Source organism: Crinia signifera, chromosome 3 (assembly GCF_055691185.1).
Source record: "Crinia signifera chromosome 3, ASM5569118v1, whole genome shotgun sequence".
Taxonomy (NCBI): Eukaryota; Metazoa; Chordata; class Amphibia; order Anura; family Myobatrachidae; genus Crinia; species Crinia signifera.
Genome location: NC_139219.1, coordinates 205343174 through 205415262, shown reverse-complemented (window position 1 = coordinate 205415262; position 72089 = coordinate 205343174). Strand labels below are relative to the sequence as shown.

General features: G+C 42.9%; 1 protein-coding gene across 1 annotated transcript; it reads right to left on the bottom strand.

Annotated features, from left to right (window-relative positions):
* Positions 1-15470: 15470 nt before the first annotated feature.
* Positions 15471-65908, bottom strand: LOC146062955 (uncharacterized). Its single transcript, XM_083174965.1, has 24 exons — positions 65903-65908; positions 65415-65492; positions 63573-63677; positions 63422-63475; positions 58440-58493; positions 58299-58352; positions 56529-56582; positions 51921-51974; positions 50619-50672; positions 44896-44949; positions 43736-43789; positions 42793-42837; positions 40923-40976; positions 38423-38476; positions 37111-37164; positions 36251-36322; positions 35599-35634; positions 35350-35394; positions 35011-35043; positions 34777-34923; positions 24564-24740; positions 20654-20744; positions 20197-20274; positions 15471-16034 (listed from the first exon to the last, which is right to left on the bottom strand). Exons 1-24 carry the CDS (start codon positions 65906-65908, stop codon positions 15850-15852), a joined length of 1692 nt encoding a protein of 563 aa, XP_083031091.1. The 3' UTR covers positions 15471-15849.
* Positions 65909-72089: the final 6181 nt, after the last annotated feature.

Here is a 72089-nt window from a genome sequence, read left to right as displayed (position 1 = left end):
AGTAGTGACAAAAAGTAGTCCAAAAAGAGTGCAGGTCCAGATAGCCGGCTTCTCTGTATTGTTGACATCTGAAGAAAACTTTTAATAAACACATCTTGTGGATGATGAATGTCTTTTCTTACTTTGCTGGAGATTATGGACAATCCCTGTAAATCTTGTAATATTTAACAATTGGTTTAGACGCCAGATCACTATTGGGTCATAGAGTTGTGTGTGAATTCCCTAACCCTCAGGGAATTTAGGGATTGGGCTGCCTTTTCTTTAATCATATTTATAATAGCGCGTAGTATAACTTTGGTATAACATATATATGTGTGTGTGTGTGTAAGAAAGCAGCGTATGAATGAATGAGAGTGTCAGCGCATATACTGTGTATATGAATGGTAGCAGCAATGCAATTCTGTGTGAATGGTAGCGGCAGTGCATGTATGTATGTATGTATGAATGAGAGCATCAGTGCATGTATGTATGAATGAGAGCAGTAGTGTATGAAGAATGTATAGGTGTATACGTATTTTTGGCATTTACTATGCCAAAAATACGTATTTTCGTATTCTTAATAATGGGACATTCGTATTTGTATTTACAAATACGAATGAATACACTATCGAAAGAATACGGCAGAAATCACCATTCAAAAGAATGGTGGTTCCTGATTTACTAAGCAGTCGTATTGATAATACGGCCGCTAATTAGTGTAAAACGGGCACGAATATAAGGCAGGAAAATACACTTTATTTTCGTTTCGTATTTGACAGAAGCCTCCACGGATCAGTCAGATCCGTGCAGGCTTCAGTGTAAAAAAAAAATGGAGATATAAATAAATAAAAAAACAGCGTGGGGTCCCCCCCACAGCTGTAACCAGCACCAGGCTAAAAGAGCCAGGGCCGGTAATAAAAAATCAGGAAACCTGACAAATAGGGGTTCCCCGATTTTTTAAAACCAGTCCCAGGCTCCAGGTCTGGGGCTGGTTCCCAAAATATGTGGGACAAAATGAGTAGGGGTCCCCTGTATTTTAAGAACCAGCCCCAGGCCAAAGCAGCCAGCAGGGTAATGTCACAGCCGGGGGACACTTATTAGATAAGGTCCCGCAGCCAAAACATCACCCTACTGACCAGTCAGCCTGGCCAGGGGCCCTGGAGGAGTGGGGACCCCCCAATAAAGGGGTCCCCGCCTCCAGGACTTACCTGACCAGGCTGAAGCCTGGTGCTGTCCACGGTGACCCTGGGGTGATTCTATTGGCCACCAGGCGGCCAATCAGGAGCCGACTTTCTCGGCTCCTGATTGGCCACCTAGCGGCCAATAGAATCATTCAGTGGAGAGGCGTGGAAGATGAAAGATCTCTGTGCCGTCAGTCCGATGCGGGGAACTGCAGGATTCGCCGGCAGGTGGCAGAAGATGCCAGAAGACCAGGACTACGGCGCATCAAGATGACAGATCTTCACAGGAGGACCTGGGTGAGTTGGATTTCCTTCCACAGGTCCCCTATGGATTTCTTTGGACCTGGACCGGACGCCGCCAGACGCCGCCAGGGCTGCCAACAGGGGGGTGCTGTGGGTACAGCTGTCCTGGGCTCCAGCCTCTATAAGGGCCTGGGCAGCTCATTTTGCACACTGCAAAACAACACCCCCCCCCCCTCTGTTACTGCCTCCGCTGTGCTGCCTGCTTCTTCAATGCAGACCGCTGGCTTATGAGTTAATCAGAGCTTGTGTACCGTTAGCCCATCAGACCGTCTGCACACGAGCTCTGATTGTCTCACCAGCCTGTGCTGCATTTTAATTGGCTGCCCGGCGTCCTGCATTGAAGAAGCCTGTGCTTCGGGACCTGCAGCAAGAGTCGGGCAGTAAGTGTGAAAGGATGGGGGGAGGAGATTGGGGGGGGGGTGAGGCCTGGAAATCAGTCCCGGGCCCCAAAATTCCTAGTGGCAGCCCTGGACGCCGCCGACATGGACCTGGACATCGACATGGAGCCAAATGTCGACATGGATCCGGAACAGGACAGGACACCGGACCAAGACCCAGGGACCTACCTACAGGCTCAAGATAGGTAAGTATCAGTATGTATGGGCTTTGGATGTATTAAAGTTTTATTTTTATTGTGTGTCAGTGTGTGTTTATTTGACTATTTTTTTAACTGTAGAACTACAAGTGCCAGCGGGCCCTTTAATGCCCCACAGGCTGGGACTTGTGATTCTCCGAATCCCAGCTTGCGGGGGAGGCTTGCTGGGACTCATAGTTCCACAGTAAAAGACAATAGTTTGTTTTTTTGTTTTTTTGCGAAATGGTTTTTATTGAGTCAGCAATATGAAATACAAAAAGTACCACAAATATTACAATAGTAAAGGCACAGTAAGTACAAGTTAGAATTGGGTACATAAAAATCTAGTCAACGTAAGCGAACACTGTGCTAACAAGGTTTGCGATAGGGAAATACAGATAACTGAGGGGGAAGACATACTGGACAGGCACAAAAGGGATGCAAATGGGAAGGAAAAAGGGGTGGGGCTTTAAGAAAAGGATGATATCATGTATATATCTATTCGTCATCAGGCGGAGCTAACGTCGAGGCAGTGTTAATGGATATGCCCAGGGGGAGATCATTTTTCTCTCTATAAGAAGTCCACTTGTACCATTTGAAATGAATAGAGTTGGCAGAGGAAGAATAATTACAATCGATAGTTTCAAATAAAAGGTGTTTATGAATTTTGTTCACTATATGGTGCAAATCAGGTACCTCTGGTGTTTTCCAAAGCTGGCCTATTGCTGCTTTAGTTGCAATTAATATCTGACCAACAAGATATCTATCTTCTTCCGAGATATGTGGGGAGAGATGAAATAGGGCCAGGACTGGATCCAAAGGAAGGGACGCCCCAACTACCTCAGCTATCAGGGAGAAAACCTCCTCCCACAACGGCCTAAGCTTAGGGCAATCCCAAAAGATGTGTAAAATAGACCACATCTCCTCCAGCAGAGATTAGATATAGTGGGCCAAATTTTGTGCAAACACCGGGGGGTGAAGTATGCCCTGTGACACAGTTTATAAAACATTTCTGAATGACTTAAACACTTGGAGATTTTAAAACATGATACAGCGACAGCATCCCAATCCTCTTTAGCAAGGGCTTTACCCAGGTCTTTCTCCCATCTGGTGTGAGAAGCTAATTTGACTGTCGGGGAGCCTCCAATTAGTTCTCTATACCATCTAGCAATACCACCTTTATGCGATTGATAAAACAACATAGCTTCTATGCGTCTAGGGAGGGTGGAGAGCGCACCCAGTCTACTAGAACAGGTTGTCAGCCAATGACGTAATTTTAAGTATTTATAAAAATCTTGCCGCGGAATCCCAAATTTTCCTGAGATCTCTGTGAAGGGCAAGAGTTGTCCCCAGGGGCAGAGGTCTTTGAGAGAGGACAAACCGCTTGCTACCCAACTGTCTAGTTTTAGGTTGGGGGTAAGGGCTGCTATCGCTTTAATGGATAGATTCGAGCTAAGTTGCATAGTGTCACCCAGTCTGGACACCAACTCGCGCCATATGACCAAGGTGTCTCTAATCGCAGCACCTGGCCCTGTCCAGGTCGGCACCTGACTCAGCGGAAGCCAGAGTAGATCCGCTAAGCGGATCTTGGGTAGAAAAGATTGCTCAATTATTACCCAGGGCTTAAACTGCCCATCAGCTAGCCAGTCTCTAGCCTGATCTAGTAAGCTGGCCGAGAGATAGGTATAAAGTTCTGGGTAGTCTACCCCTCCGAAAGACAATAGTTTTTATTCTATTTTTTGACACTTCAATCAGCCCGGTGACCACCGCACAGGGTCACCAGGTACAGCACCAGCCTTCAGCCTGGTCAGGTAAGTCCTAGAGGGGGGACCCCTTTATTGGGGGGTCCCCACTCCCCCAGGGCCCCTGGCCAGGCTGACTGGTCAGTAGGGTGATGTTTTGGCCGCGGGACCTTATCTAATAAGTGTCCCCCGGCTGTGACATTACCCTGCTGGCTGGTTTGGCCTGGGGCTGGTTCTTAAAATACAGGGGACCCCTACTCATTTTGTCCCCCATATTTTGGGAACCAGCCCCGAACCTGGAGCCTGGGGCTGGTTGTAAAAAATCGGGGAACCCCTATGTGTCGGGTTTCCTGATTTTTTATTACCGGCCCCGGCTCTTTCAGCCTGGTGCTGGTTAGGGCTGTGAGGGATCCCCACGTCGTTTTTTTATTTATTTTTCTATTTTTTTTACACCTTGCAGCCTGCACGGATCTGACTGTTCCGTGCAGACTGCCTGTAGGAATTCGTATTAGCAGTCGTAAATACGGCCGTTAATACGAATTAATATGACATCGGAGGGTTACAAAGCAGTCTTATTTGACTGCTTTGTAAATTCCCCTCCGGAACACGACTTTGCATACGACGTATGCAGTCATATTCATTCGTATCAAGAATACGAATACAATTTGTTGTATTCATATTCTTAGTAAATTTCCCCCATATTCACTGGGCGTCGGGGGGTGGGCATTACAAGGCTTGCTAAACAGCGAACTAATGCTGCTTAGCGAGCCAACCAGAATGACCTCCTTAGGTCCATGAATGCAATTAACAATGCACAATACAATTGCATTTACAAGTCTCATGCAACAACGAGTTAATGTGAATGTACAGTATCATAAAGCTCCTTCAAAATCTGGAATTGTTCAAATGCATCTTATTGTATCTGACAATGTTGTAAACACTAACATTTGGCTACATCAGTGTAGTGTATATTGCTTTCTACCACAACATATATATTATTGTTCTAAATAGCTTGGTAGGCAAATGCCTGACATTTTATTTTTGTCTTGGACAATTTAGCTGTGGTTTGTTTTAAATTCAATCTTATTTACTAGAAACAGCAGTATTGTAAAGACATGTGATAACATTTATTTATACAGGGAAAATGGTTCCAGCTCTTTCCACCAGTCACACTGAGCCCTTCATAAAGCCTCCAGCAGAAAGATTTTCTCTCTTACTGATGTAGTTCATGTCGTCTCTGATGCCCTAATTAATTCTCACTTCATAACTATCCGATGTATAGTATTTGTTGATGCACTTTGGTCACGCAGATGGCAGAGCACATTCAGGGCCAGATGCACTAAGCTTCAAAAGTGATCAAATGGAGAGTTATAAACAGCCAGCCAATCAGCTCCTGCCTGTTATGCTACAGACTGTGTTTGAAAAATGTCAGGCAGGAGCAGATTGGTTGGTTGTTTATCACTCTCCATTTTATCACTTAGTGCATCTGGCCCTCAGTGACTTGCTCATTGTACTAGGGAATATAAACTGACCATTAATCTCACTGTCTTGGACATTCAGTCATACAATAAAGGGTCCTACACACGTTGAGATGTTCTGAGCATTCTGAGTGATGCTAGAATGCTCACAACGCTCAGCAAGATCGCTCAACACACAGCGATGTGTCAGCAGTGTGTGCTGAGCTATGAAATGTTCTAATTCAGTTTTGCAAACAACAGAAAAACACTCAAGGGATACTGCACAGATGTGGGAGAATGTTTTATAGTACATTACTGTTACAGCAAAACTTTTTTTGATCTCAAAGCTAGAAGACATGAACATATCAATGTGCTGATGCCATGTCTATAGTAAGAGAGGGACGGGATTTCTGTGAGGCGCCAGGGAGCAGGAAGGTTTATAAGCATAACAGCAAGCACTCTGCAGGCTAAGCAAAAATAAGAAGAGAGTCGTCTATTCAAATGCCTGTCTAGTCCAGAATCTTTGCAAGACTGACGATTACAGTATACAAACCACAACCAGGGTCTGATTCTAATGTATACACAAAAAGCCTACGTGGGGCCAAGGTTCTACCCTACAACCAAATGCAAATGAAGGTAGCAAGTAGGATATATATAGTTTGTCACTGTCACTAGGGGTGGATGGTGGAAAAGGGGAACATTATAAAATGGATTCCAAACTTGTATATAATGAATTTATAAATTGAATAAAAGCAGGTTAGGGATTGATGTGCTAAATGACAATATGCTTAGAAAAAAAAAGCAGCTTTCTCAATATCATCAAATGGAGTTTTGCAGCACAAAGGATGGTACTGTATAATGGAATCTTTGGTGCTTTCAGCTGGATACTGCATGTTCCTCAGTCCTTGCAACAAGCCAGTGTACTTCAAGTAATTCTCTTCCTTAGGGCAGTGTCTTGCCTGATTCTCAGTTGCATACGGGAATGAATGCCAGCATTTCTAGCCCTCACCCACTCCTCCCCTATTTACATCTCTGACCTTATATCCCTTTACACTCCCACTCTGCTAACACCTGTCGGCTCTCCTGCCGATTTATTACCTCCTCCCATTCCTACCTCCAAGATTTTCATGTGCTGCTCCCTTACTCTGGAATTCTCTACCTCTCCCCCTCAGACTCTCCACTTCTCTACAGAACCTAAACGGGCTCTTAAGGCCCACTTCTTCACCAAACCCAGCAAACTGTCCTTCTAACCTTCTGTTCCTCATCCTGTCTACCTCTCCTGTGTCACCCCTGTCTGTCTGCCCCTCCTCTTTAGAATGTAAGCTCTCACGAGCGGGGACCTCCTACCTCATTGCTTATCCTTTCTTACTTCAGTAGTCTTCGACTGCACCAAAGCATGCTGTGTGCTGCCACCTGGATATTTATGTTGCAGTAATCATTTGTTGTTTCTATAATCATTTACCCTTTATTTGTCCTGTATTATCCTCAACTTTAAGCCACTGTTTTCCTATTTTGATTATGTACTCTATAATTGGGCACTTCTAGCAAATCTTCACAAACTGACCATGTGCTTACGCGAAAATACACAATTTACTGTAGCATTTCTGAGTTGGACAGATCTTACCATGCATCTGGCATTTAGACCCGTGTTAAATGGATGTGGCATGACTTGTTGGCAGTCATCAGATCTACATGAGAATGTTGACATGGTTGAACTGTCGAAGTGCAGCATGTCAGCATGCTCAGCATATCAATGATGACCCTCATGTCAACAAAAAACCATTGGTGGTCTAGTGGTCTCTTTCCTTCTCCTGGCAGAGGCAGCAGCTCCAGCATCTTTTCCAGGTCCTGTGTACCAGATACTGCATATGACTCAGGCCTACTGTGTACAATTTTGCAATATATTATTAATCTTCAGTAACTTTTAAATGTCTGATGCGTTCTGCATATGAACCAAGCCTATAATGCAATAGATTCTGGGGCTTTGATATGTTGGGCTGGCAACACAATTTTCAGATCTGTCTATGGGCTTCTATAATATATCCGTGCTATGAACGATCCAACCAGATCCCTCTTAGCTCCCACGCAGCACGCGAGGCACTCGGCCCATGCACTGATAGAACTCCTGGTCCTAAACCCAGAAGGTTAATCATTGCAAAGGACAACTGTTACAATAAGACCTTGAAGCTTCATGCATACTGCATTAGTAAACACCAATGTGAATGCATAAAGTGGCGGGATGCATTAAATGGAATCCACTGCTGGAATGTATTACATACCAAAGCTTTGTGCGTATACTGTAAGAAATGCGACCAAACCTCTTAAAACTGCATTGTCTGAAGTTTTGCTGCATTTTTTACCTTTTATGCATCAAAACCATGGCGCAGTAAATTATTATTTGCATTATTCTCTATTTGACTTTGCAGGATGCAGAATGTAGAAACATACAACATAATGGATATCTACATATACAGACAACTTATGTCTCTAATCAGTGGTTTAACTACAATGGATGAAGGAGGGGCCATTACTATGTGACTTGAACCTACATTGCCCCCCCCCCCCCCCAACCCCCCTCTACTGCACCTAACTCATGCACTGGCTAAACAATGCTGGGAGAGACTGGATTAAAGGGGTCATCTGCTGTGGGCCCCCCTGTTTCATAGGATCCCTGGACCCAGTGGTGGGTCACAGCTGCAATCCTCCACCCCTGCCACACATAAAGGTGTTCAAGTGCTCTGTGGACTCATTTCTACACATGCAAGTGGGCATGCTTTCTCTTCTGTATGCAGGGTCTGGCTCGCAGGTCAAATTGATGCTTAAAGCCACACAAAAGCTGGAGAGCCATAAGTTTATTTTATTTGCTTCCATGCTGATTTTACCTTTCCAATGTGGTTCAGAGAGAAGATACATTTACGTTTTTAGAATGATGTGCTGGTATTCACCCTGCTAAATGATTTTTCATGGACCTGAAGTCAGATTCCATAGTAACCCACTCTGCGCAGGCTACTGGATACAGAGCATTTGGTGCAGTGCTAGTCATAACGAATCAAGCACGGAGGTGAGTAATAATGACCCCTTGCGTCACTATATCTACTTTACATAGAGTTATATTAGTAACCAGAGGATGCAAAGTATTACCTATGATGCCAAGAAGCCCTACACCAGCCCTGCACAAACATACACACTTCACACACGTAATGACCCATGCCCGCACAGACGTAGTACACCACACTTACACACAAACCTCTTTCATTTAAAAAAAAGAAATACAGGCAAATAAATACAGCCCCCACACACCCTCTCCTCTCCCCGCTAGCACCCCTCCACACACGAGTGTCCAGACAAACAAAACGTCAGTACTAGAGTACCCTGTGGCAGCTGTCATTCAATGCCGCTTGGTTGCACAGTGTTATTGTTGTGCTCCTCTTTGTCTCCCCCTAGCATTCACATATGGGCACAGAACCATCTGTGCTCCCCCCCCCCTCACATACAGCACCCAGGGCATGCAAACCACTAGACCCCCCCTTCCCCCCAGTCGTTGTCCCCTTAGTTGTGGCCCTGCATATTATGCATGGGAAATGGTTGTGTACAGAAACACCAAACTGCTCACTTTACAGATAGATGGATAATCTGCATGTAGGATGGAGCTAGTGCAAGTTTCAATGGTGCAAACAAAGGTTGCATCTAAAAACTGAAGTGGGCATCTTCGTCATTGCATATTTGGAATCACAGATGTACACCAGGAAAGGGCTTTATAGCAACATTTCAAATGTCATAAACCCCACTGCAACAAATGAAACCACATTATGCCAGCGATTCTGACTGATCTCCCAATGGTTGCTAGGTAGCCGGGACTCAGTGCAGCTATTACTAAGCAGTCGGGATGCCTTTTGTGTATACGTACTGGTTACAGTAAACTATAGGGTCTGTGCTCTAGTTTCTAGTGCCTCATTTTTAAGTGGAACCTTCTCACACGGTCCCTGTTCCCTACACAGTTCCTTTATTTCTAGCTGTGTCCCCGCTGTTAATTCTCTCAAGCTAAATTCCTGAATTACTGATTGGATAATTGTTTATCACTCTCCACTAACTTTTTGAAGCTTAGTTACATCTGCCCCCCTGCAGTGCACATGGTTTTGTCCATCTAAGAAGGATTTTGTCAGAAAGAGTGAACTAGAATAAGGCCCCAGGTTCGTTGTGCTAAGTCATTGTTCTGATTTGTAAGCACTGGTGCAAATCTGTGTCTTCAGTCCTCAGTTACATTTCCACCAGTGCTTTGGGACTGTTCTGTACTCCTGGATTAACATTACTCTTGTGATTAAAGTTCATATCTATAGTCTAAATTTGACTATGCTCACAAATTGTTGCTCCATAATCCTGAACACAATTAGTATCATACAGTTACTCCTGTTAACCAGTGTCATGCCATTCCTGTTTCAGCCTTTAGTTACTAATCCATCTAATAATCAAGAGGTCTGCAGCCAATTGTATAAGTTCCTACTGCTTGAGGTCTAAGACCTGGTGGCATCCTAAGTACTGATGTGCATGGTGTACATCAGTGTTGTCAAACTCATGGCCCTCAAGCTGTTGTGTGCCATGCCACAGTTTTAGCAATTCATTATATAAAATCTGTGGCAGGGCATGCTGGGATGTGTAGTTCCACAACAGTTGGAGGGCCATGAGTTTGACACCACTGGTGGTCATAATACACTAAGGGCACAAAGGGTGGCTGTTGTATGCAGAAGATCCTCACAGCTGCTATGGGGACTCATGCAATAGTACTAGTGTTCCCTAACAATGACATGTATATTATATTTGAATAACTATTTAAAATAGTGGATCTCTAAAATGGCTAGATATATAAGGAATTTAAAGAAGTTAGAATTAATTTGGGCTCTTTAATAAGCGAAGAAGACAAGAACAAGCACAAATATAAAGTTTAAGTAATTATGTGTTATGAACTGATTACAAACTATCAAAGAATGTTTCCATTTCCATTTGGTGTTTCCAGGATTTAGCAGACGTTCTGTCTGAACAGTATGCCTTACTCATCACTTTATTGTTTGATAGTATATTGATAGTGCAAATATCTTCAGTACTTATTATAAGATGAGTTAAATTTGAATAAAGATATGAAGTAATGAGGACAATAGCCATGCTCCTGTATTTGTGTGAAGCTGCAAAAAAACATATTTACAGCCTTTAGCCAAAGCGAGATTTGGTACAGCTACTGTATGTCAAAAATGGCTCCAAGTGCTTCCCACTAATTTTACTTCAGCTACTGCAAACATTAGAAGTAACGCCATGCTATGTGCAAGAGATCAGTTAAAAACATGTTTCCTATCACTGGGCATGCCACTCAGAAGAGCAAGGTGCTTTAGCTACAGAACATTCTCTTGACAGTTTCTATGGTAAGCGGGGCTTTAATTAGTGAACAGAGGGGCATACTGTGTCAGAAACCTGGCTGCTAATTGAAAAGTTCCTCCTAAAGTTTTAGAGAGTAAGGGTACAAATTTCTTAAGGTTATAGCAGCCCCTGGTCCTCCTTGTTATGCAAAAGCTCATTCCTATTCTCTCTCCTTTGAGAGAGAGATGATTGTTATCATAGGTGACCATACTATATTTTACAGCTATAGACCAACCATTCTCTCAGATGTAGTCTTTAACATTTTTACCAAGATACTGGCCACCAGATTGGTCTTAGTTGCTTCCACCCTGGGTCATCCGGAACAGGTAGGTTTAATTTCATCCATGTTGCTGTTAACAACTGCAAAAACATCAACTCTGACAAACAAGAGAACTTTCTCTGCTGTCGTGATTTTGCCTCTTAACATTCCAGTATCCACAAAGCACGTGGATATCCATTCCTTCCTTGTTTGCTCTTTGTATGGGACTTCTAGCCTCCAGACTATGTTGTAATAACCCCCAACATTTCTGAGGGACACAGAGACCACAAGCTAACTCTGTGCAATTTCTGATTTATCTTACTATTACAAAGCCACTCTTGTCCTTCTTAGATAGCAGGGGCACCGATAGCTGTGCCAGGCCCCAGTAAAATGAGGGGCGTGGCCAATGGGAGTGGTGTGGCCAATGGGAGGGGCATGAACATGTCCCTCTAAAAACAAACTTAGCAGAAGCTAATGGAAGGCTGGGTGCTGATGAGATTGCACAAGGAGAGAAAGGACAGGCTGCTGCAGCTGCCTCTCTTCGCAGCTCAGCACACAGCACTGAGCAGCATTGTCTCTCCCACTGCCTGGCTCTCTGCAGGGGTTAGCCCTCCCATCAAACCTGGGCCCGGGGCAAAAAATACCCGCCCCTCTTGTTGCCATTTATCGCTAGGGGGGAAATGTTGCACCAGATTTAAGTGGGCATGAAGACACTGGGACAGATTCAAAAGCATTTTTTTTCCCTTGTGAGTGCAGTGCTCCAGTTTCAGGGCAGGATGTACTATGGGAAAAATGCGGTAAAACCTCTGTTTTCTGGGGTTTTAACCACATTTCAAATGTACTAAGACCCGGCCGCCGAATTTTCACCGCCCAGAGTATCTCCACTTTTGGATGGTGATACCCTACAGAAGCCTATGGGTTTCTTAATGCCGGCAACCCACTGCAGACGCCGACCCAATTCCCCGACATACCTTTGTCAAACTCCTCACACGATATTTGCTTCCCAGCCAGGGAGAGCCCAGGGATGCGACGGAGACCCCTGCACACCACATCACAGGTATCGCGGGGGCCTTCATCAAAGCATTGCGATGTAATCGCATATGTTAGTACATATGTGATAAACATCGGTGTGAGGGGCGGCAATATATTGTAATACATTCTGCCCTCAGCATCAGATGGTAACATCTGAATTTTGACAGATTTACAGTGAGATGATATAACAAAAAATCCTGACAGTTGTAGCCATTCGGCAACAATATTGATAAATGGTTAATGTGTATTATGGTACACTAGTTGCATACATCATATATAATAATTAAGATAAAATGATGGCTGTAGTACTTGATTGTGCAGGTGTTTATGTGATATTGTACTTGATATTAAACAATGCATCGTAATAGTTAATAAATGTTATGTCAACTGTTTTTTCTTTATCTCAATGTTTAACACTAGTTTCCATAATAATCCAAGTGATGACAATATTAACAATTTGTCCATTTCTGCCACCCAGTGGACACATTATTTTATTTTATTTTACAGTAACACAAAATAGTGTTTTATAGTTGCTGAATTTTCTTGATCTGATTCTGCCATCAAGTGGAGCTTTGGGGGAAACTTGTCTACAGTAGGAATTTTCACAAGCACTGTGTTTGTATAGTTGTTCAGAAACTATCTAGGACTGCACAATGCTGTGTAATACATTTCAATTGCTCAATATCAGGTTATCATACTGTTTTTTCCTTTATTTTAGAAAATAATTAGGGCCCTTATTCTGAATCGGACGGTACGGCCCGCGTGCGGCCGTACCGCCGATGTTTTTAGTCTGCACATGCGCAGAGGTCAATCTGCGCATGTGCAGCCCCATTCGCCGCAGACGTATTTTGTCCGCCGCAAAGGGGGCGTATAGGGGCGTGAGGGGCTTCATACCCTCATTTCCCTATGTATACGCCCCGCGTTTCATGGGCGTTCCCATGCAAACGCGGGGCGTATGCATGCTAATCAGGGTATGACGCCACTGATGGGGGCGGAAAGCTGACGTCGCCGGATGTCAGCTCTCAGCCCCCATACAAGCTATCACACGGACGATTGTCCGTGTGGTCTCAGCTTGCGGGAGCTGCTGTGGCGTGCGGCCCTGCCTTCGATGGTCGACGACCATCGAATGCAGGGGGCAGCTCCCACCATGGTGGAGGCGTACGCCCCACCATTTTTATGCGGATCGCCAGCCGTCCGTGTACGGACGGCCGTGGCGATCCGTCTCGTGGGCGGGGATTGGTTTGTGCGGCCGGAGCACCGTGGCCCTTATTCTGGTTGGTGCGGCCGGAGCCGCACACGGTGCTCCGGCCGCACAAACCAATCCCCGCCCACGAGACGGATCGCCACGGCCGTCCGTACACGGACGGCTGGCGATCCGCATAAAAATGGTGGGGCGTACGCCTCCACCATGGTGGGAGCTGCCCCCTGCATTCGATGGTCGTCGACCATCGAAGGCAGGGCCGCACGCCACAGCAGCTCCCGCAAGCTGAGACCACACGGACAATCGTCCGTGTGATAGCTTGTATGGGGGCTGAGAGCTGACATCCGGCGACGTCAGCTTTCCGCCCCCATCAGTGGCGTCATACCCTGATTAGCATGCATACGCCCCGCGTTTGCATGGGAACGCCCATGAAACGCGGGGCGTATACATAGGGAAATGAGGGTATGAAGCCCCTCACGCCCCTATACGCCCCCTTTGCGGCGGACGAAATACGTCTGCGGCGAATGGGGCTGCACATGCGCAGATTGACCTCTGCGCATGTGCAGACTAAAAACATCGGCGGTACGGCCGCACGCGGGCCGTACCGTCCGATTCAGAATAAGGGCCCGTGTGCGGCTCCGGCCGCACCAACCAGAATAAGGGCCTAAGTGTCTGCTGTTCGCATCAGTTACCATAGGTAAAATCATTGTGACTGCTTAGTACCAGATGTTGGTTCTTTCCACACAATAACAATAATAAGGTTCTAATCAATAAAATGTGGCACACCTGTATGAATGTAACAATATAAATATGTATTCATGGGGATACATGTACTGTGCAGGGCTTTTCAAAGCTAGTTGCTTTAATTGAGCAATTAATTATATTTAATTAAAACATGCCTGGTTGGAATGCATTGAATATAATTGCCTCCTTACAGCCAGTGTCCGTAATTACCAAAGACATGGCGGCTATGAAAACCACTGCATAGTAAATTAAGCCCATGTCATTGATACATTTTACATAAAATTCAAAATCTCCTGCTTTATAGTCTTCTTCAATACAGTAGCAGGATTTTTAATTCTGTCTTATGCAGATAGGGCCTCATTCAGTGGTGCATTCCGTTGCATTCACAGCTGTGATTTTCTTTACTGTGGAATTGTAAAAATAAGCTAATGGCTCAACCAGTGTCTTCGACACAAAGATGTTTACTGCCTGCCTCACATCTGTCACTTGCATACATCAGGTACATTGGGTTCCAATGGTTGAACCTTCTGACAGCCATATGCTGTCTGAGACAGAAAGGCTCTCCTAATGTGCTGGGCCTCTCCAGCTGCCTAGTCAGAATGGCTGACTAGGAAACGCACAGAAAACAGTCCCAACAATGCCTCCACATTTCTAGCCACACCTATTTCCTTTCCCCAAATGCTGAGTACCTGCATGTCAGTATGTGAAAAGATCCTCTTTGCATCTGCAATTCACTGTATGCAGTGCAGCTTTGGTGCATGCAAAGTAGCAAAAACATTTCCACTGTATACGACAAAAACATTACATGCACATCTCACTCAGGCCCATAGAAACAGCTTCTTTTACATTATTAAGGTTTGATTTTTATTTTTTTGCTATGAAATACAGTAATTGCAGTAAATTATCATTAAGGGGGATATTCAATCTCCCGCCGCCATTCCCGACAGGGGAAATGGCGGTGGGGCCCTATTCAATGCGGTCTTCCCTGACAGCATTGACAGCATTGAACAGCGGATCTCAGCAGAAGGAGCCCGACTTCACAAGCAGTCGGGCTCATTCTGCCAAGAATTGCCAGGAATTGACAAGCTCCCGGCCGCAGCTCGCCGATTCCCAGCTGCTTCTCGTGGCCACACCCCCTTCTCGAAATGAGTGTCGAGCGGGCCGAGAACAGGACAGGGTCACAGCTGTCGGGGCAGCCCAACAGTCGTGACCCGACATTGAATATCCCCCTAAGCATTAAGAGACTAAAGAAAAAAACACACAGAATTCAAGCAGTCGGGCTCGTTCTGACCAGAACGGCCGGGAATTGACGAGCTCCCGGCCGCAGCTCACCGATTCCCGGCCACTTCTCGCGGCCATGCCCCCTTCTCGGCACTTGGCAGGCGGGACATTGAATCCTGCCTACTAAATGAGTGTCGAGCGGGCCGAGAACAGGACAGGGTCACAGCTGTTGGGGCAGCCCGACAGTCGTGACGCGACATTTGATATCCCCCTAAGCATTAAGAGACTAAAGAAAAAAAAACACAGAATTGTAAATGACCATGATTTATTACATAGTTACTAAGTAGTACATTTCAGTGATTTTCCTCCTATCTTCACATCCAGCAGTTACAAAAACAGAGTGGATATATTAGCAGTACTATTTCTACAGATGGTCTTTTAGTTGCTTATGTTCTATTTGTCATACTGTAGTTCCTTATGGTTATATATGGCACTCATTTCCATAGAGAAAATAACACATATTTAGTTCATTTTTTAAAATAAATAACTACAAGTGATTTTTTTTTGCATTAAATGATAATTAGTTCATTTTTAAATGAAAAATGTCTTTATTTACAAAATTAGCATGTGAAATAAAGTTCTAACCTCCAGCCTTCCACACAACGTGAACAGAAATAAATCCTGAAGTATTTGTGCAGCCACCTCCTACAAGTAAACAATAAAGGTCCATTCTGCGCCCACTCAGCTCATTTATGTGTCAGACTCTTCTGAAGTCTCTCCTGTAGACTGACTTGTTTCACAAACATTAGATATACATGGTCCTGGTGGTCCTCTTTCTCCTGTATACCCTATCTGCCCAGGTTGTCCTCTGTACCCGCGAGGACCCATTAGACCAGGTTCTCCATCAAATCCTAGTCCTGGTTTTCCTCTGTCCCCTGAAATACAGTTGTGGAAAATAAGAACATCTGAATAATGCTGATCAACATATTTTTCAGATAAACATCTATTAAACATATATATATATATATAATTATATATATATATATATATATATATATATATATATATATATATATATATAAGCGTTAGAGATAGGCCTGGCACTCCTCCAGCAAGGTACAGGACCCAGGTGCCCTCTGGATCGGTAGTATAGAGGTGTTGATAGGAGAAAACAAACGCGGCACTCTGGGAATTTTAAGAATAAACGTGTATTGTAGCAAAAATAGCTTCCAACGTTTCGGGGTCTGTATCACCCCTTTGTCAAGGAATAATTGTGCACAATTATTCCTTGACAAAGGGGTGATACAGACCCCGAAACGTTGGAAGCTATTTTTGCTACAATACACGTTTATTCTTAAAATTCCCAGAGTGCCGCGTTTGTTTTCTCCTATCAACACCTCTATATATATATATATATATATAACTAGATACAGGGGTCCCCTCTCTGCGCTCAGATTTTAAGGAAGTAGCATCTCTGAAGGATCCTCTGTTAGATAGGATCCAGGAAATAGAAATGAGAGAAAAAAGGGGGTTTCAGAGGGCGCTAGAGTAACACAACAATTGTAGTAAAAAATTGTATTTAATACAACACGTTCAACGAATAAATTTCGCATAAAAACCCTATCCGGGTATACAGTAACAAATATACAAATAATTGTACAGATACACAGTTTGAGGTGGATAATTGTAAAATTCAAATATAAATCTCAAAAATGCACAACTCTGATGGGTTGATATATATATATATATATATATATATATATATATATATATATATAGTAACTTTGTTCACAGACAGCGACACTCAATAGGATTTTTCAAACCGTTGTGTATTTAGCAAACCATACCAACGTTTCAGGGACTCCCCACTTTGTCAAGGTGCAGGTGATTTTCACCTCCACCTTGACAATGGGGCGAGTCCCCAAAACGTTGGTATGGTTTGCTAAATACACCCGTTTGAAAAATCCCATTGAGTGCCGCTGTTTGTGTAAAAAGTTACTACTTATTGGATTCAGAAGGCACCGAGGAATCTGCGCATATTGGTGGAGTGCCGAGTCTCTCTCTCTCTTTCTATATATATGTATATATATATATATATATATATATATATATATATATAATAAAAGACCACATTGTATGGGGTCATGACCTGGAGTAGAGGGTAGTAATTGATAGTAGCATAAACAAAAACCATGGCCTATCTGGCAGTAACACATTTTACACTCTGTAGGTGACATAAAATTGGAGATTTTTTTGCAAAAAACGGCTGTTTTCACACTTTTTCCGAAATCGCATAGTTAATGAGATGTGAAATGCGGCAAAAACTGCGCATTTTGCCATGAATTCGCACATTCTGAAGTGTCGATATTTAGTAACTCCGGTACTCGCATCCAGATGTTTTCCCATTATAAAGTATACAAATCGCATATTTATTGAGATGCGAATTCGGGAAAACTTTACTAATAGTAGAAAATAGTACTTATGTAATATCTGGGCTCCCGTTTTTCTTATGAGACCGCGTCCCCTCGCGGGGCTCGCTGCGCTCGCCACGCTTCGGGCACGGTGGCTCGCTGCGCTCGCCACACTATATAAAATCAACTCCATGCGTAGTTGGATAGTGGGGGTATGAAAAAATGGGGTGCATTTAACATAGGAGCCCAGATAATACATAAGTACCTAGAAAATAAAATAGACCAGGTTCTGATAGGCAAATTTGACATTGAAATCTGTGCATGGTTCTATGTTAAAATATGTGTAAAAGTTACATTTAAAAAAAACTGGTGTAAGGTCCCCCCTCCTGAGCATAAACAGCCCTGGGCTCATTGAGCCGGACCTGGTTCCAAAAATACAGGGGACAAAAAGTGTAGGGGTCCCCCGTATTTCTGAAACCAGCCCCGGACTCTTGGACTGGTCCTGGTTCCAAAAATACAGGAGACAAAAAAACTGAGGGTCCCCTATGTTTTTGGAACCAGCACCGGGCTCCAACAGCCCACTGTGTCATGCCACAGCCAGGGGACACTCACCCAGTCAGCCCTGGACTGGGTACCTGAGGAAATGGGGACCCAATAAAGGGGTTCTTCCACAGGCTTCACCAGTCCAGGGCTGAAGCCCGGGGCTGTCACGGGCATCCGTGGGCCATGGAGTCCCAGCATGCGGGGCATTAATGGGCCCCCTTGGACTTGTAATCCACCAATAAAAAAGAATGTTAAAAAAACACACACAGAGGGAAAAGTTAAAGTTTATTAAACACACCTTACAAGGCTGCAGCGCTCACTCTCTCCTCTCACCTGCAGCAGTTCACCCAGCACTGACTGCAGGTTGAGTCAGCTGCCTCCGATGTACTGACAGTGGAGGATCAAGCTGTCAGAGTGCTAAAGACCCACTCAGCCCTGATTGGCTGTAGGCATCTCCATGGAGACGCCTACAGCCAATCAGGGCTGAGTGCATCTAAAGAAGGGACAGCGCGACTCTCTGCTGTCAGTACATCGGAGGCAGCCAGCCCACCCCGCAGTCAGTGCGGGGTGAGCTGCTGCAGGTGGGAGGAGAGAGTCAGCGCTGGAGCCTGGTGTTGTAAGTATAGGTGTAAAATTAAGGTGTGTTTAATAAACTTTTACTTTTCTGTGTGTGTGTGTGTGTGTGTGTGGTTTTTTTAACATTCTTTTTACAGGTGGACTACAAGTTAATGACCCACATGCTGGGACTTGTGGTTCACCAAGTCCCAGCATACGGGGGAGGCCTGGTGGGACTTTTAGTTCACTTGTAAAAAGCAATGTTTTTTTTTTCAATTCAATACTCTTTATTTAATTTTCCATATAAAACATATAACATACATAAGCACATATACAATACATTACAAATATACAACACAGATACAGTGTACAACCTTATTTACGTTAGTCGTTCTCTCCTTATATATATACCATTTTTTATGAGCTTTGTCATCTTTAACTCATATTCTTTTTCTCTGTTTTTTTCTCTTTCCTTTCCTTCTCCTCCCCTTCCCCTCCTTTTCCCTTCACTTCCTCTCTCCAGCATCATCAAGTTATTTTGTTATATTTTGCGTGCTCGCAGACACAGAGCAAATCCATTCTAATATTCTAATATCACCTTATAGTAGCAGATAGTTTTAAAGAGTGTATTTTGGACGCTATGGAGTAGCCCTTTTTCTCTAGCAATGTTTTTTTTTTTTTGTGCTATAACCGTATCAGGCCGGTGTCACAGCCCACGGACGCCTGTCACAGCCCCGGGCTGACCAGCCACGGTGAGCATGATACGGCCGGGGACCTTATGTAAAAAGTGTCCTCTGGCTGTGGCATGACACCGCAGGCTGTTGTAGCCCAGTGCTGGTTCCAAAATATAGGGGACCCCCAGTTTTTTTGTCCCCCGTATTTTTGGAACCAGGACCGGTCCAAGAGTCTGGGGCTGGTTTCAGAAATATGAGGGACATCTATGCTTTTTGTTCCCCGTATTTTTGGAACCAGGTCCAGCTTAATGAGCTTGGGGCTGGTTATGCTCAGGAGGGGGACCTCACACTTTTTTTTTAACACAAATTCGCACATTTTCATGACTAAAAATCGCACTTTATCGCAGTTTCATGCCCCCAATTTGCATCTCATTAAATATGTGAATTCGCAGCAAAAAATGTGATTTTAAAAAGTGCAATAATGTGCGATTTCGGAAAATGCGATAAAATCACATCCTATTAAATGTCACCCTCTAAATCAGGATGAATACTTGTCCAATCATTGGTAGATCAGACTCCTGACTGACCAGTTTGTCTGATATAAAACACGTGTGGACCTTTTACCACCTGACTCATTCACACAGTCCTGATTGCCTGTCCAGTCACCTGGTTTTTACACATGCTTAAAAACCAACAGTTGTGGACATGCTAACAACGTAACCACTCCCCACCCCACCCCACATACATACACACACACACACACACACACACACAAACATACACACCACCAATTGCAGGTGCAGTGTAATAAATGATAACAACATCTGGTGTATTATCTGTAATATTTTCTCTACAGACACCTGCAGCCACCAGTGGTGGTGGCATATTCTTTACTATGTCTGTTTATTAGTTACCTCTTGGTCCTGGGTCTCCTCCAAATCCAACAAGTCCATATCCCTTTAGACCCTTGTCACCTTTATCACCCGGTTCACCTGCACAATATAAGAGATTTTATTTAATTTGTTCTTCATATGTACAAAAAGTATGACAAAAACTGTCAAAAAGTATAACATTTGAAACCATATTTCACAATTATTTTTTCTACCTAAAGTGCTAAATGTGACTGAGTCTATCAGCAGTGTGCCAAGTGAGATACTATATGTACCGGAGAAATGCCTTGCATTGCAGGTAATGCTTTCCTCCCAGCATGAATATACACACTGTACAATAGAGCTGGATGATCTAATGCAATCCTCTTGTGTGATATACAGTCATACAGATACTAAAATCTGTTTTATGTAGACTATACAATATACAATCCGTTTACTCCATTAATAAATATAAACATGTTGTTTTCTATCAAAATTATACCTTGTTGTCCTTGTTTTCCTGGATCTCCAGCTTCACCATAAAAGCCCTCTGGACCATCTTCTCCATCAAGTCCATTAATTCCAGGTTTACCCTATAAATGCATCAAACAATCATAAACAACTCCTCTGTGCTTATTCAGGATCACAAACTGTAAGTAAATATGGTCAATGGTAAGGCACAGTAAACAAGGGTATATGCCAGTATTACATTGCATATAGAAAAAGGGGTATACATTCATTCACAATACCTACAATAGCTTTACCTTGAGGGAAAACAACTACCAAGGTAGTGATAGGGTGCTACCAGGGGGTGAGATGCCAAAGCAGCCCCTAAAAATGGGATAGTTGGTCCCACAAACAAGAAAAATAAAACAATGTACAAGTATCGCTGGAAATAATTTAAATACTGTATTAATAGCAAAAACAATAGTACATATAACTTATTAAAAACCAAAGAAAAGTGGACTAGAGACCATTGATATATGGTATGAGAGTCACTAGCAAAGTCCCTTTACTATGTTGCCGCGATATAGAATGAAATTATAGGGTAACAGGTGTATGCAATTGGATCCAAATCCCAATCCCAGGTCCGACCTAGCATTTGTGATGTGAAAGGGGTATTAAGATGCCCCTGGCTGTGGTCTGAAAATGTGTGGCATTTTCTGTCCATTCTTCAAACAACACTCCAAACTGCCTCAATAGTTGCAAGCCTCAGTCTCCGTTCTTCAGCATCAGTATCATTATGTACATACACTATATGGACAGAAGTATTTGGCCACACCTGTTAATCATTAAACTCTGGTGTTTCTATGTGACCCATTGCCACAGGTGTACAAATGCAGTCTCCAGTTGCAACCATTTGTGATACATAATGGTTCATTCTGAAGAGCTCAGTGACTTCAATTGTGGCACTGCGATAGGATGTCACCATTGCAATAAGACGCTTCATGAAATTTCATCCCTGCTAGATGATCCCCGGTCAACTGTAGATGATATTATTAGAAAGAAGAAGCGTTTAGGAACAACAGCAACTCCGGCACAAAGCAGAAGACCACATATCGTAGAGTGCATGGTAAGTAAAAGTCACCAACGTTCCGCCGATTCCATAGCTGAAGAGTTTCGAAATTCCACTGGCGGTAATGTAAGCACAAAACTGTGTAGCAGGTTTGTAATGGAATGAGTTTACATATCCGAGCAGCTGCATGCAAGCCTCACATCACCAGGTCCAATGCCAAGCATTGGATGGAGTGGGTTAAAGCACACCAACACTGGACTATGGGCCTTATTCTAGTTCACTCTTAGAGGCAAATTCCTTCTCAGATGGACAAAACCATGTGCACTGCAGGTGGGGCTGATGTAACATGTGTAGAGAGAGTTAGATTTGGGTGGGGTTTTTCTTCAAAGTGAGGTCTATATTGCAGTGTAAAAATAAAGCAGTCAGTATTTTCCCTGCACAGAATCAAAATAACTCACCCAAATCTAATTTTATCTGCACATGTTATATCTGCCCCACCTGCAGTGCACATGGTTTTGTCCATCTGAGAAGGAATTTGCCTCTAAGAGTGAACTAGAATAAGGCCCTTTATGCAGTGGAAATGTGTTCTGTGGAGTGACGGATCAGGCTTCTCTGTTTGGCAATCAGATGGGTGAGCCTAAGTTTGGAAGATGTTACCTGCAAAACTGCATTATGCCAACTGTGACATTTTGTATTTATTGCATTGAAGGATACTACTGTACTGTATATCTCTCAATGTAGAGGATATACTTAATGTAATGAATAATATGTGTTTTTATTATTATTGAATGTCATTATTGTTAACCAAACCGCAATAACTATATTTTCCTTTGACAATTTAAAAGTTTATTCCCTAGCACTGTTCACTTGTATCCCAAGGGCAAACTTATTTCTTCAGCATACCAAGACATTTAGAACAATGCTATACTTCAAATTTTGTTGCAGCAGTTTGGGGAAGGCCCTTTTCTATCCCAATACAACTGCTCACGTGCACAAATAAAGGACTATAAAGACATCGTTTGATGACTTTAATGTGAAAGAACTTGACTGGCCCATACAGAGTCCTGACCTAAACTCTATTGAGCACCTTTGGGATGAACGGGAACAAAATTTGCGAGCCAGACCTTCTAGTTCAGCATCAGTGCTTTACCTCATAAATGTTCTACAGAATTAGTAAGCACAAATTCCCACAGAAATACTAATTCCAAAGTCTTGTGGAAAGCCCTCCTCAAAAAGTGGATGCTGTTATAGCTGCAAAAAAGGGCACCAACCCCATATTAAATTAAATTTTATATATATATATATATATATATATATATATATATATATATATTATAGATAGGTAGATATATATAGATATATATATATATATATATATAGATCTATATATATATAGATCTATATATATATAGATCTATATATATATAGATCTATATATATAGATATATATAGATATATATTTGAATACAATGTAATTACAGTCCCTGTTGGTTTAATGGTCAGGTATCTGAACATTTTTGTCCATATAGTGTATATGTGTGCTTCCAGATGTGTTTTGTCTAAAGATGCTCCATTCTCCAGAAATCTGAATCAACCTTAATTTGGTGGATCCGAGCAGAACAAAAATCTGGTTTCTGTGTGGATCTTCCCACGGTTTGAAATTCAAATTTTATATCCAAATTAGGGTTGTGGATTGCAAAAAAATTATATAATGGTAGTGGCTTTTATACATGTTTTTATCAATGATTAATTTGATTAGATTTTGTATTGGTTTTTAACTGAGCCAAAAAGATTGAGGTTGGCTTTGTCAAAGCCAAAACACAATGATGAATTAGATACAAATTTAATACACAGGGATACATGAAGTGTTAGAGCTCAAGGTCTGGTTTCGTCACCCGTGTCTTACTGTTTCATTACAATAATGTTCACTGTGGATTACCTGACCCATTCACCATCGATTGGATTTTGGAAAATATTGAGCATGCGTTAAGGCAGAGATTCCCAAGCTTAGTCCTTAAGGCACCTAAGTGGTCCAGGTTTTAAATATATCTATAGCTTAGCACAGACAGTTAAATCAAATTTCATGAGGTACTTATGAAGTCACCTGTGACCAAGCCTGAGTATACCTAAAATCTGCAGGTACAAAGTTGTTTGCTCCTTCAGTAGAATACATTCACTAAAATTTTTCCAATATTTAGCCCATTTGTTGATTTTAGGAGACAATTGCACTTTACTGTATCTATTTTAAGAATACTGGATAATTGTTACAGTGATTAGGTGGTTATTTGAATGCCTTCAGAGAGTGTCACACTCACAGAGGCGTTCTTACTGAGCAGGGAGGCCAGCGTTTCCTGGGCATGCCCACAAAAATGGTAAGTGCGCCCAGAAAAACGCTGGGTGTCCCCATCAGAACACAAGCATGTCGAAGTCTGCACATGGCGGGCACCTTATGACACATGATGACAGCGCAATAATATTTGATGGTCGCCCATACGCCCGCATGTGATTGGATATTTAAACATGCACTTACACTCGCATGCCGGCGCTGGCATTCAGTTGGCGGCAGGGGGAAGGCATTCACTCACCCAGTGGGTGGCGTTTACCCGCTTACTAGGCAGCAAAAGAACGCTGCTTAGCGAGTGCGTATCAATCAGGCCCATAGTTTGTCATATTCTGCAGCAGACCGTGTTATGATGTGCTATACTGATTGATTGTTGTTATTATTAGTATTTAAATTAACTAATTTTAGATCGCTGGGAAGTGTTTTTCTTTATTTTATTTTATTTTATTTGAGAGAAATGTTGTAAAAGTGAAAACAAGTTCTGAAAAATAATCTGTGCATTTAATTTAACTTTATTAGAATATCTACATATTCCCTCATTACTAATGTACTCACATCTGGTCCAGGTGATCCCGGCAGTCCTACTGGGCCCGGTGCTCCCATAGGCACGTCACCATACAAGGGGCAAACACTAGCACATTGTCGTCGTACAGACTGCGCATATGCTGACATTTGTTCTATAACAAACTTCTGACAAACTTCTATAACACGGGATGCTGGGAAAGTTGGACCCTATGGCGAAAAAAAAAGAATGTTAAAATGCCTTTGTAGCATATTCACGTAAATAGGTCAATGTGCTAAATCCACAGCTAGAACCGATCTCCATTCTTTTTTTCAGATTGACCTGCTTAACTGTGAGCATAATTTCTGCAAGTATGGTTTGCCTGGTTATACACCACCGATGTAAGTGATACAACATTTGTCAAGCATGATACGGTATTTATTTAGCACCTGCTAGAAGTTACTATATAGTATCTGATTGGTTGCCCATAGCAAGATTCCATGTGAAAAAGAACTACCATCTCATTATTGAGAAAAGGATTACTGTGCAAGCTGACAACAACTGTAAATTATGAGTTTCAAAGTCTCTTGTTGATTTAAGTAGTATGTACTGAGTGTGTTTGCAGTGTGCTCTGATTGAGTTGTACAGTGATGTAGTGTGTGCTCATTGAGTTATACGGTGGTAGAATGTGTATTGATTCACAAATATGGCATACCTCCCAACACTGGCATCAGTGGCAGTGGGACTTTGCACTCGAATTTTGGGGGCATGGCCTCCCATCCAGGGGGACATGGCCTATGATCGCAGTACTCCTGTGTGTCAATGTCCCTTTTTCGATGCTGTGGGGGTCATGGCTAGCGCTCTGTGAGCTGCGGACCATGCCTGAGTCCTTCTGTGTCTCTCAATAGATGCTGTGCCCCACTAGACAGCCATGCATATTTAATCCCACCTATTTTGGTGTTGGATGCACCTACTGTACATATGATTTGGTGTTGCCCACATTAGGGCACTTCTAGAAATTTTTCCAGGATAACTATAAGTTCCTAAACTGCCTCTGCGTTTTATTGTTGGTAATGTCTGGTGGCAGCAATAGTGTGAACACCCTTCTTGTTACCTGGATACATAGGAGCATCTCATCTTTGTGCACCCGGCACATCAAGTGCTTCATGTGACTTTCCTTTGGGTGCATTAAGGCAGTGGCGTAACTATAGCACCGCAGCCCCCGCGGTGGCGGGGGGGGCGCAGAGAAATTGGGGGCGCCGCCGGGGGGGCTGCGGGGCTATAGTTACCCGCGGTCTGCGTCTCGTCCGGCTCTTTGTCAGGACCTTCCTGACGTCACGGTCCCGGCCGGCTCCTGCTGCAATGAAAACTGACAATTAGAAAATGGCTGCCCCCATACTGCAGACAGTTTTATGTCTGCAGTATGGGGGCAGCCATTTTCTAAGAGTCCGTTTTCATTGTAGCAGCAGGAGCCGGCCGGGACCGTGACGTCAGGAAGGTCCCGACAGAGAGCCGAGCGAGACGCAGACCGCGGGTAAGAAGGGGGGCTGGTTAGGTGTGGGGGGGGCGCCGAATAAACATGCGGCGGGGGGGCGCTAAATAGTCAGTTACGCCCCTGCATTAAGGGTTGTGTGATGGTATATTCAGTAACTGATAACATTGAGGTTAGTGCAGAATTTACACAGTAGATTCATCAACTGTTAATGTTACTCCTTTAATAATCACACCAATACACCTTTTTATTGCAAAGATCCGGTCATCCAGTTATATGGCTGAAACTGAATACGTGAAAGCATTCCGGGGTTCAGTTGATGCTTAAACCAAAAATCAGAACAGGGAATAATGTGACTTTGGTGTCAGTGTGACGAAGAGGACAATTGGTAAAATACTAAGAATGTACAGATGTGTCCACATACATGTAGCCTCCATACTCATTAAACAGCCCTTCTATTTATGCCATGGCCATAGCAGAACTTGGTAGCACCAAGTCTTTTTGTGCAACCTTTTCAATTAAAAAATGAAAAATAACAGTAACATAGCATTTCGTATGCAGATATAGCCACAGTTACACACATAATATAGTCATGCTGCATATCATTTTAATCATCAAGGTCACTAATGGGGTTATTCTGATTGATGGTGGCTTCGGCGCCACCCATTTGCAGCGTACGTTCACACGCACTGGCTGTGAATGGATGTTTTACATAAACATCCATTCGCAGCCTGCGGGGTAACACCCACAACATTCGATGGTCGGCGACCATCGAATGATGTGGAACGTGCATGCATATGTAAGGTTGCTCTGAGCAACCGTACATATGCGTGCACGTTCAGGAGGAAGTGTAAGGGCAGCTGACATCCGGTGATGTCGGCTGCCCACCCCCCGCATGTCCATCACAGCTGCATCAGCATGAGACCACCCACCGTTCTCATGGGAACGCCCATGACATGCTGGTCGTTCCCATATGCTAATGGCATCCTGAGATTCTGGGATATGTGTACAGGGAATAGAAATCTGTAACACATATCTAGCATGGGGGCTGGTGCAAGGGCAGATACTAATTATTACAGTTGTATCAGCCAGTGCAAAATCAAAGGTATGCGGATATCTGACAGATAATGTCTAGGTTGACACCATATGGTCGGCATATATAGTCAACATGGTCAAAAGGTCGAAATATGAAAAGGTTGACATTCATTTTTCATGATTTTTCCCTTATAACCGCCGGAGATGGCTAATTAGAATGGTACTTAGCGCTCACCTTCTATATGTAAATATTAACCAGGAAGTGTATATTGCGTGTTATGTCAATTACAGTTATGCAAATGATGTTGAAATAATAAAGCAATGAGCAAATGTGATAAAGAATATGTGTTTTATTATAATAGCTAAACTGAAAAGTCCTGGAGAAAAATCACAGGTAGACCTACACGGTATTACTCTGGTGGACCCTTAAGGGGTATTAGGGTGTCCATACTAATTAGCTAATACTAATTAGTTTGGACTAATACTAATTAGTTATTTCTATAAGACAGAAAGGGTAGGTACCAGGAGTACCAGGTGGGGGTCGACACTTAATACCAGCGCTACTGATAAGACAAATGCACTTCCCTCAGATTAGGGTAACGCTCCTCTTCTCCAACAAGTAAATAGCCTGGGTTTAAATTCAAACGCTTCCCGTTCCTTACTGCATACGTCCAATCCCATACATAGAATCCACTCTCCCTCATGAGAAGAAACAGAAATATATATGGTGCAGCACAGACTAATTTATTGGGACAAAAAAAGTGTACATAAAATATGTAAAAACATCCAGGAGATATAAAAAGGGTGGAATTTACCGCAGGGGGTGGAGAACCTGATCGAACTGGTTCTCAAATGGGCATGGATGCGGCGATCTGAACCCGGGTCGGTCACAGCATACAGTTCCACATGCAGGTAAAAAAGTCCCCTTCTTGAATATCCCCAGGTCCTTATGGCACAGCTACTCCAACGCGTTTCGGACACTACCAGTGTCCTTTTTCAAGGAGTGTAGCTGTGTAAATGAAGACAGTCTTTATAAAGGGTAATCAATTGGTAAAAGCCGTCTGAATCAGCGTGAACTTCCGATTTCGGAAGCTCACTTCCGGCTGGGTGACACGCATGAACACGGCGTGCACTTCCGGTATCGGAGGTTGATTTCCTGCTGGCTGACACGCACGGACATTGCGTGTGTCTCGCTATGATGTCCCTCCAGCGCCGCTTCCGGTTGGCATATGCGGCGCGGTGTGCTGGTGTTTGAAGACCGGCTACTCCCATTTCATTAGGTTTAGATTCCCATCAGCCGGGGGATTTCAGTATTTCACCTCTTCAAAGCCGGGGACAATAATGACAAGTATACAGCCAAATAGGTACTCCGATTAGATGTTTAAAACGGCCGGAAATAGCCTTCACTATAAATATATAAAAATATGTGTAAGACATATTTAAGGTGCAATGGTCATAAAAACACACAAAAACACACAGTAGGCTGATAAAATCCGGAACATGATTAAAAAATGTGAAGGAAAAACATCTTAAAAAAACAGAGTATATGTCTATAAAAAAAGAAATAAATTCATAAAAACCATTTAACCTCAAAATCCGAATTGAGGCCACTGGGTTTAAGAGTATCGAATTTATAAATGCATCTCATTTCCTCCCTTGCTAAACAGGTGCCCAGGTTTTTATTTCTCGGGCCCGTGTGTGCAGTTTTGATACCAAAAAACCTGACAATAGCTGATGCAGATGATTTGTGAACATTTTTGAAATGCTGTGACAGGGAGTGCGACTCCAAGCCCTTCTTAATATTGTTTAAATGCTCACTAAGTCTTACTTTAAAAGGACGTGATGTCCGACCAATATAAAATTTGTGACACGTGCATTCGATCCCATACACTATATTGCTAGTGTTACATGTCATAAAGTCACTGAGTACATGTCTAACACCATTGATGGACAATTCAGAGATTTTACTTGCTCCATTGCTGTTAACTTCCCTACATGCCCTACATAAACCACACCTGTGGAACCCTTTGGTAAGGATCCTTCCAGGGCGTTTCGGTATAGGGAGGGCACTGCTCACTATTTTGGTTTTGATGTTTGGTGCCCGGCGATATATAAAGCTTGGTTGGCTTGGTAGATGTTCGCCCAAAATGGGGTCGCGTTTCAAGATCTTCCAGTTTTTTCTGAAGGAGGATTCTATGCTCTTATATTGGGCATTATAGCCTGTGATAAATGACATCTTAAAATCTTTCTTGGGTTCTACTTCCAGTGTTTTTGTGGCAAGAAGATCATCCCTTTCTACTTCTTCTACTTCATTTACCAAAGAGGCAATTCTATCCGAGTTGTAGCCACTGGAGATGAATTTTTTCGCCATTGCTCCAGCCTGTTCCTTGTATGTATCAATGTTGGTACAGTTGCGTCGTACCCGTTTCAGCTGCCCCCCAGGGATAGCATTCAGCCAATTCTGGTGATGGCAACTTGTGCGGTGGATATACGAATGGGTGTCCGTGGGCTTGGAAAATGTCTTAGTCTCCCACTGGTTCACGCCTTTACTTATGGTGATATCAAGAAAATCTACCGTTGACTGGCTTTTATTAAAAGTTAGCTCGATGTTACAGTCATTGGTGTTTAAAAACATACAAAAGTTATTAAGAGCTTCCTCCTCTCCCCTCCAAAAGAATAAAATATCATCAATGTAACGTACCCACGACACCAGGCTCGCCCCGACATCAGGCCAACATACAACATGGGACTGCTCCCACTTGCCCATGAAGATGTTGGCATAACTCGGGGCGAACCTGGTGCCCATGGCCGTTCCGACTTTCTGAATATAAAATCCCGATTCGAAAGTAAAATAATTGTTAATTAAAATAAACTCCACAGCTTTCAATAAAAATTCCTGAAGATCTAATTCTAAAGTGCTCGTGCTAAGATATTGACGTACTGCCTGGATCCCGATCTGATGATCAATGATCGTATAAAGTGACTTAACATCGGCAGTCACTATCCATATATCATCTTCACAGGGAATATTCTTCAGGACATTTAAGAGGTCTTTTGTGTCCCTGAGATGCGACTTATTCGTGAGGACCAATGGCTGTAGATAAAAGTCAATAAATTCGGATAAGTTCGCTGTGATCGAGTTTGTTCCGGAAACTATAGGTCTACCCGGAGGGTGAGTCATACTTTTGTGAATCTTCGGTAGAAGATATATCACTGGTACCGTAGGTTCATCATTTAGAAGAAATTTGACCTCTGATTCCTTCAAAATTCCTTTTTGTCTGTATTCAACTAGTAGAGTGGTCAGATCCTTAAATATGCGATCGGTGGGGTCTGTGCGGATTTTTTGATAAGTCTCCGTATCACTTATCTGCTTGAGAACCTCGCTTGTATACCATTCTCTATTCATGATTACAATTCCCCCCCCTTTGTCTGCCGGTTTAACGACGATCTCCTTATTTTCACGTAGGGACTTGAGGGCATTCCTCTCATTGAGGGTTAAATTGTAATTCACACCCCGGGGATTAATTTTTTTGATGTCAGTTTGGACCAATTGGGCAAACGTCTCAATGTAATTGCCCTTGATGTGGGTGGGGTAGAACACTGATTTTGGTCGAAATTTATTTGCTTCTAGTTCTTCATTAGAAACCTCTTCAGGTTCTTTTTGGATAAAGAACTTCTTGATGCACAGCTTTCGTATGAATTTGTGAATATCCACGAAAGTGTCAAATTTATTAATATTCGCCGTGGGTGCATACTTAAGTCCCTTGTTAAGGACTGATAATTCAAAGGGATTTAGATTATAGGAACTAAGATTGAATATTTTAGTGAGTCCTATTTCTGGAGTGGTCTTATTAGGTATTTTCTTTCTAGGCCTATGTTTTTTTAGACGTTTTTTGTGGATTTTTTTAATATTGCTCTTTTTACGGTTATGAATCCCTGCCCTTTTCCCCCGCTTGGTAGGTCCAATAAGGATGGCTAGTGATTTACTCTTGTTTGTCCTCTCTCTTCTCCTAAAAAATGAACCCTGTTTAAGTCTCTCCTCAAAGGGAAATATCTATTCTGGGTTGGTATTGGTGACAGTAGTTGGTTTCTTGAGGCTTCCCTCCCTCTGGGGTTTTCTCGATAGCTGGGCCTGGGTGAGTCATAAGGGCGCTTTACTCTGGACCCTTCTCTAGCTGGCCTTTCTGTATGGTTAGGTCTATCAAAATTGGGATTTCTTCGGTCCCTGTCATTACCTCCGGGTCTATTAAACGTCTGATTTCTCCAATTATCATTGGTGGGGCCATTGTATTTGGTCCTATGATTAAATTGGGAGTCCCCATATCTGGAATCTCTCTGTGGACTTTGATGGTATCTATCCCTTACGTCCCTATTAGTTTGTTGGTCTCTGGTGAATGTTCTTTTTCTATTTCTATAGGTCTTTTTAGGGGATACTATGGGGGACGGTGATTCCAGGGGTTCCTCTGTTTCTCTTGACTCTCTAAGATCCCTCAAAAATTTTCTGACTTTTCTATCAATCAAGCTGTGGAGTTTATTTTAATTAACAATTATTTTACTTTCGAATCGGGATTTTATATTCAGAAAGTCGGAACGGCCATGGGCACCAGGTTCGCCCCGAGTTATGCCAACATCTTCATGGGCAAGTGGGAGCAGTCCCATGTTGTATGTTGGCCTGATGTCGGGGCGAGCCTGGTGTCGTGGGTACGTTACATTGATGATATTTTATTCTTTTGGAGGGGAGAGGAGGAAGCTCTTAATAACTTTTGTATGTTTTTAAACACCAATGACTGTAACATCGAGCTAACTTTTAATAAAAGCCAGTCAACGGTAGATTTTCTTGATATCACCATAAGTAAAGGCGTGAACCAGTGGGAGACTAAGACATTTTCCAAGCCCACGGACACCCATTCGTATATCCACCGCACAAGTTGCCATCACCAGAATTGGCTGAATGCTATCCCTGGGGGGCAGCTGAAACGGGTACGACGCAACTGTACCAACATTGATACATACAAGGAACAGGCTGGAGCAATGGCGAAAAAATTCATCTCCAGTGGCTACAACTCGGATAGAATTGCCTCTTTGGTAAATGAAGTAGAAGAAGTAGAAAGGGATGATCTTCTTGCCACAAAAACACTGGAAGTAGAACCCAAGAAAGATTTTAAGATGTCATTTATCACAGGCTATAATGCCCAATATAAGAGCATAGAATCCTCCTTCAGAAAAAACTGGAAGATCTTGAAACGCGACCCCATTTTGGGCGAACATCTACCAAGCCAACCAAGCTTTATATATCGCCGGGCACCAAACATCAAAACCAAAATAGTGAGCAGTGCCCTCCCTATACCGAAACGCCCTGGAAGGATCCTTACCAAAGGGTTCCACAGGTGTGGTTTATGTAGGGCATGTAGGGAAGTTAACAGCAATGGAGCAAGTAAAATCTCTGAATTGTCCATCAATGGTGTTAGACATGTACTCAGTGACTTTATGACATGTAACACTAGCAATATAGTGTATGGGATCGAATGCACGTGTCACAAATTTTATATTGGTCGGACATCACGTCCTTTTAAAGTAAGACTTAGTGAGCATTTAAACAATATTAAGAAGGGCTTGGAGTCGCACTCCCTGTCACAGCATTTCAAAAATGTTCACAAATCATCTGCATCAGCTATTGTCAGGTTTTTTGGTATCAAAACTGCACACACGGGCCCGAGAAATAAAAACCTGGGCACCTGTTTAGCAAGGGAGGAAATGAGATGCATTTATAAATTCGATACTCTTAAACCCAGTGGCCTCAATTCGGATTTTGAGGTTAAATGGTTTTTATGAATTTATTTCTTTTTTTATAGACATATACTCTGTTTTTTTAAGATGTTTTTCCTTCACATTTTTTAATCATGTTCCGGATTTTATCAGCCTACTGTGTGTTTTTGTGTGTTTTTATGACCATTGCACCTTAAATATGTCTTACACATATTTTTATATATTTATAGTGAAGGCTATTTCCGGCCGTTTTAAACATCTAATCGGAGTACCTATTTGGCTGTATACTTGTCATTATTGTCCCCGGCTTTGAAGAGGTGAAATACTGAAATCCCCCGGCTGATGGGAATCTAAACCTAATGAAATGGGAGTAGCCGGTCTTCAAACACCAGCACACCGCGCCGCATATGCCAACCGGAAGCGGCGCTGGAGGGACATCATAGCGAGACACACGCAATGTCCGTGCGTGTCAGCCAGCAGGAAATCAACCTCCGATCCAGGAAGTGCACGCCGTGTTCATGCGTGTCACCCAGCCGGAAGTGAGCTTCCGAAATCGGAAGTTCACGCTGATTCAGACGGCTTTTACCAATTGATTACCCTTTATAAAGACTGTCTTCATTTACACAGCTACACTCCTTGAAAAAGGACACTGGTAGTGTCCGAAACGCGTTGGAGTAGCTGTGCCATAAGGACCTGGGGATATTCAAGAAGGGGACTTTTTTACCTGCATGTGGAACTGTATGCTGTGACCGACCCGGGTTCAGATCGCCGCATCCATGCCCATTTGAGAACCAGTTCGATCAGGTTCTCCACCCCCTGCGGTAAATTCCACCCTTTTTATATCTCCTGGATGTTTTTACATATTTTATGTACACTTTTTTTGTCCCAATAAATTAGTCTGTGCTGCACCATATATATTTCTGTTTCTTCTCATGAGGGAGAGTGGATTCTATGTATGGGATTGGACGTATGCAGTAAGGAACGGGAAGCGTTTGAATTTAAACCCAGGCTATTTACTTGTTGGAGAAGAGGAGCGTTACCCTAATCTGAGGGAAGTGCATTTGTCTTATCAGTAGCGCTGGTATTAAGTGTCGACCCCCACCTGGTACTCCTGGTACCTACCCTTTCTGTCACTATTTGTCGCCACTGGGAAGAGGCGAAAGGGGGTTTGTGTACTTTCCACTAGCAGCTGTCCTATTGAATCTTGATTAAATTGCGCAGGATTTGTGAGTCCGGATTGGGATCAACCTTTGTTCATTTATTTCTATAAGAGCCTAGACCACTCTCAACTCAGCAGCCTCTTTATAACAAAATATATTGAATTTGAGCGCTGATGCCACATTTCGCTAATACCGATTGGAGATATTAAAGTGTGCTGAGCGCAGCAGTAGCAGTGCTAGGCACCTGGCCAAAGCTTGGCGTTATAAGCAAGCCATGCAAGGGGACGCAATACACTAATTGGGGGTCAACACATGCTCAGATGTCGACATGGACACCAAAACAAACGTGAAAAATAATGTCGACCTTTTCACATTTCAACCATTTTTCTGTCAATGTTTGGCTTTTTTCTACCTTTCTTCAGTGTCGACCTTGTACATGTCAATGTTTTGGTGGCCGACCTTTTGACTATCAACCTACACATTGTAAACGGAATATGCGGCGCTATATAAGAAACTGTAAATAAATAAGTTGTAGCAAAACCGAAATCAAATGATGGCTTCACCTGCACTCACACAAACTCCCACATTAGATGAATGGATAATGATAATGATAATCAGCACAACTAGAGCTGAGTGTCTCAGAACCAGTCCCATTATTAATCATATTACATTACTTCTGTAGCCATTTCCTAAGCTTTGGTCCTGTGTAAATGGAACATCCAGAGAGACTGAGCTATTTTGGAATAACCAATGCTCTCTCTATAAGTTTCTGTCACTGTCACCTAAACATTTACAACTCTAGCAAATTCTTACCATGGATCCCATAGGCCCACTTTCTCCGGAGATTCCAGGATCACCCAAAGGGCCTTGCTCTCCTTGTCGACCACGAGCACCAACCTCTCCTGGAGGTCCTCTTCTTCCAGCAAGTCCTTCTGCGCCTACTGGACCAGTTTCACCAACCTACATTATTCCTATATGTTAGTAGAGCAACAAAGAACACACATATATGTACATAAAACGCTACTGTGTTAGGTCACTCATACTTACTTTCCCTTTTGGTCCTTTTACTCCCTTTCCTCCCTTAAAAATAAAGTTTTATTACATTATTGTGGGTGTTCAGGTTGCATGTGCATGTAACAATGGTTATACAACTGGATGGTTCCATCAGTAAGTTACGTTGGCACAGCCATCTGGCAGTCACCTTAAGAACTTTACCCCTTCACAGTACACTCTCCCACCCCCCACCCCCGCCCCGCCCATCTTACACCCTAGTCTGCAGCCTAATCAGCCTATTGGTTAATCACATACTGTCCCCAAAACACACACATCGAAGAAATAATGTTGTTTAGTTATTATAAACACTTTTTTAAATAACTAAAAGCATACCTTTGGTCCTTCTAGACCCTTGACTCCTTGAATTCCAAGATTGCCCTATTCACAAAATAATAATATTTAAGTTCATTGTTTAAGTAGGGTTTTCTTGTCTGTGTACAGAAGTACAAGATTAAAGTTAAATCCTTCTACCAGTAAAATCAAATAACACGGTTTCCAGCAGAACAGGATTGTACACCATAATGTGGTATTTGATACACTGTGCATTATACAAATGCATACAACGGCTAGTAGATGTGGTACCTTTAGTCCAGGTGCACCGGGAAGTCCTACATGACCCTGTGAATAATAAAAATAGTTATTGTACAATCTTGAAAATAATTAGATGTGCTCAGTTTGTATTTGTGATAACATTTGCATGCGTATTTACTTCTTGCCTCCACTTTCCAATCCAACCAGGAGGCTCCCAAAAATCATCTGACCCTCCAAGCCTCTCAAAAGTGTAGGCAAGTGTTCCGATATCCCTGCTCCCCCTGAACCCGGCCACCCACTTTGCAAGAAAAGTGGGCAGACGGGCGGGCGATTAGCAGCATTATACACCATGGATGTGGCTAAGATGATGCGATTCACCAAGAATCCATCATCCAAGCCTCCTAGCCACTCCTCCCTCTGTATAATACCAGTAATGTTGGCATTACATAAAGGGGCATAGTTACAATAACGTATCGGGGCTCTTGAATGAACCCCCGCACCGCCCCATCTAGCTGAGCAGTTTTGTGACCAAATGTTTAGAATGATACAAATATTTTGTTACATGGCTTTGAAAATTTTGCTCATAGCGATAAATAGAAGTTAAGATATGTAATGTAAATAGCTGCTACTTTTATGTAACACTGGGAACACGACACCACAAAAACACATATTACTGTGTGAACTTAAATAAAACCCAACTCACCGCAGCTCCAGGTGGACCAATAAATCCAGGTCTTCCAGGAATTCCAGCTTCTCCTTTTGGACCTGGGAGTCCCTGTTTGAGCAGCAAGGAAACAAAGCACATGACACTTTACAATGGCGTCTCTGAATACTGTAAACTTATCAGCATATGATATAAAGAAAATCTATAGTATATATTAGATAAAAACCTTTCACTTCTGCATACAAAACCTTTTCCATGGCACAACCCATGTATGGACCAGGAACTTTCCCAGTCTCAGCACTTGGAGACTAGCAGGATGCATGCAACTCCTGAGAAATTTTTCCACCTCAGGCTCCATTTTCCAGACTGGGTAAGAGATATACTGCTCCCTCATGCCTCGACATGGATATTGTTTATCTAGGGGGATTGCCATATCCCTTATTTGTTCGATTATCCCTTTTTACATGTCTTATATATTTGTATCTGTTTAATCTTTTGAATACATTTTTCTACTTGTGAAAACGCCTGTGGTTCCTACACCACCATTCTCACAACTTCTTCCCTTTTAGTGGGACACCAAGTAAAGGTACACAGGCTGCACGGAATCAGGAGCACTAGAACTCAATATTGCAAATATATCCTACAGTACTACTGTCGCAAACTTTATGTCCTGCCTACAAACTGGGCTTCAGCTCCTTCCCCCTGACCTCATCCTGCCCAATACTTGATGAAAAGCAGATGTCCTTTAACTGACTAGGTTACCTGCCATTTTGCCTCAATTCCACAGAATACCTTCAGTATTTCGTCTATAATATAGCACAGGCAAATACATAGTTCTATAAAAATAAAATAAATTGCTGCTTTTACACACACAATATACTGTTTGGAATTTTACTCACATATCTTCCTCGTGGACCCTCAGGACCTTGCTGTCCCATATATCCTTTTTCTCCCTTTAGTAAAAAGTTAATAGGGTGTTGTGTCATTTCAAATAATGATAACATTTCTGACAGTACACAGACATTAAACATTAAATTACTGCTACATTTCACTTAAAAATATTGTTTAGCTTAAGAACATTATTTACTATGTTTATCTTGGCTGCTTAAATAACATGTTTTATTTTCTATAGATAGTCCCTGTCTCCCTTATATGGAATGTCGGGGACCAGAGTATTCCGTGTATATCAGATTTTGCTGGATAGTGGGCGGTGTCCATTGCAGTTCATGCTGGGTTTAGTGGGGTTCCAGTGAGGTCAAGTTGGGATTACCGGTGTCTGCAATGGTCCAGCAAGGTCAACAGGGGAGTCTGGTACGGTGCAGCAATTGTTCCCAGTGGGGCAATGGCTACAAAGCCACTCCCTTGCTTGCATCCATTAGCTGCTGACGCTGGTGACATCATGACATTGGGTCACGTCATGATATTTCAGCTTCCCTGAAATATTCTGGTTTTCAGAATATTCTGGTTTTCAGAAGTCCGGATAATGGAGACTCGACTTTGTTTCATTAATGGACCAGTTTTCCACAAAAGCCATGCTTCTTCAATTATTCAAACTACTCCATGGTGATTATATGTCGTTTTGTTCATTCACTTGCAATGTATAATGATTTTTTTTACAGGCACATATATTATACTACATTAAAAAATGTTTAAAGGGACTTTTTTATACCACCCTGGGATTTTGGGGCATATAGATCTTAAAGAGTGAGAGGGTCCAAAACCACTGGCTCTGCTCATTGTTTCTCACACTGGGCCAGATTCTCTAAGTTTCAAAAGTGATAAAATGTAGAGTCATAAACAGCCAGCCAATCAGCTCCTACCTGCCCTGTCACAGACTGTGTTTGAAAAATGTTGACAGAAGCTGATTGGCTGGTGATATATCACTCTCCATTTCATCAGTTTTGAAGCTTAGAGAATCTGTCCCACTGCCTGTTACATCTATTCTACTCTACCTTGCTGGTTCTCCTTACATCTGTCATATGTGAACACATATTGAGCTATGGCTCTTTGTCAGGGCTTTGTGCAGCCACCACAGCTCAATACGCAGATACTGTATATTACAAACAGCATTCTTCAGCTCAAAGAGTAATCTCACATTTTAATGCTACAAATATTTGGAGAATCTGTCATTTTCTTTTTAATTTGCATACTGTGCCATTGGCATGAAAGCAAACAAATACAATTATATATTTCATGAGCAACAAAAATTACCTTCTGCCCCAGAACTCCATGACGTCCTTCTCCACCTTGAATACCTTGAAGAGCCTGTTATAAAGTAAATAAAATGAAGTATGTGTTTAATTGTTTTCTTTTTATGCCATGCTCAATAGTATTCTACTGTTTCCATATTTATAGTTTAATTGGATGGGGTAAAAATCTGTTACAACAATCAAGATGTGTGTTTTTTTAAAGAAATAGTGAGATCATGCAGCGCTGACAGGATGCAGTGGCAGAGAAAGAGCTCTGCTGAAATGATAGTGAGTAGCGGGGTAATGCTTATTACCTGAGTTTTTACCAATAAAGTTTTCGTCCCTAAAAGCACACACTAGTGCGCTGGCCGCATGAAATGCATCGGTCACCCAGGACATTAAAAGAAAACCCCGGCACGCTGCCATACATGCCCGCTCTAGACTCTCTCCGGCGGCTGCCGTCAAACTTCCACCTAATTCTGGTTTCGGAGAAGATGAAGATTTCAGAGCAGCAGCTGTCACAGCAAAGTGGCTAAGCTGGTATCATACCCTCCAACATGGCCCATTCCATTAGGTACAAAATGTGTTTGTAAAATGCTCTGTTCCTGGACTTCCTTACCAGTGGCAGTTGCTGATGTGAGGCTGCAGCACAGTCCAATATTCAAATAGGAGAGCCACACCTAATGCCACTCCAAACATCACTGTCTGGACACATTGGCAGTTGATGTGACCCCCCCTCTTTGAATTGTGGACCGTGCTGGAGTCCAACCTCTGTAACTGCAACTGGAATGGAAGTCCAGGAACAGAGGATTTTGTACCTAATGGAATGGGTCATGTTGGATGGTATGTGGTATCTGCGCTGCTTCAACAACAACTTCACATATTAGTAATATCTGGGCTCCCGTTTTTCTTATGAGACTGTGTCCCCTCGCGGGGCTCACTGCGCTTGCCACACTTCGGGCACAGTGGCTCGCTGCGCTCGCCATACTGTATAAAATCAACTCCATGCGTAGTTGGATAGTAGGGGTATGAAAAAATGGGGTTCATTTAACATGGGAGCCCAGATAATACATAAGTACCCAAAAATCATTTATTCCCCAAAAGGATGTAAATATTTATTTGAACCATTGATATATTTTACAGGTACCACTCAGTACTTATTTCTATATTTATCTAAAAAAGCACATTTTTACATATTCAAAATTCATCTAGCGCTCTTTTTTTGCTACAAAAATTGCTAGCTGCGCTGTCAGCGGTAAGTATGGTGGCTGCAGAGTGGAGAGAGCCGGCACATGGCAGCAGCACTGTGCAGCAGAGAGTAGCGCTGAAAGGTTCCAAGAGCAGAAAAGGCTGTCAGTTGAAGGGTGGGTTTGTGCCTCGTGTACCCGGTGTCAGTGTCGGTGTAAAAGGGGTAGCTGGAAAAAAAAGGTCCCATTTCCCAGCGAATCCTACACAAGTCCTAACCAGGGCGGAATCCCGGTGGGGTGTGGTATAGGGTTCTGACTGTTGGGATCCCGACAATCATTAGCCCGACATCGGGATCCCGACTGGCCCGACTCAGACAGCATGGCGAGCGCAACAAAGCCCCTTGCGGGCACGGTGGCTCACTATGCTCACCACCTATTCTATTCTCCCTCTATGGGGGTCGTGGACCCCCACGAGGGAGAATAGCCGGTGGCCGTCGGGAACCCGTCTGTCTGTGTTTTAAAAGTCGGATCCCTACGTCGGGTAAATGACTGTCAGGATCCCGACTGTCAGGACCCCGTCCGACACCCTCCCGATGGTGGGGCAGTGTAAACGGGTATACTGGGTCATCAGACCCGGCTCCTGTTTACAACAGTGGGGGAGCCCAACCTCCCGACCGCAGCATCCTGCGATCAGTATGGAGGTTGTGCAGAGAGCAGCAGAGCCGGGGAGGTGAATGGATGCTGCTTCCTTTTACCTCACAGACAGCGGCTAGGGGCAGCCCAGCAGCTTACCTTGGTGCTATGCTTGCCCCCAGCATGGCGATCGACTCCCAAAAACAAACATTTGAATTCCCCCCAAAATGTTGACAGGTATGTAATTTACACAATGACATAATGTAGACATTCGCTATACAATATAGGCAGTTTGAAATGTAAACACAGTCAAAATTTCCAGGTTTTACATGGAAAAGTGATACTGACATTTAAATAAATTATAAGATTGACAGCAAATGTTGACAGCATCAAAATGTTGACAGTCAGATTAATATAATACAGCTGCTTCTAGAATACGGCAGTTGTTAAAAGCCAGTCAGCAGCTCAGACACTACTCAAAGCCTACAGCTCAGATGCCTGTGAGAGCTGCCAGGCGTGGAGCAACTAAGTACTGTAGATTCATTTTTAAAAAGAAATGTCTGTACCCTTTCCCTCCCAAATGCATAACCTGCCACAGACTGGGCTGGTATTGAAAATTACTCCTGACTCTGAACTGGCACTAAGTGTCACTTCTTATTTGAATTTATAAAACAGCGTATCAAATTTGTATACATTACTTACTTCAATTCCATCATCACCATCTCGCCCCAACAAGCCAGGGTCACCAATAATTCCCTGGATAACAAACAGAACAAATACAATACATTTACATATTGAATCTAATTTCCACTTTAAGTAATCTATGTACTATATACCCAACTATCCTAATAATAGTACAGCAGAATGATTTTGATTAGCCAGTTGTCAGCAATAACCTTCAGCCCACTTGGGGTCTCTCCATACCAGTAAAGTATTCCCATCTCTGATAGACAGACAGACAGACAGATTCTTAAATCCAGTTGGTTTTCTATCTCATATGACAATCAGAGTTACAGTTATGCCCAAGTACATCGTGGCTGCGTTGCGCATAAAGTGCGCTATGCAAATCGCGCATGGATCGCGCCTGCTCCTTGCGCTATAGTCCCGTTATAGATCGCGTTATAACGTAACGTAATCTTGTAAATGTAACCTGCAGTTACACTCATTGACCACCAGATGTCACTTTTCCCAAACAGTACAGCGCATGCGTAAAAATCTCTTCTACAAAACAGTGGCCGCCACGACTTTTCACTACGGATTTTGTCCTTACTTTATGGACAGAGTGTTTGTATTTATTTGCAGAAGCAGCTACGTACGGTCATTTATGTAATTGGTACAGAAGCCATGCTAACCTTTGCTATTGCTGGATGACTACTTAAAACATTATTTGAGGACCTACAGTATCATACTGTACTTTACACTACGGATTTTGTCCTTACTTTATGGACAGAGTTTTTGTATTTTATTCGCAGCCGCAGTGACGTACTGTATGGTCATGAACTGTATGTGATTGGTGCAGAAGCCATGCTAACCATCTGCTTGTACTATAATCACAGGCAACAGTGGCTTAGCGGGTAGAGGCACAGCTTCACTATGTCAGTATCAGGAGTTCGATCCTCAGTTGGTTACAATATATTTTCATTTTTTAAACGTACTTTTTTTTTTTTAAAACCAATACAGGTACTGTAGTTACAGTATTTGGTGCTTATCAAATTCTTTCGGACTTTTCCACAAACAAAAATTCACAATGGAAGGCCTCCATTTACACGATAGTTAATACCCATACATACTGCGCTACAGAGAACGGTTTTTTTTCGCAAAATAGATTTAGCTTTTCAGGTAAAATTCCTTGCTTTGAGGACCGTGTTTCGGGATTAAATTTGCTAACCTTTGCTAAACAGCCACTTTTCACTACGGATCTTGTCCTTACTTTAAGGACAGAGTGTTTGTATTTATTCGCAGAAGCAGCTACGTACGGTCATTTATGTAATTGATACAGAAGCCATGCTAACCTTTGCTATTGCTGGATGACTACTTAAAACATTATTTGAGGACCTACAGTATCATACTTTACACTACGGATTTTGTCCTTACTTTACGGACAGAGTTTTTGTATTTTAGTACGTCACTGAGGCTGCGAATAAAATACTAAAACTCTGTCCGTAAAGTAAGGACAAAATCCGTAGTGTAAAGTATGATACTGGAGTCCTCAAATAATGTTTTAAGTAGTCATCCAGCAATAGCAAAGGTTAGCATGGCTTCTGTACCAATTACATAAATGACCGTATGTAGCTGCTTCTGCGAATAAATACAAACACTCTGTCCGTAAAGTAAGGACAAGATCCATAGTGAAAAGTGGCTGTTTAGCAAAAATCCGTAGCGTAAAGTCTTAACGTGGAGCATTAGTCACCCAGTGGTTAAACTATGTATTACATGGCGTGGTACATAACGCAGGACATAACGCAATCTGCAACTCGCGAGTCAAAACCCTCAAAAGCGCGTTGTAAACCACGATGTACCTGGCCATAACTGTAATATTGTTAAACAAGTTTTCTTGGATTATATACTGTACCTGTGGACCTTGTGTCCCTCTCGAACCCTTTGGCCCAGTTATGCCCTGTGAATGATAAAATAATTTTATTTTTTAAAGAAATAATTAAATTCCACCTGTGCCACCGTCAGGGATAAGCTAAGAGGAGGGAACAAGGAGAGATGGCACTTCCCATAACCGCTTACCATATATGAGGTTGGAGCACAAAGAGATGGTGATCTGGCAGAGAGGGTAGGTGGGAGATCAGAGGAGCTGAGAAGTGAGTATAAGGGCTGGTGAGGTTCTTATGAAGAAGTGAGTCTTAAGGACTTGTTTGTAGGTGTGAAGCTTGGTGAAAAATATCTGGTAGAGTATTGAGATAAATTCTGTAGTAGAGAGGCAGCCTGGAAGATGAAGGATGTCGAAGCAGTGACTGGAGGTGAGGTGGGAGGCTGTGTGAAATAAAATGATGTTGGAGATATAGAAAGCAGTGGAAAAATTTAGGACTTTCTATTCAGAGTAAGAAGTTTGAAATATAATCTGTAGAGTGGATGGGGAGTTTGTGATACAGTTGGCAGACAGGGGCGGCTGAGGCAGATTGAGGCATCGTCAAAGATAGATTCAAGTAGAGGAAGATGGTTGCAAGTAAGACCACAAAGGAGGGGGTTGTGGTAGTTCAGATATAAAATGATAGGCTCATGGATATACTGCCAATGTATTTGTGCCATATTATCCTTATTGTAATTCCTTTCCTTATTAGTCCTGGGTAAAAAATAAAAAAATAAATCTCCCCTATTACAATGGGGATGTGAAACATGGTCCAGTGGCAAGACAACATTGTCTAAAGTCATGTCAAACAGCAGGAAAAGTTGACTTAAAGCCTGTACTGTAGCATACACTTCTTATAGCAGATCATTTCCCTGAAAAGAATAACTTGTTTGGAGTTAGAGTTTCATAAATATATAAGAGCATGTTTTTCACTTACTGGCTCTCCTTTGTTTCCTACATTTCCAGGTTCACCTGGGTCACCAACAATCCCCTGAAAAATAAGTCATTATATATCGAATAAAAATCGGGTAAAATCAATTTCAATTCATACAATCGTAAGGGCTCATTCAAATCCAAGACACTGGTAGTACCCTATATCATGAGTTCCAATGAGTGCCCACAGTTGGTATGTAGCGGTGATTCTTTGGTTTTGTTTCCTGGTGACATAATCATGTGTGGGCATCCTGATAACTGTGTAGAGATTCTGGTAACCTAATTCTATGTAAAAATGATGTGTGTGGATACTGCTTATATAATCATATGTGGAGAAGCTATTGTAAGGCACTGCTACTTTTAAGTGGAAAGGACACTACAGTGTATAGATTTATGGAGGTTATCAATAAATTCCTACAATACCTAACACTACACTATTTCAGTGAGAGTGAGATTTTCTCTCCATAAAAGAGTGCCACAGCAATATCCGTATGGGGCAATGTTTACAACTGTTGGTTCTTCGCAATGCACGTGCAGTGAAAGATTGGACATGTGCCCCAAAGCTCCCACTGGAAGGGAGACAGGACAGCCTAAGGAGAAGTATGGGAGCTGAGGCAGGATAAAGTGACAGAGGGGGTCAGAATGGAGCCAGAGCAGAGTTGGGGGATCAGCATAGAAGGGACAGGTCCAATCGGGGGGCGAATCCCTTATACTGGTTATTGAATAAAAAATAGTAAATTATGATATTTTTCAGTAGCCATTACAGTTTAATGAGTAAAACAGGATACCTAACCATCTATAAGATCATACCTTCCATGAGTCTTTCTTTCCTGGGGCTCTGATTATAGTGAAACATGAATAAAGAGGATGTAATCTTAGACATACTGTATGTCATGCAATTGTCAGTCCAAGGGACCCTAGCCATCTGAAAGGATTAAATGCTCCCATAAAGATTCCGTATGCTAAGCACTGAAGTGATTTCCTGGTCTGAGGTTGTACTATTCTGAAATGACCATGTGATGCTGCGCTATGAAGCTACCATGGCTCATACTGCGCTAATTCTGATCTCCAAACTCTGGTTAGTCGGACACTATTCAGAAACCTCATCTTTACAGATTTGTTAGACTTGTACCCATACGTTACATGATTTGACAGAACAGGTACCTTTTGTTGTTGTCTGCCACGGCGTCCTTCAGCTCCAGGGAATCCATCATCACCCTAGAATTGTAAAAAGATAATATTACTATATACATGCATAACACATTTTACTTATTTATTTATGTAACCCTACTTTAGGTTATACATGTATAGTGATGTATATGTATGTATGTATATAAAATATATTTAATGGTGTACATATATTATATGTATGGTATACTGGCATGCTGGCTTAAAGACTTGTAGAGCAACAAGCACAGCACTGGAAATTTCCAGAGCCCCATGAGACTCCTTAAGGTGGCCATACACACGCAGATTTATCTTTAGATCTGGTTGGTTGGAACAAAAACATGGTTATTAATGAGAGCAAATTACAGTTGACCAATTGCTTGGAAATGTTGGAAAACTGACAAACTGTTACTCATCCATAACTATGTTTTTGTTCCAACCAGCCAGATCTGAAGGTAAATCTTACTAGTGTATGGGCACCTTTAGGCTGTCAATCAGTGAGAACAAGGACTGTCCTTGAGCCAGGCAGTTGACCAGGCAGTTGACCAGTGAGCGGACTCTGTGAAGGGCTGCCAGAAACGCTGCTGGCCTTAGACTGACAGTCTCCCTTATCCAGCGCTTACCTTCTCTGATGCCACATAGCTGTGAACATTGAGAGCTGTAGATATTTAGGTGCTATACTATGTGGCTGGGGAAGTGAGCCAGGAAGGAGTTACTACTTAGCAGAGTACCCCGCTCCCCGTCCAACTAAAACGCAAGCTGCAGCATCTATCATCCGGTGCAGGCAGGAGGACTGTGGCCTAGTGCTATAAGTTGGGGAAGACAGAGGAGGCAGAGCGGTGACTGACAGTATTGCTCTGCCAAAGCCCGGAGGGAGTGTCAGTCCCTAAAACAGGAAGTACTCACATCATCACAATGTCATCATATCCCACTCAAGTGCAGCAGAGAAAGAGTTAAGGAGCCAGCAGACAGAAAGGTGAGATAAGACTAGTTCACACTTCACTTTCAAGAGATTTGAATTCAGCTTAATTGTAAGGAAAGAGGAAACTACAGAGCTAGGAGAGTATAATTAAAGGACACCTTGTCTTACTCTCACATGTCACTCAAAGTCCAGGTTACATTATAGGATAGGCAGATACTTAATTAGATGAGTGTTTCCCAGACGACACTAATTAAATAAAGTTTGGGTGGAGGCACTTAGTTACTTAGTTCTAACCTTTACATAGTAAAAGATTAAAGGGGTTACATTTACTTATTTATTTAATGAAAATTTGGTTACAGCAGATTAGTGATTATTTTCAAGGTTAACTTACACAATGCTAAAAATGCAACCGGTTACCCTGATTCTCCCATTTTGCCTCATTGCAGACATAAACAGTATATGTAAATATCTGAGCCATATCAGAACACACTTCTATCCTTACCGGGATACTTAAAGATTGGAATATATAATTTGATGGCAGATAAGAGTCTGATCCTTAGGGTTAGGGTAATGTTGTTAGGGTTTCGGTTATGGGTTATGGTTAATTTAAGAATTTGGGTTATGGTATTAGACTTAGGATAAGACGGCACTAAGGTTAATTTAGGGGTTTGGGTATTAGGGTTAGGATAAAAACATGGAAACTTATATGTGCATTAATAAATGCTAATTAGAGATCTAAACTAGAAATAGGTAATGATTAATGGGACTGTCCACTCTTGGGATCCAAGGTCACAGCAGGGAGAACCAGGGCAAAGAGAGACACGCTCCTACTCTTGGTGGCCGGTGCATGCACTGGAACCCGATGACAGTACTTACCCAGAGGTAGGATTTCATATCTCCCGCCCGGGTTCCGCTTATGGAACTTGTCAGACAAAGTGGTCAGAGAGGAAGAACAGCCAGGAGAGGGTAGCATCTCGTAGACTAAGTGACTAAAGTATTCACTTCCTCATCTGGTCCATTTTAAACATATGATACATGGGAACTAACACATGGTAAAGTCATTTAACCAAATGTAATAGGCTCCTAGATTTTTTTGCATGAAAAATTTGCACCTTTTCACACAATAAAAAAGTGTAATTTTCCGGTAATGCAATAGCCTGACAGGTTTTTAAGTTCGAAGGCTATGTGTGAGTGTGTCCAATTTTCTCCCTTTGTAGACTCGAACATTGTAATATGAGCTTTATTACATTGTGCACATTTGTCAAAAGCATGCAAAGATCAGTGAGAAAAAAGGCTGTAGTGAGGTAAATATTATTATTAATATCATTATTATTGTTGTTTATATAGCACACTTTCTCCAACAGGACTCAAGGCGCTTGACATACTGTACAGCAAAATAACACAGCTCTTTATAATGAGAACCACTGCATTCTACGGGTAACTGCAAGCTTAGTTGTGGTAACCCATAAGGGTAATACAGGTCAACTAATCTGTGCATGCTTTTGTCAAACTCGCCTGTCAGAACCTGGTCTATTTATTTGTAGAGTGTTTTTTGTTTGTAATGTTTGGTCAGGGCCATAACTATGTGTGTACCAGTGGTGCCTTGTCCACAGCGCATCTGTGGGCATACCGCTGGGCTGGCACATACAAAGGGCCGCTCAGCAAGGTCTGAAAAGCAGTGAGGCACTCTACCTGCTCTGCTGCTGGACCTTGCTGCTGTGGCTGCCAACTGCTGCTGGCTGCACCTGTCCTACTGCATGATAGGCAGCAGTGGCACTAGCCCCCAGGTAAACACAGGAGCACAGCAGCAGAGGGTATACATTCACTAGGTCAATAAGGGGAAGGTTGACATGCATTGGGTCAACCACTGAAGGTCAACATACACGAAGGTCGACATGGGCATACCCTCCAACATTTTGTACATTAAAATTGGTACAAATTGGGGGAGGGGCATGGCCGTGGGTAAAGGGCGTGTGGCCATGGCTCCTTTCCTATCGTTTTAATACATTTTATGTGAAAGTGACCCCTTCTTTGCATCTGGTACAACAGTCTACTCTAACAACCTCCTGTGCAGAGAGCCCTCTCCCAGTTATGCATTGCTGAGGGTCTCCCCATCTCACCACAGCCCACAGATCCCCCTCCTTGGGTCTCCCCGGTCTCCTCTCCCCTAGCTCCCTCTCTGCAGCATCCAGATCCTGGCTCAGCGCTTCCATGTCCAGCAGTGGCTATGCACTGTGGCCCTCCCACACATGCTCATACAGCCGACTTGGGAGCCCTGAGTTCTCCTTGCTGCTCAGGGAGCGTCTCCCTGTGGGGACCTGGTGCACAGTGCGCCAGCCAGCATGAGGACAGTCATCACCTCGGAGTCCTCCTAACCTAGACCGGGGGGACACTGACCAGAACTGACCAACCATCATACAGGAGTTAGTGCTGCTGTCACCAGGACTTCCAATCAGAGGCCGCAGAGCAGTGACTGACACAGCACTGACCAATCACAGAGAAGGATTCACTGCCTCTGGGACTGCTCAATCATAGGACAAGCATAGAAATACTCAGACAATTTGCAGCCCTGCTGAAACCTAATTAAAACCGGTATAAAAAGGTACATTGGTTTTAGCTGGTACAGACCATAAAAAAACGGTACTGTACTGGCTAAAACGGTACAGTTGGAGGGTATGCATGGGGTTAGGTTGACAGGGTCATTGGATCGACACATGCATTAGGTCGACATTGGCTAGCTCGACAGTCAAAAAGTCGACATGGGGTTTTTAATTTTTTTTCAATCCGATATGAGCTGACAGGCGGTATTCCATCCACTAGGGCATGGTGGGAGAATAAAATAGGGTGACAATGCATGGCTCGCACAGCGAGCCATGTGAGGGGATTCGGTGCACTTTTCTAGTGCCCATATCAACTGTGTCGACATTCAGGATAAAAAAATTGAAAACCCACATGTTGACCTTTTGACTGTTGACCTTGCTCATGTCGATCTAATGCATGTGTCGACCTAATGACCCTGTCAATCTAACCCCATATCGACCTTCACATGTTGACCTAGATGTATGTCGATCTTCAGTGGACAGCCTAATGTATGTTGACCTTCCTCTTGTCAATCCTAAGACCCATACCCCAACAGAGCCTCAGGCAAGTCCTGCTAGAGGGGGATGGAGGTGTCAGTATTGTGTGCTGGGAGGTGGGGTGTCAGTAATGTGTGCTGCAAGGGGGAGGTGGGGTGTCAGTAATGTGTGCTGGGAGGGGGGTGTCAGTAATGCAGGGAGTCCTGCCATTTTCAACTTTTACAGAGTCCCTTGGACCATCTAGACCCGGCATGTCCAACGTTGGCCATCCAGATGTTTTGAAACTACACATCCCAGCATGCTTTAGCATGAATAGTTTTAGCATTCTCTAATAGCAAAACTGTGGCAAAGCATGCTGGGATATGTAGTTTCAAAACATCTGGAGGGCCAACGTTGGACATGCCTGATCTAGACCATCTACTTATTGTACCCAGGCTTTTCCTGGTGCAGTGTGCCTAAGGGGCTCTACTTGGCACAATGTACACAAGTGGCACTACGGTCGGTATGGTGAAATGTGAATTGTTACTATTATGTGGCCACACCCATTCCCCATGAAGCCACAGTGCACATTTTCCATATTTTAACTGTGGGAGGGCACCAATTCACTTACTGTCACAGGGCGCCAAGATGTCTAATTATGGCACTCTGGGGCAGATGTATGAAGCAGTGATAAGGGAGAAATGATAAAGTGTCTGGTACTTTATCACCAGCCAATCAGCTCCTAACTTTCCCTTTGTAAACTGAGCTGATTGGCAGGTAATAAAGTACCAGATACTTTATCCCTTATCCTCCCTTATCACTGCTTCATACATCTACCCCTGAGTTTTCATTACATTGCTTGAACTTAATAAGTACAATGCCAAAACATTGAGATACGAGTTTTGCCATTGCAAGTTTTGGATTGCAGGAAAAATGCTAAACTCGCACATTTTACAAACTGATACCCTATTAGATTTGGCCCTACATTACTAAAACCAATGTACTGTATTTTATTATTCTGCACACTAACATATGGCTCAGTGAGCAAATTTATTAAGCCTGGTGAAGAGATAAAGTGGAGATAAAGTAGAAGGTGATAACTAGGGATGCCGAGATTCGGGATTGAAAAATGCTCAATCTCGGGAATCCTGGGATTGGCCTCCCTAATAAAGTAAAAAAATTATCCGCCCCCCCAATATCAATACAAATGCCCTCTAACTCCGCCCCGCCTGCCCGCCCGCCACTCTACCCCATCCCCCTGCCCTGCACTGTCACTTACAGAGGTAGTGGTGACAGGCAGCAGCAGGAGCGATGTCCGTCCATCCATCCAGCGGCCGGGCGGGCAGGCGGTAGCAGCACAGCGGGCATGTTGCTGAGCGACAGTGTGCTGCTCAGTGCACTGACAGGCACAGCGGCGGACGGGCTGCGCAGCGTGGTGTGATGTCAGGGGTCACGCTGCGCAGCATGCAATGTATCATATGCAAAACTTGGCACATCAAGTGCCCATTGGGTGTCCCCCTCCCGGGGAGCTGCAGGGGAAATCAGGTCCGACTTGTCCAACTTGTGTTGGGGCCGTAAGGACTTGATTGGCTGCTACATAATCTCCTTCCACTTTATCTCTTCATCTGGCTTAATAAACCTGCCCCAGTGTTTGTAAATCCTGACAACACAGTTAATATTTACAACTTCAAAAACTTCAATGTCACTATACAAAGTTCTGTTACTATTCCTTTATTACTTACCTTCACTCCTCTGAACCCAGCAATTCCTTCATATCCAGTTTCCCCTTCATCTCCCTACGAAATAGAAAATATACATAGCTCACTGATTTTACTGATTCACATTTACTAATAAAAAAAAAGTTAAGAAAACCCAGTGCTCACTCCTATAACCACCCTCCTGTAAATGCCTGATCATGACGGACATGGTTAGTGCTTCTAATTTATACTACAAAAGTTACAAGTACAGTATGTGATTGCTACCATTTTAGCTCCATTTTGCACCAATAATAATACTGTAGAGCAGTGGTTCCCAAACTTTTTGGAATCACGGCACCCTAAAGCATCAGAATTCTTTCAAGGGCACCCCTCAACATTTTTTAAAATAATTATTAAATTAAGTAAGTTGTGTGTGTATACAGTATCATACTTAGGTTTAATTATGTGGTGAGAGACACGATTTGCTTTGGTTTGTCCACATATTGTAAAAATTGGCAGCCATAAGCACTGTTTTTGCCTATTATAGTGACCATAAATAATTTGTCCCGAGGCACCCCAGGGTGACACAGCACACAGGGGGTTATTCTAGTTCATTCTTTCTGACAAAATCCTTCTTAGATGGACAAAACCATGTGCACTGCGGGTGGGGCAGATGTAACTTGTGCAGAGAGAATTAGATTTGGGTGGGGTTTTTCTTCAAAGTGAGATCTATATTGCAGTGTAAAATAAAGCAGTCAGTATTTTCCCTGCACAGAAACAAAATAACTCACCCAAATCTAATTCTATCTGCACATGTTACATCTGCCCCCCCCCCCCCCCCCCTGCAGTGCACATGGTTTTGTCCATCTAAGAAGGATTTTGTCAGAAAGAATGAACTAGAATAAACCCCACAGTTTGGAACCACTACTGTAGAGGAAGGAAATATTTTAATTATGAATATGTGAACTTTTGTTTTGTAATTCGAATTTTTGAATTTTATAAGGTGATCTATTTCTAAACTAAGAAAAATTCTAAATATAAATCTTATAAATAGCGGATTAAGTTTTAATTATACAAATATTGGGGGGGGGGGAATTACTAAAATGGGAGTTCTATTTAACATGGGATGATGCTATGAGCAACCAATCAGATACTATCTATTATCTACTAGATGTAGATTCTGATTGGTTACCCATAGCAACATCCCCTGTGGAAAATAACTTCTATCTTAGTAAATTTGCCCCATAGGATGGCACAGGCAAAAGCAGTCACATTGAATGTAAGAATCTTTTTATTTACAGTACTTTGAAAGTTCATACACATGAATTAGATCACATGTAATGTTACCTTTTCTCCTTTTGGGCCATATTGGCCCCTGACTCCTGGGGGCCCAGCAATCCCCTGAAATATAAATAAAGCAATAGAATATATTAGATAGATCAATACATAAATAGATAGATGATACAATGTATTTTGCTGCAGTTACTCCATCACAGGCACTTAGATAATAGGTAGAGGAAGAGAACAGCAGGAAGTTGGTGCACATTTATTGCAAGCTAATTTAATAATGTTCTGAGTCCATGTTCTTTATTCTCACACATTTAATGCTTGCTTTATTGTTGTTGTTTTTAATGCTACATAGGTTAGGACTGAGTAGAGTGTTTGGGAAGCAGTACTGTATCTCTGATTTAAATAACTTGTGAGAACTGAAGTCCTTCCTGAGAATCAAGTCTTAGTGATGGTGCACAGTGGTGTACCTCCCCTAGGCAATGAAAGAATTGGCCTCCAGGCACCCGCTGTCAGGGGGAAAATATATATCCTTCTATAACCATTGCGCCATGCTAATCACTGTAGGGCCTCCTTAACTAGCAGTTATAGATGGATCTATCTGTGGGGTCTGACTTTGGGAATCCACTGTTGCTTGCTGGCTACCTGGTACAATAAAGGTTTTATGTTTTTTTGCTACACGGCATGTGTGATATCACGCTGCTCTGCAGTCAGGCATTGTACTGCCATTAAACAAAATGTCTGTGGGCCTAAGGCAGAAGGATGTAAGGCTGGATCTGGAAAAACATTGTGTTGCACGAGTCAGGAAGGCTTGGTGGGACACTGTGGGTCTCAAGAGATAGATGAGGCTGGCTGTAGAGTTACTTTGGATCAGATAGACACAAGGGGGCTGAAGACAGAGAAGAAGACTAGCTGGAGACACAGAAGAGAAGTAACTGCAGACACAGGAGGGATTTGGAAAGGAGACATTAGGGGGCTGAAGACACAGATGGGGGGCATTTTGGGGAGACATGAGTGGCTAGAGAGACAAGGAGGCTGAAGATAGAGAGGTACAAACTGGCTGGATAGACAATGGGGGGCTGGAGAGACAGAACAGATCTGTCCAAAGACAAAGTAGCTGAAAAAAGCAGAAGGAAGCTGGCCAAAGAGACAGAAAGGGGTGGAGAGACACTGAGGACATGTACAGTAGATACACTAAGACCAGGAGAGAGAGAAGGGTGTGGGCAGGAGAGACAGAATGAGGCCAGAGAGACACCGGGGCTAGTTCACGAAAGGGTTGAAGAGACAGAAGGAGCTGACTGTAGAGCAACTGGGGTTTGGTTGGATAGACGGAAGGGAGTTGGATGGAGATACAGAAGGGAGCAGACCACAGATACATGAAGGGGACATGGAGAGACACTGGGGGCTGGTTTGAGCTGCAGAAACATGTTGATTCAGGCTAAAAACACACAAGGAGGAATGAGTCTGAAGAGAAATGGAGGGCAATGGCTACAGATTATCCACACTTGCAGAATCATTTCCACATTACTTTCTCCTTAGCCCCCTCAGATTTAAGGGGGGTAGAGACATCTGTCTATTTTGCCTTCGAGCACTTTGTATGGATTTATACCCCTAGTGGTGCAAGTAGCATTAGCGATTTTATTACTGGGAGGATGTAATCATTAATCATGGCTGTTTTGGATTAACGCAACAAGTGCCACAACATTCTCAAGAGTGAGCTTATCATGACAACCTCCCTGGTAAGTAAACAAAGCTATATTAGGTGCAGTTTGTGCGGCTGCTATGATGCCCATGAGCTTGATCATCACCCTGCAGCCAGTTACATTTACAACCGATGATTCATGCATAATATTATTAACAAAAGCCAAAGGCGATGCTGGAGAAACTTTTGGGGCGAAATGTATGGGAGGCGTTTTGTTTTTTTTGCGATTTTTCCCGCAAAATATGCCGTTTTCGGGCATTTCCCGAAAATCGCATATTTTATAGAGTGCGATTTGCGGGAAAAATCACATTTTTTAAAGGTGCGATTTTTAGTTAGACTAAAAATCGCATCCAGATGTTTTCCCATTAAAAAGGATAGAAGTCGCATATTTAATGGGTTGCGATTTTTAGTAAAGCTTACTAAAAATCGCAAAAAAATAGACCAGGTTCTGCCTGGCGCTTTTATCAGAAACATGCACAGATCATTGAGATCTGTGCATGGTTCTGTTGTAAAAAAAAATAGTTAAAACAAAAAAAAAGAAAAAAATGGCGTGCGGTCCCCCTCCTAAGCATAACCAGCCCCGGGCTCAAAAAGCCGGTGCTAGTATAATAAAATCAAAGGAACAATCAAGTTGGGGTTCCTGGATTTTATAAAACCAGCACCAGGCTCAAGGTCCAGCAATGGTTCCCAAAATACGGGGGACAAAATGACTGGGGGGTCCCCTGTATTTTAAGAACCAGCACCAGACCCAACCAGCCAGCAGGGTAATGCCACAGCCGGGGGACACTTATTATATAAGGTCCCGTGGCCAAAGCATTAACCCCCTGGCTGGTCAGCATGGGCAGGGGTCCTGGGGAAGTGGGGACCCCCCCAAAGAAGGGGTCCCCCCCCCTCCAGGACTTACCAGTCCATGCTGAAAGTCCGGGGCTGTCCCCGATGCCCCTGGGCGGTGGGCATCGGGCTGATGTAAAGTGTAAAAAAAGAATATAAACTATTGTTTTCTACTGTAGAACTATGAGTCCCAGCAAGCCTACCCCGCATGCTGGGACTTGGAGAACCACAAGTCCCAGCATGCGGGGCATTAAAGAGCTCGCTGGGTCTTGTAGTTCTACAGTACAAAAAATAGTTAAATAAAACACACTGACACCCTGAAAAATAAAAGTTTAATACACACATAACACACACACTGATACTAACCTACCTTGAGCCCGTAGGTCGGTCCCTGGATCCTGGGTCCGGGCTCCGGGGCTCCAGGGCAGAAGAGTCCCGGTTCCGGGGCCTTGGTCCTGGTTCCGGGGCTGGTCCGGGGTTCCGGGGCTCCTGGGCTGAAGAATCCGGGGTCCAGGATCCGAAGTAGTCCACAGGGGTACCTGAGGAAGGAAATCCTACTCACCTGGTCCCCGGCGACGACCCCGGCATCTCCGGCTCCAGACGCGCTGCACCCGGCTGCTGTGGTACCCGCTCAGTGACACGGACTGGAGAGGCGCAGAGATTTTCATCTTCCGCGCCTTTCCTCCGGATGATTCTATTGGACGCCTAGCGGCCAATCAGGAGCCGACTTTCTCGGCTCCTGATTGGCCGCTAGGCGGCCAATGAAATCATTCTGAGGAGAGGCGCGGGGTTAATGCTTTGGCCGCTGGACCTTATATAATAAGTGTCCCCCGGCTGTGGCATTACCCTGCTGGCTGGTTGGGTCTGGTGCTGGTTCTTAAAATACGGGGGACCCCTAGTCATTTTGTCCCCCGTATTTTGGGAACCAGCGCCGGACCTTGAGCCTGGTGCTGGTTTTATAAAATCCAGGGAACCCCAACTTGATTGTTCCTTTGATTTTATTATACCAGCACCGGCTTTTTGAGCCCGGGGCTGGTTATGCTTAGGGGGGGGACCGCACGCCGTTTTTTTTTCTCTCTTTTTTTTTACAACACAGCGCACTGTACTGAAAATGTGCCGATTTTCATGACTGAAAATCGCACATTTTCAGGACTAAAAAAGCGCCCGAAATCGCACCATATCGCGCTTTTTTGCCGCAAATTCGCATCTCATTACATATGCGAATTCGCGGCAAAAAATGCGATTTTTAAAGGTGCGATTTGGTGCGATTTTTTTCTTACGAAAAAAATCGCACCCTATTACATTTCGCCCTTGATGTCACCATAGAATACATTTGGACAAAAATATTAATACACTTGTTTCAATGAATACATAGTAATATAGGGGTTATCATTGAACCTCATTATTCATGAGTGTACCCAGGGCTGTTTCTACAGGGGGACTAGCAATGCATGGAACAACTGCTAACTACTATTGCCGCTGGGCTGCTAGCTTCTTGTCCACCCTCAGGTACCATCCTTGTCGCCCGCTGGAGCAGCAGATATTCAAACTGCCAGCGGCTTCGGGTGCTTCCTTGAGTCGTCCCTCCCACCCAACTGCTAGTACTCCACTCAGTGGGTGGAGTTACTCCAAATGATACTTTTGCAAGTTTCCTGACACACAATCCCTGTGTTAGGATGAAGCAGCTTCATTTAGAGTAACTCCCCCCACTGAACAGAGTATTAGGACCAACTCCAGATAGTAGGCTGCCGTGATGATAAGGGGATGCTGCTGCAGGGGTGCGAGTGGCCGCCATCTCAGAGAGGGCTGCACAGCAGACAGTCACAGTGAGTTTTGTGCAAGGTATTCTTATTTTGCAAGGCCACACCCCTGCTGCAAGGCCATGCCCCTCTGTGGGCAGCCACACCCCCTTTTTTATGGGGGCTCAAATAGTCTAGAAATAGCATGGTGTGTACCTATAAAATTCTTGGACCTAGCAATTAGTCTCTCTCTCTCTCTCTCAAATGTGAAGAGGAATGACAGTCACACCAATTTTATATTATATGCCTAGAAAATAAATTGCTCTAGGTTAAGCGGATGTTAAAAGCAATATCACAATACACGTTATATAGATTTTGTGTCATTGCTTTACTTACTTTGAAACCATCTGCTCCTGGGAGTCCCTTAAATCCAGGATCACCACGATCACCCTTTAAATAAAAAATAAAAAAATCTCCTGTTAATGGTGTATATATATATATATATATGTATGCTCTGTTTCCGGACTTCCCTCTTAAAGTAGGATTGCCTTCACCTGATTTCAACAGGTTCATGGATAAGAAAGGTGTTTCCACGCAGGTGATGGTAATCATAAGAGAGAAGTCCACATCATTGTGTCCCACCTGGAGCATGTCATGTTAGAATCAACTTCTGTCATTAGAAAACACATACCCTCCAACATGACCCATTGCAGTTATACCCCTTTTAGACATGTGACCCAGAAATTAGTTGTCATTTTGAGTGCCGCTTCATTTTGCCGGGTGCACCTTTCACACTAAACAGCAAATAGTAAAAATGTCAACCCAGGAATTTGCTGAATTACATGGGTATTTTTTCAGTGTGAAAGAGTCAAGCCAGGTCGCAAATCCTGGGTCGCCGACCATGGTAAAGAGCAGGGTCAGCGACCAAGAACTTAAGAACTGGGTTGATCCTTTCACGCTGACGAAATGCCCGTATATTTCAGCAAATTACCGGATTGATCCTTTCACACTGAACAAATCACCAGGTAGAACTGCTTCACCTGGTAAGTTGATGTTTAGTGTGAAAGGGGTATGAGTAAAATATGATCTAGATGGTGAAGTTCATTCACGACACAGATGAAAGTAATCTTTGTCCCTGGTGACACTGTTTGTAGGAACATTTTGAAGGATATCCTCACAACATCCCATTCCGTTGTCCCAGTCGTGTTCATAAAATTCCTGAACAGCCATAGTTTTGTATGGCATGTTGTGAGGATAGTATTCCAAATGTTCCTGCAAACTTTGTTCTGCACACAAGTGACAAAGCTCACTACAAATACGTTTCACAAATGAGACAACTATCCGGATTAAATCAAATTCAAAACCTTTTGAAAATAAACTGTATTCCATCCACTTTTAGTTTATGTACTAAAATGTCCAATAGCATTTACCATGCCAGGTCATTTCACATTAATTTACACACAAGAATAATACAACTATAGAAATGTGGTGAGAGATTAAATGAAGCAAAAGATTCCTCTGGAATCCTGGGAGAGTTCTCAATCTGTAATAATATCTATTTTAAATTGTATTTTTGCATGGTTGCCAAAGCAAATTTACTAATCCAAGTATGTAGATTACTTAAATATTTATATTTGTCAAGGAAAAACATTCATACACAATAGGCCTGATTCTGGTTGTCTCGCTAAGCAGCGGTAGTTTGCTGCTTAGCGATCCTTCTAACGTCGCCCGCCGTTATGCAAAAACATCCATTCGCAGTTAGCGTGCAGGCCCGAAACCATTCGATAGTCACAGACCTTTAAATGATTTCTACATGCTCGCAAATTTAAGTCAGTCTCTGCTGACCTAGACGTGCCGCGTCCTGGTCCAAGAACTAGGCAGGCGGCTGTCCGCCCCCAACAGGCAGGTTCCTGCCTGTATACTGCCTGCCTCCATCACGCCCCCCCCCCCCCCCCCCCCCCTGTGCAAGCACCATGGAGACTATTGAAGTTTTCGAAGGTGCCCGCACAAAAGCCCTGCACATACACATAAGTGAATACGCACATGTGAAGGGTATCAACATCGGTCCCCCATGCGAACATGGGGACAGAACAGACCAGAATTAGGCCCAATATGACCAATCAATACAGGGTTATTCTGATTTAAGAAGCAATATATAATACCTACCCGTTCACCAGATATTCCTCTTTCACCCTGTTCACCTTTTATGCCTGGCTCTCCCTAAGTAACAATGTAAAGTTAGAGACATATATATTTAATATTACTGTATTTAAAATATTCAAATATATAACAAAGTTAAAAACTTACTTTAAAGCCTGTATCCCCAATTCTGCCATAATCACCAGGACTTCCACGAACTCCCTAGTTAAACAGAAACAATACACTGATATATAACCATTCAAGTAAAACTACACATTGGTGGGCGTGGCTTGACCTAATACCGGAACAGTCGTGTCTGACATAAGCTCCGCTACTATCCTGCTAATTATCCTGTTTTAGGGACGGTGGATCTCCCACTCCCGTCCACTCACACTCCGGAGCCCTCCCTGCCTCTTTTGTGCTGTCCGGGGTTCCCCTGCATCGTCTGGGTGACCCGCTGTGACTGCTTGGGCCTTTTCGTCCTTGTGCTGCCGGGCGCCATCTTAGCTGTTGTATCTCCGGCAGTTCCGTCTGCAGCCCTATCTGTCGGACCCGCCGGCGCCACTTGAGACTGGACACGCTGCTGAGGCGGACCTCTCCCCCACTTGGTGCCCATTATAGTGGCCGTGTTTTGTACATTAAGGCAGGAGAATTCCATACCGCTGATATCTCCGCTCTGGGATCCCCTCCTTCGATAAGAAATACACTCTAAGGTACAGTGAGGTTGCTTCCCTTGTCACCTTGCTGCACGCTGTGGAGGACCCTGTCGGCGTGCTAGCCGCTGACGGCCTGCTGTGTTCTAGATTGTGGTGAATTTCAGTCTCCTCTGACTCTACAATCACTTATATTGGGCCATGGAGTGCTCTCTCCAACTAATCCTCGATTCTATTGCTACCTCAACTCAGAGACTTCTCCAGATGTTTGATACTACACCGGGGGATAGTGTCTCTCCATGCTGTATGTATAATAAGTGCTGTGATGGCATCGTGCAAGTGTTTGATACATCGCCTGCAAATATTGCTTCCACTGCTGGGGTGCTGGGAGATATGCTCCCCACCTCCTTCACTCCTGCTGGGTGTGTTGCTGGAGAGGATGAGATTCTGATTCACTGTTCACCTCCTGAGAACTCCATGACATCTATATATGATAATATCCTGGATATGTCCCCCTCCAGGGATTTACTTGCCTCTGAGTATACTGGGAACTTCGCTTTTATGTGCCTGGATCGGGCTATACCACAATCTCCTCAATTTCTCCTGCCTGCACCTCTATGGACCCTTACTTTATTGTATTTTTACTGTCCTAGATATGCTCCTGTGTATCTACGAGAGACTGGTTGTACTTTTCCTGTTACGCTTTTGTCAAGTCTTGGAATTGATAAATGGCCAGACTAACTGCCACTGAATAACATTTCTATCGCCTCTTATACTTGATATTCCCGGATCGTTGCTTTGATACTATATTATCCTGTGTGTGTGTGTGTGTGGGGGGGGGGGGGGGGGGGGTTAAATAATTTGTTCAGGGCTGTTGCAGTGGAGATTGGATCTTCTTTGGAAGTTAGATGTGGGTAATATTTGCCCGTCTGACTCACTATCCTTAATATATCACATCTGTTATTCCTCGTCCTCATATGTCCTCTGTATCTGACGGTTCATTAATGTTTATGCTAAATATAATTGCTAAACTGAAGTGGAGTTTAAATTCTGTCCATACTTATGTTTTAAATCCTGTGTAATGCTTATTATATTGTTTACATGCCTATTGGGTTCAACTATATGACTACTATGACACTGTTACACCCTGGCAATATTAATCTAGTGACTCTGCAAGCCACTGCCCTGCATATCCTTGTATACCGATGTGGGAGTGCCCAAATTGAAGAATGTGTACTACAATACTCCTTTGAACATTGACTGTGTTACCGCTTCCCCTCAGGCTCCTTTTTTGCTGATGGTACCTGCGATCGGACACTGGAATTTGATAACATGTATTCACGTATTTTTATATGCCTATGTCAGTTGTTTTCCTGATTTCCTTGGCGATAGCCCCTTTAGGCCAACCATGCTTCCCCAGGGATCTGAAAACTGGCCAGATTAGAGGTTTGAAAGTAGACGCAGACTTGGCCTGATTAATGATTATAGCGCATCTGTCCAATTTCTCCTATCAGTATAGTTTCTTGCTCAGCACAATAGTGTGTATTTGACCTGGCGAATTCACATTGCGGTTATCCTTATTGTAATACTGTGATTATGTCCCCATATACTCTAGACAGGAAGATCCTGGTCATCTTAGGGCCAATCACATAGCCCCTGTCAGTTCTCCGATCTGTAATCCGCATTAGTTAGTTAGTAGGGTGGGTGGGTGGGTGGGAGGGTGGATGGGTGGTTGGGGTAAATTAGAATTTCTGGCAGGATTAGCTCAACCTTGTGTTAGCTAAAGGCCACTGATTTACTCCCCCCTACAGTATATGGTAGTTAGTGGGGTAAATATTAGCGTTAGGTAGTGTAGTTAGTTGGTTGGTGGGATCCAGGTATACCTAGAGTTGGGGTTAGGTCATACAGGGTGGGGGGTTTTGGGGAGGTTTATTTTGGGCTTAGCGGGTTTATTTTATATTTAGGTTGTAGTATGTGGCAAGGCGAGCTTTCCATTTGTTTGTAAATGTACATCTCCTCTATGGGTATGTATATATAGTGGAGTGGCTGCACCTATACTTTAAATGCTATACTGTATCATCTGAACAATACCCCTGCCAATAGCTTACTCGAATGGCGCCTTCGAGTTTGCATACAGCATTGCCCATCCTGCATGCGGGCTATTGTTTACGATACTTGTGTAGGAGGTACCTACTACACTTTACTGTTATATATTTATTGCGGGCCATCTTCACCTTGTATATCATCTATGTACTACTATATATGCTCTGTCTTGCTGCCTTAGCTTGTGCTTTTTGTTTTGTATTATCTAAAACTTTAATAAAAAATACTCAATTTAAAAAAAAAACTACACATTGGTGTCAAAAGTTCTTAATATAAATGATATATCCCATGATTAACATGTTAGATTCAGACTATGCTAGTCTATGCTAAGGAATACCATGACAACACAATATTATGAACATCTCTTCTATAGCTTTTGCCACCACTTAAACATCAAGTTTTACTTCAAACAATACTGTCCTTGCATCTATTTTAGGGAAGCATGTGGTAAAAGGTGCACCAGGGGATTAGAGAGATGGAAGCAGGTTGTAAGCAGTGCAGGGGGTGAGATACAGAAGCGGTTAGAGAGAGAAGTAGATAGTGAGAGGTGCAAAGGGCGAGAGAGGGAAGCATGTGGTAAGACGTGCAGGGGATGAGAGAGGAAAGCAGGCTGTGAGAGGTGCATGGGGTAAGAGAGGGAAGTAGGCAGTGAGAGGTGCAAGGGCTGTGTGAGGGAAGCATGTGGTAAGAGGTGCAGGGGATGAGATAGGAAAGCAGGCAGTGAGAGGTGCAGGGGTTGGGAGAGGAAAGCAGGCAGTGAGAGGTGCAGGGGGTGAGCTAGGGAGGCATGTGGTAAGAGGTGCATGGGATGAGATAGGAAAGCAGGCAGTGAGAGGTGCAGGGGTTGGGAGAGGAAAGCAGGCAGTGAGAGGTGCAGTGAGAGGTGCAATGGGTTAGAGAGAGAATAAGCTGTGAGAGGTGCAGGGGGTGATAGAGGGAACTGGGTAGAGATGCTCAGGGGTAAGTAAATGAAATATGTGGATGATCAGACACAAAGATCAGATGCAGAGTAAGAGGGATACTTAGCAGAGGCATAACTAGGGGTTTTGACACCCAATACAAGATGAAAAATGCCCTCCTCCCCTGCAAAAAAAAAACCTAAAGCGAGAAATAGGGAGAGGGTGGGGTGAGTTGATAGTCCATTAATGAAACAATGTTGTCTTTTACAGGAGGACTACAGTTTGCCTCAAGCCTCCCCACATGCTGGTGCTTTGGAGAACCACAGACAGGGCATCAAAGGCCTACTGGCAGTGGCCATTTTTGAAAATCAACAATGGCCATGGCAATCCAATCGTGCATTCTACATCATTGTCCTACCCCCTTATAACGGCTAATATTAAACAGCACAAGCAGCAGATGGCAGCCCATTGGCAATGAAGAGCAATCAAGAGCTCCCTAAGAAAGAACACATTGCGGAAGACCTGGATAAGATCAGTCAATCAAAAGAGCAGAAGAAGAATGCAGAAGACACCATGGAAGTCCTATATGGATGGCAGCTATGTACAAGAGCTTAAAGACAACCCCCCCCCAAAGAATGCATGCCATCCACTGCTGAACTCTGTGGCGCCCCCCTATATGGGCACATGAGTAGAGTAACAGACAAAGGTAAAGCTGAAGCGACACATGAAAGACATAAGAGAGGTGAGAAAAGTTTGTACAATAAACCCAGGGAATACATACTATAAGAGAGAGATATGGTATAAAGATGTGGGTGGGTTTGATTACAATTTGTGCATTCCCAGTTAAAGCACCTAATACCTAAAGTTATAGCAATATACAGTATTTTCTTCTATTACTTTAAGTTGGACTTAATGCAGGGACAGACTGGGCTGCCAAATCAACCCTGGCATTTGTGCATGCGCGCGATTCTAACATGCTGGAAGTGCATGCGCATATGGCATGCATGCGCTGCTAATCTCAGCTTGCAGGAGAGAGAGGAATAGTCACATGTGATGCCCCCCTCTCCCCTGGACCTGATCAGTGCATATAGAGAGCGGCCGGACCACCCACGAGTCCAGTGGCTATCTCTGTGTGCCCATCGGGAGGCGGTGCCTCCATCTTGGAGTGAAAAATCAGTCCACCTGGCCATTGGCCCCTCTGGCATTTGCCAGCAGTGCCAGATGGCCAGTCCGGCCCAGACTCACTGTAAAACTCAGAATATAGTGTAGTGTTCGTGTATGAGGGGGTTTGAATCGCACCTGGGTGTCACTCTTCCAATGACACCAAAATGCAGATTCTGCTGTGACATTGTTGTACATCTCCTATCACTGAGAGGAGCCGGCAGTGCAGGAAGAGTCTCTAGGGGCAGTCACGCATCTGTACAGTATAGATTCTATCATTTGCTACTAATGCTTGGAACACAATAACATTTGGTAAATTATTAAGGAATTATACCATATTTCCTAAACTTCCAGCTCCTCCTCTTTCTCCTTCATGACCTTTCTCACCCTAAAAATAAAAGAAATGCACAAATTAATACAGTACAGTAAGTCAAAACATTTTCTATTGCTGAATATACTTTCTATTTTTGTAAAAATATTTTTACCTTTTCACCTGAAAGACCCTGAGGACCTATCAGGCCATGTGAGCACTTGGAAGAAGAACATCGTGGAGAATTAGCACCTAGGCTCAACACTGCAGCTCCTGCACACTAAACAAACAAACAAAACAAGACGTGGATGAAGAAAGATTAGATTACATTAAATTCGATTTTTGTAAAACTTTTTCAAATTCAACCTTGCATGATCCCACATAGCATGTCACCTGCTAATGACAGCGCAGAACACTATCATGTCATTGAGGGATTCTAGAAGAGAAGAAGATAGTTGATTTTGTAACTGTTACTCTACATGGACACAACAGGAATGCATGCGTGGTGAGACTGGGAGACGTACGCACTAGCAATTATTTGCTCCACTATTTCCAACATCAGCAGTGCATCCACCTGTGAATAAGGCCCATTGTCCCTCAAAATATTATTATTATTAAAGTTTTATTTATAAGACGCCACAAGTGTTTCGCTGCGCCGTACAAAGGAACAGTACAGGGAGACAAAACAGTATTACATTGAATAATTAACAAAAATAGAGTACAGGTGAAGAGCGCCACAGTTAATTACACATTACAGCTTAAGTAGTGAGGACTCAATCCACATACTACTAGAGGCTTGTGGCCAATGATGGAGAGGAGTATGCGGACAAAGAATGTTACTGAGGGCCTTATTCTAGTTCACTCTTTCTGACAAAGTCCTTCTTGGATGGACAAAACCATATGCATTGCTGGTGGGGCAGATGTAACTTGTGCAAAAAGAATTAGATTTGGGTGGGGTTTTACTTCAAAGTGAGATCTATATTGCAGTGTAAAAATAAAGCAGCCAGTATTTACTGTACCCTGCACAGAAACAAAATAACTCACCCAAATGTATTTCTCTCTGCACATTTTACATCTGCCCCCCTGCAGTGCACATGGTTTTGTCCATCTAAGAAGATTTTTGTCAGAAAGAGTGAACTAGTATAAGGCCCTGAGTGTTTGAGTATGGGAGAGCTGTGAGTGAAATGTGAAGAGAAGAGGGCTTTGACAAAAGGAGGGAAGAGAACCCTGCTCTAAGGAGCTTACAATCTAGTAGGAAGGGGAGAATACAACCCTTTATAGTTCAAGGTAGTATTTTTCAACCACTGCATTTTCAACCACTGTGCTGTGGCACACTAGTGTGCTTTGAGCTGATCTCGAGTGTGCCACCAGATCTAGAGATGTCCACAGCGTTGTTTTTACAGCCATCACCAGTTCAACCGTTATTCACTGGTCTCTTGTTTTCATGTAAGGACCAATGTATTTTATTTTTGTTACCTGTGAGGACCAGTGTGATTTTTTTTTAATATGGGGGGTAGGGGGGCAATAGGTTTGTTTGTTTTCTTTCCTGTGGGGACAGTGTGTTTTCCCTGTGGGGGTCTGATAGCAATTTTTAAAAAATTTTTAGTGTGCTGTGCGTTGAAAAAGGTTGAAAATCACTGGTTTAATGTATTTACAACAAAAAAGAATGCTTTCTATAGTTCTTTTACACAGGACAGGATAAATGTTATTCCATGGTCCTTTCATAACATGCACTGTCCAAAGGAGGACAACTAGTTTATGGAATTCACAGGTACTTTAAGTTTCCAGAATGTGATACTTTATGTTCTGCATGTTCTGCATGCATATCCTTTTCTTACAGTAACATTGTTACTTCATTTATGTTTCATTTATGCACTAATTTAAGTCTCTCAAAATACAATATTAAATGTACAGGCCATGTACTTAGAGATACTTTTATTAAAGCCATGTTAATATTCAGTGGTTACATGCTTCAGAATGTGCTGGTGTTACTCCACAAACACCGTGATTCACTTACTTGATCATACAGTTCACAACATTGCTCTGACAGGGCTTTTCCTGGATCACCGTACAATTCTAGCTGCTGGATGTCAATCTGCTTTGCAAAAAATGCATAAAATGTAAAACATAATGTAATGTTCTGCTGTTATTAATATTATTACATTATCTAAATATGCTAACCTTAGAATGAAACAGAATGATGGCTGCATGGATGAATGGATACAATCCTAGTAAATTATTCTACTCTGTGATATCGGCGTATCCAATTGTTTCCACTTACAGTATGTAGCTAAAGCTGGCCATATACTTAAAGGTGCCTATATACAGTACAATATTTGGACTAGATCGCATTGCAATGCATGCGCTCAAATCGCATGTGATTTGCATGCGATTGATTTGCGTGCAATGCAATCGGGACCAATTTCAAAAAGCACGGGCTGTACAGACTTTCGCACAGCACCCTCACATCACATCGCACAGCACCCTTGCGCCGTCTATGGGCACCTTCATGATAATAGTCATTCACAGCCTGAAATGTTTTGTCTGTATTTTGTCTGTTTCTCCCAATTGTTGATCAGTTGACTCCAGGCAGCGACTTGAGATTGCCTCCATAATGATGGTAGTTTAGGGGAACACTCCCATTATTCTAACATACGCAGCCTATCGAACAGGTCTGAATCAGGCCCTTTGCACGTACATGCAGTCCTTCTCTCTCTTATCTAGTTGTAGAAGAAAACTGGTTATTTCATTCCACACAATCAGCACAATAAACTCATAAAATACTCTGTTCTGCTGTGGCCATTTCTGTGATGTGATTGTCAGGCCCACTTACATTTTGGAACATAAAGGATGATCAGTGGGTTGCAAACTACAAAATGTAACAAGACCTTATTCAAACTCATCATAAAAGTGAAAGTAAGAATCTGATTGGTTGCTTGGACTACAGTACAAGTTTGTCTTGTGCACCAGCTTCAATAATAATATCAGCAGCATTATCAACTCACAATTACAAGCAAGTCACCAGGGAAAAATTTCACAATTAGTATGTACATTTGATACAATGGGCCTTATTCTGATCGTAGCGGCCAAACGTGCGTACGTTCGCTATTAACGTACGCTAGCCGCACGCGGCCGTTGGGGTTAAGTCCACCCACAACTCAGCCGCATACGTACGGGCAGAAACAACGTAGAAGGGGAGTGGCGTACAAATGAGCGTACGGCAACGTACGCGGACGGACCAGCCCTTACACTCCGACAACTGGCGTACAATTGAGCGTACACCACCGTTTACGGACGTCTCTCGGCCGTCTTCCCACCGACTTCTTGCGGCTATCTGAGCGTACGCCAGCTTGCACGGACGGGTCCCTATTGTTCTCAATAGAAAAGTCAGCTTATGTCACCGCTCGTGAGAGTGAGCGTACGTCCGTGTACGCTGACATACCCTTCACATATATGGACCTGCAAATGTTGCCTTTCAACTATAATTATGAAAATTAATTAATTGATTGAAGTAATTAATGTGCAAAATAGTGGCCATGGGCTTAAAACATTGCTGAAACATCCTTTGTAGGTGTTAGATGTGGTTTATGTTATTGTATCATAAATACAAAACCTATGTTTGTATTAGAGTGAACACGTTGACACATGTCGACTTGTGTAGATTGAGTGTGCTACTGTGTAAAGTCTATGAAAGCACGTAGTGAATGTGTCGACCTGTTTAACAAATACCTACCTTAGCATATATAAGCAGGTCTTACAAAGATTCTTACCTTAAATTAAACAAACCTTTAAATGTAGAGAAGTATAGAAAGATAACCTTCCAATGTGTTAGAGTGCTGTGTGTGGCTTGCAGGTAGTGAATTCATGGTTTTGACTTAATAGACTGCAGCATTGCTTATTACATTCAGGTGTATGTGTTTGAGTAGTAATCCGCGTAAATTAGCTAACCCAGGCGCACGCTGGCATGCGGTATCTGTAGGGGTGGTTTGAGATGGCGGTTGGCGGCCGCCTGTTTTGTGTCCGAAATGAACGGTGCTTTAGTCGATCGTGCGGTAGTAGCACCGCTCATTTTTGGTGCACACCCCCGTGTACGCCCATATTTACGCCCATTTTCCCTCATTATTTCGGCCGCACCCCTCTTCACGCCCCTATGCCGCCCCCAATACCCGTACACTCGCGTACAGGTTTTTTCGCACGTAGAGACCCGTCCGTAAGCGTTGGTGAGTGGTTGCGCCTGCGCATTAGCGAATGTACGCATGCGCAGATCATAAAAAATCCAGGGACGTCCGCGTACGGCCCGGCTGCTCCAACCAGAATAAGGCCCACTGTATCAATTTAGCATGGAAATGCTTACCAAAGTGATGGCATCTGAGTCTATTTTCATGAATGAGTTGATTCCATCCTTTGTATGTTCAGCTATAGTAACTGCACTGTCTTCAAGGCAGTCTAAAATCATCTTGGCTTCATCACCAGTTACACTGATGGATAACTTATGCCATTTGCTATCAAAAAGTTTTTCAATATTGCTGGATGCTTGAAAAATGAGAGTCTTGGATGGTGTAGAGTAAGATAATATCAACGTCCGGGTATTATTATTAAAGTTAAGCTTAAAGCTTTGTGTTTTGCTAGTGTCAATAATTTGCCATAAAGTCCAGGTGTTTTGTGGCACATTTTTTAATATTTTAAATGTGGCTATGATGGAGAAATCTGCAGGTAATCCATTTGCTGGAAAATCACTAAAAGAAAATAAGTAAAAATATTAATTTCAAATTCATTACAAATTCAGACAGTAATTCTAGTTTAATGTATTCTTATTATTATTATTATTATTATTATTATTATTATTATTATTATTATTATTATTATATAAGTATGCATTCTTGTGTTTATCTTTTTCTTTATTCATTTGATTTTAATATCATTGAAGAATTTGAAGAATGCCTTAAGCTTATCTGTCTCTCCTTACCCCTTATGCGCCCCCACTCCTACCCCCACACCTGTGGCAACTGCAAATTACATCACACACACCACCCTACCCTCACCCTATGCTTCCCTTACTTACAAATGGTTCTTCTCAGACTCAAAGTCCTGGGATGTGGGCTTAATGTTTCACCTGCAAATTTCCTACAACCCAAAGCCATAGGACCTGTGTGCACCCTTCCTGCCAGCTGTGCCCCCAATGGACATCTGCATGTAGATGAAGGTGCCAGGATTGCAATCTGCTGGTTGCAATGGTGCCACCAGTGGCTTCTGGGTTGGACAGGAGTGGCAGGGCACTGGGGTGTGGACAGAGCTGACTTCTCGGAGCTCTACGCCAGTGATGGGAGGAGTCGGAGGTAACAGGAAATTCATCTGATTTTTCAGACTGCTTGGATCACTGACTGAGATGTCAGAGAAGTCATCAGCCTGATAGTCACCAACCTGGAGTTGCGGTTCCATGCAGAGATGGTTGCCTGAGACCATTTGATTCTCAGGGTTTATTAATTCAACTAAAAACCACAAAATGTTTGGGTACACTGATCTATGTAAAAAAAATAATAATTTTGTAATATAATTATATAGCTTATTCTGTTATTGATGCAATATTAGTATAGGCAGCCCTAGGAGAAAATAATTAAATGTCCCCTTACTGTTTTATGCATTGAAGTATAATGTATAAAGACAGCTTCCTGGTACCTGTGAATGTCTATAATTTAATTTGGTATTTTCACTGGTACTCAGGTTGTATGTTCATGGTAATATTGGTGTATAAGGAATCTGTTGCAAATAATGATATGTTGGAAACTGAACTAAATGCAAAAAAGTTTAATATTTTACAGATCCAAGTTTAGGGCAGGTGGCTAACAGAATAGAAAGGTCACATACTGAGATCCAGGCAGGCAGCATACAAAAGGCAAATGCTGAGGCAGACTTTGCAAAATAATAACTAGTAACTTACCAGAAGTCAAGGACAATGGCTGACAAACAAACTAAAGTAATGGTCAGAAAAAGGGACAAATGTCTGAACAAACCAAAATCAGAGATAACATAAATACTTACAATGAATAAGTGCTACTGACAGCCTGATGAAGCCACAAATCAATCAGCCCATCCATCAGAATATTGCCATGGTATAACTGAGACTCACTTTGTTTAGGTTCTGCAGTCATGAGTCATCCTAAACTCCTCCCTTTCCGATGTGCATTTAAATTATAAATTACTCTTTGATCTTATAATTACTATAACTAAAATTATACTTTGCCTAGGATGTTAGCACTAAGGGCAGTTTTCTAAATCTGACAGTTTTGATTTTATTTTGGCTTCGTATCTTTATCATTTCTCATTCTCCACATTGACATGTTCTCTCATCACTCAATTCCCTAATATATTTTACGTTTTTACTAAAGCTGTTATTTGATATGAACCTGAAGCATCCATTTTTGTGAACGCACTTTTATTTATATTTTATTTGTTTGCTTTCTTTCGATGACTTTCCAACACAAAAATAAGGCTGGTTGGTTACAGAGTTGTCCATCGAACCACCAGTGCACAATGTCATACAACACTTTACAAAGCTCTCAGACAGGGGTATTATATGTGTTCTGGTAGAAGTTGTGTTATGATATAACCTTTTTAGCTTACCTGTCTCTGTTGAGGTGCAATGCAGAGTTTATGCGAATAGCTGATATATCCGGTTTGGAACCATTTACTATTTTGACATCTGCAGATGTTGAAAACCGAAGTTCTTCAAGAAAGTCATACACTGTGACAATAAAAAATATTCTAAGTTTAAAAGATGCAAGAAGCAAGTTGTACGTGTGTACAGTACATTATACATTCTAAGCCTGTGAGCAAGGCCCTCAGACCTGTTTGATATTGACCATTATTAGTTTATTACTGCCTTTCTTTAAAAAGCTTCGGGTTCATTTCATGCCAGGATCAATGAGAAGATCCTCCATTTCAAACTCATAGTGAGTCTGTACCCTAGATTCAATAATGTTGAGGATGGGAATAAAGGTGGAACGCCAATGTTTGTCTATCAACACCTTGGTCAAAATAAGTATATGTCCCATTACATAACTATTATTGTTAGTAAGATCCACATGGTATATGTTAAATATTGCTAATAGGGGGTGAGAAGACATAATCCCTTAGAAATAAGTGCTTAAACATTAGACCAACTCTGGGTTAAAGTTGGACATGCCCAGAACATGTGAAATAAAATTCCAACCTTACCACAGTTACATCAACATCGGTTAGAAATGAAGGCCCAAATCATATGTAGCTTCACAGGGGTCATATATAATCTAAGTAGAAGTTTATGGAACTGTTCAGCCTGATAGATATCTTTTGATGCCTGAATAACTGTTTGGAAATAAACTGCATTCTTAATCAATAAAGGACCAAGTAATAGACCAAGAAAGATCAGACTCCCATCTCCTAAGAAAGGTCAGATTTTTGTGTTCCCAAAAGTAGGCTATACCACCAAGAGATGCTCCCCTTTGTGATACCCCTTTTATGCCAAAAATCTGGTCCCAACCCAGATGAGTACCTTTTTACACTGCACCCTCAAACCAGGCTATTCTCATTTATGTCCTGTTTACAAAGAAATCGGGTCAGTCCTACAAAACCTATGGTTGTGTTTAAAATGCCCTTCTGCAGGCTCAAATGAGGTATGGCTGATGACATCATTTTTACACTGCAGGTGTGAAAAACAAAAATAGTTCACATACTGTAATTGATATATTTGATTATAATAATAGTGTGAGTCCATATAATGGGTCATTCATTATTAACAAAGATCCCTCACCTGAGGCTCTGTGTAAAATGGAAAATGATTTGGGTGAACTTGCAAGGATCTTTACTAGTATTTTAATCTCTCCCACTGTGTGTCATCAGTTCCAAGTACTGGCAACTTTGTCTATTTTAATCATACACAGTGGCGTCACTAGGATGGTATGAATGGGGCCACCAAAATGTTGACTCTGCCTTAGTGACAAGAGCCGTGTGCTGACATTGTGAGCAGCATTTGGCTCCTGCCACAGTGTAGGAGCTGGCAGTGCAGCCAGATGAGTCTCCGAGGGCAGCCTAGCATCTCCAAAAATGTTTGGCACACCCCAGGAGAGATGAAAACAGGGTAGGATCATGAGGACACACCCCCTTCCCATAAGGTCATGCCTTCTTCATTTCTATCTACAGATGGAGCCAACTCTCATCGGATCGGCTCCTGGCGTGGTAATCACCGCACCGCACCACAGAATGAGGTACGCATTCATCGGAGATGCCCACGTGTCTCATTCCCCTCTATGGACGTGCGTTCTTGATTGCTGGGTCGTCAGCCATTAGATCCGGGTGGCTGCCAGTGCTCAGCAATGATGGGGATGGCCCCAGCTGTACCTTTAACACAAAAATTATAAATCACAAAAAAATTTTAGATGTGCCAGGTGCTTCTGGCTTTATGGAAGAAATTATTACTAAAATGTCAACCATTAAAATTGGAGTTGATTTAATACATGGCATGCTGAATGTGCTCTTGTATATCAATATTAATAATAATAAAAATCATAATATATAAACTATTTAATAATTACAGATAGAGCCCACCTTGTCTAGAGGGAGTCTAGTGGTCGGATCGCCAACCGACAGCCGCTGGAAGAGGGCACGTGCAAACAAGACGCTCACGCATCCCCTTCCGACAGAGCTCCCCGTCGGT

What these genes read in the sequence shown, in the direction of transcription:
- LOC146062955 (XM_083174965.1), bottom strand. An exon ending in GAGGGACACAAGGTCCACAG is followed by an intron (nt 40,977 to 42,792) that starts GTACAGTATATA and finishes TTTGTTATCCAG; the next exon opens with GGAATTATTGGTGACCCTGG. An exon ending in ATGGTGATGATGGAATTGAA is followed by an intron (nt 38,477 to 40,922) that starts GTAAGTAATGTA and finishes ACTTTATAACAG; the next exon opens with GCTCTTCAAGGTATTCAAGG.